The following is a 72,089-nucleotide window of genomic DNA, read 5'->3' as shown; positions in this document are numbered from 1 at the left end:
AAAACGAAGTCAGTCTGTGCGAACACGCTGATTTGACGGGCAACCATGCTACCACACTCTCTAGAAGCGCCGTTTCACAAAAACACTAATATTCCTCCTGAGTATTATTTTTAGGGCTCAAAATAACTGTGCAAGAACAAGCCAGTGCGATTGTGGCACCTTGATGAAAAGTTAAACAGGTCGAACTACTTTCAAAGGAAGGTATATCTCCTGCCGCTAAGAGATCAATGCTTAGTCCATTAAAATACCACGCATTCATTCGTGAGTTAGTACATACGTGAACGGGGTGAACAGCAAGAAAGAAACGACAACAGTGCATTACTTTCAAAATATGTCGTTGCATTATACACAAAATGATCATATCTTGCAATGAATACACTTGAATGGGCAAGGCTGTGCCTGTGACAGTGCTTTTGTTCCATTGCGAATTATTTTTAGCCTAACCTTAATGCCTCTAACCAAATTCATGCTTCATTACGTCGCGTTCTATTTAGAGTTGCCAATTGAAGTCCTGGCCGCAGATTTTTGTGTTCTGCACGCTGTTTAAGCCACTTGCGAAAATAAAATAAAATTTACACACGCAACTATTTTAAACTATATCTTTCAAAAAAGAAACCTTAATTGCCTGGCATGTACCAGCCTTCTATAAGCAACGTTGAGATTGTACACGAACCTATAAGCAGTTACCATGACACCCAAAGTCGCTACAACAAATGCATCTCTGCGCCCTTTTCTGCGGCAACAAAACTCATATTCATTCATATGGAAATCGGCTACGCCATCAGTCCTCTGAAATGGAACAATTAATGTTGTCTTCTACCCAGAGTCTTTGTAAACTTCCGTCAATTTTGAAGCACGTTTACTTTGCATATTCGCATGATTTATTCAAACGTACGCAAGTAGAGAGTAGCTTGTCAGTATTGTTCAGACTTCCCTCTTTCTTTCTGATGACATTCCGAGTGTTTCATCATTACTGTTCGTTCACTGAAATGGAGATATCTTCACAACTATTGACATTGTGAGCACATTTTCAATATTCCCCTCTAGAAAAGCTATGTGCTCGTCGATGACTACAGAAAATACACTATGTACCCATTTGTGGAGCTCAGCGATGCTTCGAAATAACTAAACACATGTGAAGCAATAAGTAGAGGGGTATATCGAAAGCAGCCATTCATTGGCAAATATTTCTGGCATTTTTCTTGTTGTTTTGTAGCAGCAGAAAAGTTTATTTTAATCGGTAATGTAATTGGCATAACGAGTGATCACTAAAAGAACCACCCGCTTGAACGGAGGTGGGAAATCAAATACAAAAACACAGTTCGAATACTATGAATATACTTGCGAGTATTTGGTGGTAGCATCTCATTATGAAACAATTGTGGCGATGTCAGAGCACTCGGCAGTTTCATTACACTATATGTAAGGTTCATATACGTAAGCTGTTTTGGCATATTTTCCGGGTTTATATGTTCCATAGCGGAGTATTCGCAAAGTGTTGGATGGAAAAAGGAGGTGGACGCCAAGCAGTATTTCGCTCAGTTTTTGTTCTTCAAATAGCTCCACAGCTTTTTGAGCGAATACACCAGAACCGGAGCAAACAACATAAGCAGGCAAGGATAGTTTTATGGCATGACAGCTTCTTTTGACCCTTACCTGAACATAATGCACACCCATGAAGGCCCGAAAAGGCGTGTGCTGTAAAATACGGCCTATGTCCACTCTAATCGTGTATAATGTCTAACACCAATGATTGTTTTCTCAATATTTATAGCGTAACTTACCGCTTGTTGAATATCTTCATTTGTATTTGGCCTGTTTCACCTCGTATCCCGAGTCCTGTTGAGGTTATTAGAAGGCAGAGAGCCAGTCGTAAAGCCTTTTTATGCTACTCGGTGAAGCCCTTTTATTGAAAACAGGCGCACTACACAGTCTCCGGTCAACAGTTCTGAAGTACTTCTTATATCCGAGAAGTCATATACAGGGAACTCATACATGCTCTCTCTTATAGCCTACACATGTTATCAATCCACCCGAGAAGCTTGATAAAACTCTTTTGGATAATACGCTAAGGTGTCTCTTATAAAACCTGCAGGGAAAACCTATTGATCCGGGGTAGATGTTCAGAAATTGTATGATCAGAAAACGATTCAACCGGGTTCCTTAAGTACTCGCTTAAGACGACTCGATGTCGAAAGCCATCAAGAATGGCTATATTATCGTCATCAATAACATAATCATCATCATCATCGCCATCGTCGTCATCACAGTTTCATAGGTCACGGGACGAGCTGCAAACTTTGTAGATGTTGTGGCTAATCCTTGGTCAAGATGATTCACTATAGCTAGTGACGCAAATCACATGTTGAGACGCCTGGGGCGATTCGACACTTCTGCAACTAAATATCAAACAACCTAACGCGATTACATTGCTTTTTATTATTGAAATGATGAATAGGAGAGGTGACAATGACATTGGCTACTCGTTATCGCTAACGAGAGAAAGAGGAAAATAAAAATTGACAGACAAAGAGGTCAAGCTTGGACGAACCCAGCACCCTACCTAGCACTGGGGAAGAAGGAGAGGGATGGAAGATTCGGAGAAGAAAAAAAATCACTGTTTCAAACATCGTAAAACTTCCGCTTCAACCATCGTAAAACTTCCACAAAATTTTACAGCCAAACATAATTTCTCGACATTGCAACTGCATATGGCATTTTTCCGAGAAGCTTTTGAACAATATTGTAGTTGCGTCGCAAAATACTCGACCGGCACACAAAATACCTGTGTTTGATTACGGCTCGCTTCCCCACTTTCATTTTACGTTTTTCTGACGTCGTCTGCGTTTCTTGTGCCACACGTCACGTTTATTAAGGCCAGCGTATGATGACGGACATAAGGCTCTCGCTTCATTGTTTAAGAAGCATGTCTTCATTCACGCATTTAAATCTGTTAGAACATCGACAGATGAAAGAGAACAAATGAAAGGAGACTTTAAGGACTTGCTTTTTTTTTGTCAGACACAACATTATTGACAACAAAGGAACCATAACACCAGAGAATGTATACCGGTCCGTATTACTAGTAAATATGAGGTAAATGTAAACAAAGTAAAGTGGATGAAACTATAACTTGACGCCACCAGGAATCAAAGCTGCTACATTGTAATAACACGTCCGATGTTCTGTCAATTGATTCACGGCAGCAGCAATCCTCCGATGGAGGCGGTAATGTTGTAGGCCCGTGTGCTCAGATTTGGGTGCACGTTAAAGAACCCCGGGTGGTCTAAATATCCGGAGCCCTCCACTACGGCGTCTCTCATAATCATATGGTGGTTTTGGGACGTTAAACCCCAGAAATCAATCAATCAGCAGCCATTCTCCACACATAAAACAAATGTGCCATGAGGTGCTGGGCAACATGTTTGTAAATTTTCCGCCTAAATGCAGAAGTCATGTCTTACATGCCATGTAAAAAAGCGAAGCAGAAGGCTTTTAAAATAACCGAATTCACACTGCTCAAACGGCACAAGTGTCATAATTAAATTGAACAAAATACCACATTAAAACATTCTAATTGCCTTCAAGAAAATGTGTGTGTCGCAAAAGTTCTGGTCGTCAAAAATGGCGGGAAAATACTTTTTCATCAAATTTTTACTATATCACACACTGGAAAGGGCGAATTCATAGCACCAGTTGAACACTTCATGTATATTGCCAGTCAGTCGGAGTTGAAGCCAGTGCCTAGAAGAAACTAAAGCGAAAATTCCTTCGCAGCAAGAATCACCGCGAAAAATCCAAACAGAAAGTCAAACTTATTCGGGAGAGCAACATCTTAGCTTGTTCGCGAAAGATTCCAGCGCGTACTGAAACTACGTGCCCCTAATGAAGGCGTTCCGCCTGGCCGCACGGCTTACCCTCGCTGCGTGTGCTAAGACGAAGACAAAAAGAAAGGACGCCAACATTGAGACAAGCATGTCTCGACAATGAAATAACTGCAGGCAGAAGATTCACTGCACTTGTTCGTTTGACAGCGTTAATTAAATGAACAAGGCTGAGAAGGCACATGACTGATTAGATTATTCATGACGTAAACAATATTTCCATTGCTTTCTTCTGTTCGCGCGGACGCTTCAGAGAAGAAAATAAACAAGTTGAGTGTGGGCATGGCAGCGTCCTTTATTTTGCCTATAACTTATTGCCACTATCAGGACGTCTTGAGGGGCTAGTTGGTTCATTCTATTCAGGTAAAAATTGCGCTGAAATAGAAAGGACACCACAAAGAAGGAACACTTAAACAGATCGAGCGCAAACTACCAACTGTTTTTTATTGACTGTAGAACGTCGGTAAAAATAGGGAACCCGTACATAGCTGCGCCGACGCGTCGAGGATCAACACGTGCTACTTAACGCACCTTATCAATCAAAAAGGACACTTCTGCACCGTAGAGCGATACCGAGGCCTCACTTACACAGCTATCACCTTTCATGTTGATGAAGAATGCTTCCAACACCTCACGAGCACACGTATCTCTGCTATGTCCCAGTATCTTAGTCTCCTGAAATAGTGGTTCACATCCACATGCTGCGCAGTGTGCAGGCAAATTTCCCATTTCACTATTTTTGATCGACAGCTGGTGTTCACGTATGCGATCGTTAACGCAGCGGCCTGTTTGGCCCACGTAAGATCTGCCGCAGGAAAACGGAGTCGCATATACCACTCCCACATCGCATTGCACCACCGGGTTGGCATGCTTCTTGTTACACAGGCTAGTGCGCTCATTGCCGCTCGAAATTCGCGCGCACAACCTCGAGAGCTTCTTAGGTGCAGAAAACACCATGTCAACTCCGTGCCGGTTAGCAACCTTCTTCAGGTTGTGCGTCACCCGGTGTAAATAGGGTACCACTAACGGCCTCTCACGCCCACTGGGCGCGTCTATCAGGCACTGCTTCCGTGATCGCCCTTTTAGCTTCTTCAGGAGGGTCTCGGCCACCGCCGCCAGCACAGACTGCGGGAACGCGGCTGCCTTCAGTCGTTCAATCTGAGCACGGAAGCTGGCCTGCCTCTCATGCGAGCACGACCTCACCAGCGCAGACTCCAAACACATTGAAGCGATCGCCCTCTTAACTACCTTAGAATGTGATGATGTATATGGTAAAGGCTTCTTTCTAGCACGCGGACAGTACGCATAACAAGTATGTTGATGCTTGAATATGAGCTTAAGATCTAAAAACTGAAGCGTTCCTTCCTGCGGTAGCTCGTAAGTAAAACATAGACCCCTCCCATACTTGTTAAACTTCTTTACAACGTTGTGCACATTACTGTTAGTACTCGTTTGTTTGTCCAAAACTACCAGGAAATCGTCTACGTACCTAAAAATCTTTAACACTCCGTCACTTCTAAACACCTCAAGCAGATCGCGGTCAATGTAGGCCAGGAAAATGTTACACAAAACAGGGGCAACACAGGAACCAATACAAATGCCTTTTCTTTGGAGGTACAAACCCTTGTCAAAACCTATGAAAGTGTGTTTCAGATAGAATTCCAAAAGCGACATAAAATTATCAACACTCAGACCCGTGGAATTTTGAAAACCAATAGCTGAATTCTCTAAAATGCAATCCATAACACACTCAAAAAGTTCAACATGGGAAACAGAATAAAACAGATCTTGCACATCCACTGAGAAAGTCAGCCCATGTGAAACTTTGCCTTCGAAAAACCGCGCTACTTCCATAGAATTCTTCGTCACGAACGGATCATTCAAACACAACCTGTTCAGGCATTTTTGTAAAAACATGCTAGACTGGTGCTGCCATGAGCCTTTTTCACTCACAATAGTGCGAAAGGGAATTTCCACTTTGTGCGTTTTTGCACTAAAAAACACTTGCAAGGTGCTGGATTTACTTCCTTGAATTGCATTCGCAAGTTTCGTTAGCTTCATGTCCCTACACAATGCCACTGCTTTTGTTTTAACACGTGCCTCACTAGGCTTTACCTTGACAAAGTTCTTTTCGATGGCCTGGCGTGCTTTCTCCTGGTAGATAGCTGACGGCATAATCACGAAGCCACCTTCTTTGTCAGCCGTAGTCAAGCTGAGACCTTTATCTTTGAAGTATCTCACAATATCTCCCAGGTTGTCTCTTGTCGTCCTCTTTGCCGGTCGAATTGTGCTCCTTTGAAGGCTTTCCACCCCCTCCAGCAGGCATCTTTCCTGATTCTCTTGACCTGCTTTTTCCGCCATCCTTCGGTTATAAGCCAAAAGCTCGAAAGCAGGTACCGCAGGCTCGTGGGAGAACTTTGGACCTTTCTGCAAAACCTTTGAAATGTTATCGGGAAGCTGTACATCACCAATGACTATCAAGTCAGAGTCGATCGATTCTTTTTTACTAACACGTGGTCTTAAAGCTGACAGGGCTTGCCTCAAGTAGAAACACCACCACTGCTCTGTGAAAAAGAACTTTGTCAAGGTAAAGCCTAGTGAGGCACGTGTTAAAACAAAAGCAGTGGCATTGTGTAGGGACATGAAGCTAACGAAACTTGCGAATGCAATTCAAGGAAGTAAATCCAGCACCTTGCAAGTGTTTTTTAGTGCAAAAACGCACAAAGTGGAAATTCCCTTTCGCACTATTGTGAGTGAAAAAGGCTCATGGCAGCACCAGTCTAACATGTTTTTACAAAAATGCCTGAACAGGTTGTGTTTGAATGATCCGTTCGTGACGAAGAATTCTATGGAAGTAGCGCGGTTTTTCGAAGGCAAAGTTTCACATGGGCTGACTTTCTCAGTGGATGTGCAAGATCTGTTTTATTCTGTTTCCCATGTTGAACTTTTTGAGTGTGTTATGGATTGCATTTTAGAGAATTCAGCTATTGGTTTTCAAAATTCCACGGGTCTGAGTGTTGATAATTTTATGTCGCTTTTGGAATTCTATCTGAAACACACTTTCATAGGTTTTGACAAGGGTTTGTACCTCCAAAGAAAAGGCATTTGTATTGGTTCCTGTGTTGCCCCTGTTTTGTGTAACATTTTCCTGGCCTACATTGACCGCGATCTGCTTGAGGTGTTTAGAAGTGACGGAGTGTTAAAGATTTTTAGGTACGTAGACGATTTCCTGGTAGTTTTGGACAAACAAACGAGTACTAACAGTAATGTGCACAACGTTGTAAAGAAGTTTAACAAGTATGGGAGGGGTCTATGTTTTACTTACGAGCTACCGCAGGAAGGAACGCTTCAGTTTTTAGATCTTAAGCTCATATTCAAGCATCAACATACTTGTTATGCGTACTGTCCGCGTGCTAGAAAGAAGCCTTTACCATATACATCATCACATTCTAAGGTAGTTAAGAGGGCGATCGCTTCAATGTGTTTGGAGTCTGCGCTGGTGAGGTCGTGCTCGCATGAGAGGCAGGCCAGCTTCCGTGCTCAGATTGAACGACTGAAGGCAGCCGCGTTCCCGCAGTCTGTGCTGGCGGCGGTGGCCGAGACCCTCCTGAAGAAGCTAAAAGGGCGATCACGGAAGCAGTGCCTGATAGACGCGCCCAGTGGGCGTGAGAGGCCGTTAGTGGTACCCTATTTACACCGGGTGACGCACAACCTGAAGAAGGTTGCTAACCGGCACGGAGTTGACATGGTGTTTTCTGCACCTAAGAAGCTCTCGAGGTTGTGCGCGCGAATTTCGAGCGGCAATGAGCGCACTAGCCTGTGTAACAAGAAGCATGCCAACCCGGTGGTGCAATGCGATGTGGGAGTGGTATATGCGACTCCGTTTTCCTGCGGCAGATCTTACGTGGGCCAAACAGGCCGCTGCGTTAACGATCGCATACGTGAACACCAGCTGTCGATCAAAAATAGTGAAATGGGAAATTTGCCTGCACACTGCGCAGCATGTGGATGTGAACCACTATTTCAGGAGACTAAGATACTGGGACATAGCAGAGATACGTGTGCTCGTGAGGTGTTGGAAGCATTCTTCATCAACATGAAAGGTGATAGCTGTGTAAGTGAGGCCTCGGTATCGCTCTACGGTGCAGAAGTGTCCTTTTTGATTGATAAGGTGCGTTAAGTAGCACGTGTTGATCCTCGACGCGTCGGCGCAGCTATGTACGGGTTCCCTATTTTACCGACGTTCTACAGTCAATAAAAAACAGTTGGTAGTTTGCGCTCGATCTGTTTAAGTGTTCCTTCTTTGTGGTGTCCTTTCTATTTCAGCGCAATTTTTACCTGAATTATTGCCACTAGTTTAAAAAAAAAGCAACGAAAGAAGGGCACACAAAGAGAAAGCAAGAAAGGAAGAGGAAAAAAGGAAGAAAGAAGTCGTTCCTATGACTTGACATGCAGACTCCAAGCTTCGCTTGTAGGCCTACCTTCCCAATAGGCCATGTATTCTGAAGAAGTTCTTGTTGCGCAATCTGAATTTTAGTAGGTATGTAAAATAAAGTGTCTATCTCAGCTGCGGCGGCTGCATTTTTAGTGAAGGTGAAAATGTTGTAGGCCACGCTGCTCGAATTTGAGTGCACGTTAAAGAACTTCAGGTGATCAAAATTTTCGGAGCCCTCCTCTACGGCGTCTCCCTTAATCATATGGTGCTTTTTAGACGTTAAACTAGACATATCAAAGTTAGTGCCTTTTTCTTCGTAAAAAACACGCAAGAGTTTTTTTTTTATGCATCTGACTTGAATTCCAGACTTCACCTACATCCCAAGCCAGTTAACCGAACGTGTTCCTAATCGAATTTCTTGCCTTTTGTTTAACTTTTTCTCGCACTATGCCAAGCAAAAGCAGCTTCAGAGGTGACCTTTGTCGCATGAGCAATCCTGCAACGGAGAAGCCACCTTTAGGTCAATTCCGCCACTTTCTTTCTTTTTTTTTAACAAAAAGTGTTTTATGCCAAGGTTCACCATGGCTCCGCTGATGTATTTTCGTTACAGATATAAAATTTCAAAAAGCATACTAACATATTTCCAAAAAGAAACCAAAAAGACGAGCATCTGCTTCGCGGAACAGAACCAGCACCCTCTGAATTCGAAGGGCGTGGTGCTAACCACCGCGCTTCAAAGCGTACGTAGTCAAGAGAGCTAATAGCTAACCATATATATATATATACATCATGCACCGTCTGCCGGTCCTATGAGCTTCGAAGTTTCAGTGGGTTATTGTTATTATTGGCGACACGGCACGACGGGTCTCGTTCAGCGCACTATAAAGGTCGCCGCCTCCACAAAGCACCACCTCCGCGCAGCGTCGTCTCTCCTGCACGTGCTCTTGTCAGACTAGTAATTCGGGAGAGGATGAAGGTCACTTCGCTCACTGCCGCGGCCGCGTTTAGGTACGGAGCGCGCTCCTGACAGACGACGCAGGAAAAATTGTGATAGTTGTTCGTGCTTGTCCTGTGCATGCTTGTACGCTCGTTTTGTGTGCCTTGTCCTTCTGTTTGAACAGCGCGCTTTAAGTGTCGAGCTGTGACAGTTGTTAGAACGCGCTCGTCCTGTGTATGCACATTTCGTGCGTCCATTCTGCTTCAGCTGTGTGCCGCAACTTTCGCGCTGCTTGCCGTTCTCAACGTGACTTTGCAATTTGTTGCTGTTGCTAAAACAATGCACAATAAGCGCTCAACTATCTCTGTTAGAACATGTTGCACTTTCATTTTATGACAGCTTCACACTAGAGGAGCTCCAATATGTGCTGTCTTCAGTAAAACGAACAAGTTCACCAGGAACAGATGGAGTTACATACGCTGTTCTTGCTAATTTGTGCAAAAAAGGAAAATTACACCTGCTGGACATCTATAATAAATGTTGGCAAGAAGAAAAAGTTCCGGAAAGTTGGAAGATATCAAAAGTAGTACCGTTGCTAAAGCCAGGGAAGAGCCCTATGCAGTTGGACTCGTTTACGCTGATTAGTTTGACAAGTTGTTTTTCAAAAGTGATGGAAAAAATAATCAATGAACGAATTTTATGGTGGCAAGACATGAACAAACTACTACCAGAAAGCATAGCCGGCTTCAGAAGAGGTAGATGCACAATGAACTGCATTCTGGATTCGGTCACAGATGTGGAAAATCAACGAACGCAAAGAAATATCACTGTCGCTGTATTCCTTGATGTCCACCGAGCATACGACACAGTGAGTCACGTTCACGTTCTGGATGGCCTGGCGTTACAGAGATTCAAGGGCAAGATACTGCGTTAGATCGCTGACTTCCTGACGCACCGGAAAATTTTTGTAGTTACGCAGGAGGGCCCAACGTCAGAACATGTCGTCAACCAAGGAGTGCCACAGGGCAGCATGCTAAGCCCTACTCTCTTTAATGCAGCCATGGCGCAGCTCCCATATAATCTTCCACCTAACATCAGATGTTCAGTATATGCTGATGATATAAGTATGTGGACGTCTGGCCCATCGTTTTTGGATGTACAACAAACTCTACAAGAAGGATTGGATTATGTAGACCGTTTTCTAAAAAAAAAGAGGTATGGCACTGAGTCTGGCTAAAACAGCCATACTTCCGTTTACATTAAAAAGACCTGGAAATTCCCAGATTATTCTGCAAAATCAGCCTATTCAAATGGTTAAAGCTCATAAATTCTTGGGAGTAATTTTAGACCGGAGACTAACATGGTCGCCTCATGTCCAGTCCCTGGAACAAAAAGTGAATCAGGCCATTCAAATCCTCCGGCATCTCTGCGGGGCCAAATGGGATGGTACTAGAGAGTCGTTATTAGCCCTACATGTTGACTGGATACGCCCCATCGTAACTTACTCACTGCCTCTGCTGCACGGACTCCCAGTTTCCACCGAAAGGAGACTTCACTTGTTATTGGCAAGGAGCTTGAGGGTATGTCTGGGTTTACCACGATCAACTGCCAGTACTTTAGTGTATGCGGAGGCTCGAGAGCCACCTTTGGCAGTACTCCGAACTAAAGAAACATCTCAAAATTTATTTAGAATTTTCACGCAACATGAAAGTCATTTTTTATCTGGTGTAATAACACAAAGGACGGCAACGAGACTACAGGATACTATTTCATCATTTCAAGCAGTAGTACCAGAATTTAAACAATGGTAACCTTCAAAACCATCTTGGACGCTGCCTCTTCTCAACGTTATCCGTGAAACAGACGGCATAGAGAAGAAAGCAGACATGGCACATCTAGTAGCGGCACAGTTGGTACTTCATCAGCTACATGTCATGCATAATGAAAAAACGAAGATATATACAGACGGATCATGCACAGAAAAAGCGTCAGCCTGTGCGGTCTTTATACCCGGAATTCAGAAAAAGAAGATGTACAAATTATCGCACAAACCTTCATCGACGACAGCAGAATTGGTGGCTATCTTTGAAGCAGTTAAGCTTATCTGCGAGAATCCTGAGCCACGAAAATGGGTGATATGCACTGATAGCAAACATGCTCTTCAGCTAATCAGAAATGTGAGATCACCTTACAAAAATGGTCAAATAGCACAATGTATCGCAGAAACTGTGGAATCTGTCTCATCGCAGGGTCACAACATCGTATTCCAATGGATGCTCAGCCACATTGGAATAAAGGGAAATGAAGATGCTGATAGTCTCGCGAAGAAAGCATTGAAGGAAGGACGGGATTGCGCAATCCCTATGTCTGGTGCGGATATTCGACATTTTATATCGCAAGGAGCTAACCAATTGTTCGATGGAGAAGTGGTTTGAGAGCCCTAAAACAAAGGAAAAGGTACTTTATGAAGCTGATCCACACGGAAAATTTTCCATAGCGACAGACCTCCCACGACACCTAGAGACATTGATCCACCGACTTAGATTGGAAGTAGCATACACAAACAGTTTCCTGCACAAGATACATCAATTCAACTCACCGGAATGCCATTGTGGTTATGCAGAAGAAAATGTTCGCCATATTCTTCTGGAGTGCGTTACATACGCGAATGAAAGAGAAAAATTAAAGAACAAATTAGCAAGTTTGGACAGACGGCCCCTCACAAAAAGGAAACTACTTGGACCATGGCCTGAGATGCATCTCCAGAAAAAGGCAATATTCTTCCTCGCAGATTTTTTAGTGAAGACCGGACTGGACAAGCGCCTATGACTGACAGCCAGAGATGGGTATTATGTAAAATGTGGTCATGTATATACAGACATTAGATTAGTAAGGTGTGCGTGTAAGAATTTTATGACTGTGTGAACTGCGTGAAGAAAACTGTGTATTGGCAGGTTATTTGAACTGGTTTCAGTGTGCTAATATGTGTTTTTTTTCTTTTCCATGTTGTTAATTTTTGGGTACCGTTGCGTAATATTATTTTATTTTTCGCTGCAGAACTTTGTGAAATGGAGTAGCTGAGGCAATAGGCACCTCAACCTCTCCACAGCAAAACAGTTAAAACAGAACAGAACAGAACAGAACAGAACAGAACGTTTTATATCAATTTTAATATAGGGGGAACCTACACGTTTTTTTTTTTCAGTTTACAGTGACAGAAGTGCATTGTCTGAAATTATAGCATATTTGTGGGCGTGAACTTCCTCCCTGTTTTCGGTGCTGACCATAAAGTACAGTAAACATTACTAAAGAAGATGATTGTAAGATGATTGACCTTCGCCTTCAATAGCAGACGTAATCGAGACCCGTGCGGTACGCCTTATAAACTTCTAGCCCGTCTTCGGTTATTGGTGTTTGCCTCGACCATGCCGTAAGTTACCCAACAAGTGTGCGCACAATATTGGCCGTTTAAAAATATTCTATAATACTTGCAGGAAATACAACTCTCAAGCGAGGCCTACGCAATAACTGCTCTGTCTGCGAATCAGTGCAGGGCCCTCTATGCGGCCGTAAGGCAAAACGTGAACATATGCTTGAGTGCTTAGTAATGGGTTGGCATGTCGAACTCCCGCTTGTTGTTATACTTACATGTTTTGACGCCTGGCGTGAATCCACGCTTCAGCCATGAAATGGAGGATGTGTTAACGAGCCTCCTTGTGCTACATGGCACTTGTATTGGGTTACAACCACAGCGTCATGTCCACAATCGTGTGATATTTTGACATGGCCTTCATCGATCACGTTCGCCTTTTAAATACGAAGCATTTTTTAGCGAACTTCGGCGACTTTGAGCGTATCTATCTATCTATCTATCTATCTATCTATCTATCTATCTATCTATCTATCTATCTATCTATCTATCTATCCATCTATCTATCTATCTATCTATCTATCTATCTATCTATCTATCTATCTATCTATCTATCTATCTAGCCGCTTACAACTTTTAGTTCCCCGCCGCGGTGGTCTAGTGGCTAAGGTACTCGGCTGCTGAACCGCAGGTCGCGGGTTCAAATCCCGGCTGCGGCGGCTGCATTTCCGATGGAGGCGGAAATGTTGTAGGCCCGTGTGCTCAGATTTGGGTGCACGTTAAAGAACCCCAGGTGGTCGAAATTTACGAAGCCCTCCACTACAGCGTCTCTCATAATCATATGGGGGTTTTGGGGCGTTAAACCCTACATATTAATCATTACAACTTCTAGTTCTCCTGGCCATTTAGTTTATATGGGATCAATACCAAATTTGGTATGGCCTAACATGACAGTATGACGCGCACAATTAATTAGTCAAAACATGACTATCATTAGCCACGAGCGTTCCATTAGCCACGCTAATGGAACGCTAACAGTCGTTTCACTAGCTTCACATATACTAAATCTGGTGTTACGGGACGTGAATGCATGACGAAGGAATGTGACTGGTGCAAGCATGATAATCATGACATGGATGTCATGTCACATGACTACATGCCACACTCCTGATGCGCTACGGCCGTTTCGCTAGCGTCACATATACCAAATTTGGTATTACGGGACGTGAATGGATGACGAAGGTATGTGACTGGTGCAAACATGATCATCGTGCTTCATGTAACGACATCACTACATGCTACGCTCATGATGCGCTCGTGGCCGTTTCGCTAGCTTCATATGTACCAAATTCGGTATTACGTCACACGAACGAATGACATATGTAAATGACAAGTCCCAACATAATAATCATGACATGCGTGTCATGTAACAATATGACTACATGCCACACTCACAGCGCCAATACAACGTTCGTTTTGTCGAGTCACGCCGGAAATGCCACGCCAGGCGCCTATCTGCCTGGCATATGCTCGCAGGCGCGCGCCGCGCTGCGTTGCTTTGACGCATGCGCGTTTGAGCGCGCCCGGCGACCCTCCGTCACGAAGCTAGGTAGACGCGGTCGGTTCTTTATTCGATAGACGTCAGACTCTTCCCAGGCGGCGCTGCGAAAAATGCCGCCACCAGCACCTCCATCGCCACACCGGCCATAATTCCGTAGTGGACAGAGAGCCGTTCGCAAGCGAACGTGCATAGGCTCTCATATTTTCGTAGGTGTTAGCGGGACGGCTCAGTGCTCTCCCATAGCTGAGTACGAAGTACTCGAAATTGTTAAACATTTATTTTTTTCTAACCCTAGGCCCTCCTCTTTCGTAGGTCTCGAGGCACGATTTCCTGAAAATCAAGAACCTGTAAAGCTTCTGCCTTCAATGCAGGCTCGCTTCCTAAAAGAAGGAAGCTAATCAAAACAGAATGCGGGCTGAATGCAAAACATGTTTAAGTTATTTCGGCGCGCTGCACCTGGCATTTCAAGTGCAAGCGAACATTGCATGACATGGAGTTTAAGGCGAGCACAAGACTATGTGCACACACGAACAATCTATGTGATCAGATGTAGGAAGCTCGCTTTATCCGGCACGAATGGCCCTGGTGATTTTCGCTTTGCAGTTGCATTATCCATCGATTTCTTGCTTGCTGTGCATTGAAGCGCTTTATTACGCATGCTCGAATGCTCTGTTGACGGTTGTCTTGCGTGTGTATATACTGCAAATGGGGGTACATGCGTATCCACTTTATCAGTGTACAACGAAAGGCAAAACCAATGCTTCCGAGACAGATGCCTGAGACCAACGGCAAAAAAAAAACTGTTTGTGGTTGCGACCATTTTGCGATTTACCTGTATGACGCACGTGTTCACAATTACTAGTTAAAGCCGGCACTTAGAACCTTAAAAGTCCTAGTGTGCGTACTGCTGTGTTATGGCAAAAACTTCAGATTATCGGTGGTCGCAGCGTGTGCGATGTTTATCGCGGCCGGGCGTCACCTGTCTACTGTTACACGTCGCACACCGTGGTCAGAGGGTCTGTTAAGCTTTATGATCAAAATTACTACGGTTCTCCGTCAAGGCCACTCAAAACAATAACAGTAGACCTACATTATCACACTTACTCAAGCGAACGGCTGTGGAGAACACCAGCATTTGCTTACCCAACACGTTGCAACGGCCCGTATATTTTAGCGCTCTCGCCATTTTGCTTTGCGAAATCTGCGGAAATTGTAGGAAAACTGAAGTCATCCACGTCCGTGTCAATCACTAACGCAACAGTAGCGAAGTCTGGGGTCTGTTTTCGTAGAGCACGGAGCTGTTGTGTCTGCTGTTGTTTTTGCCGTCGTTCAGGCGAGTGAACCAGCAAACATTTCACAGCGGTTCGGTGACGCGTCCGACTAGCGGAATGAAATTCGTAGCTATTTTTCTAAGTGTTCAATGCGCAAATACAACTAATTTTAGCTAGATTGTTGTTTTGTACGCTGCAGTTGAACCTGGTTGCGCAGCAACCTGTGCAAGGGAGTCGGGCTTTGCACTACCCAAAACTGCACGTATGTGCTCAAGGGGTCACCCGCTTAACTTGGCGGGAACCAAATATAGCATGGGAGGGTAAGATGATTTGGCGAACATGACGCGCTAGTTAAGACATGAATTATGTCACAATCCCGTCGCGTACGTCGTCAAACATTTCCCGCACGACAGTGGCACATACCCACGGGCGGGTATGCGCCGCTGCTATGCTGGTATGTGCCACAGGTGACTGACACTTAGTATCTACCCGGGAACGACGAGAACACACATGGGTAATTTTCACGCGCAAGCGTTCAGGAATACTCCGCATCGGTAGCGTCACCCCAACGAATGCAAAGAATAAATCCCAGGGTCTCAGCTAAAATCGAAAACAAGCATTCTGCGTGGCAGTGAAGCATATTACCACAGAGCTACGCCATCTCTCGGAACTTCTTTTCAAGTAGACGCTATTCTTCGTGAAACATCAATAGTGGTTGTAGTGCTGCCTGCCCGATCTTGTAAGCATCGCATATGTACTCTTTTGATACAGCCGTCATGTCGGGTTAACGTCAATTGTGGTTAGTTGCCATGTGCTCAAGTTGATCTATGTAGCAGTTTTTAGGGCCAACAACCTCGCGAGCATCAGCGCTTCGTATCAGCTTCTGGTGTTCCAGTTGGCATCGTTGCGCAAGTGCAAACAACTGACTATATAATTATCTGCAACTCTTCAACACATGGCTGTGCGTGCAAAATTTCTACAAATATTAGTGTCATTTTATGACGATTAACTCAATGAAAAATTGCAACACGGTCACCTTCCCTCCACATGCTTCGCATAACGTCGATTCCCAGGTGCGTGGGATCTGCCAAATATCTTTCTGTGTTTTTGTTTATATTGGTGGTTTCACGCAGTAATATAGTTAATATATGTTTACCTACTGTGAGCATGAGTTTATATAGTATATAGTCAGAAAAAAATTGCCGCATGCGCATGTTTTTTTAGGTTCGACACCCAGCAAACCGAAAAGTTTTATTCAGTTTATTTTATTTACAGATGCTTGGCTTACGTGATAGAGACGCGGACGAGTGGCGTCGAATATTTTCGTTTAGGGGGCATGTAAATGACTACTCATTTATTAAATGTTACATATTAGACAATTCTAACGCTGATTTATTAATGGAACAACGGGCTAACGCGCTCCGCAGCTACTGTTCACCGTTTCACTCACATTTGCTCGAATTGCACTTTTATTGTTAGTTTCTTACCTTTGCTTCTAAAATATTGTTTGAATGTTAACATACCTGCTTAGAAGCAGCCACAATTTTCATTTGCGAGAGAGTTGCCTTGCGATTGCGAAGGGGTGATGCTAAATGCCGTTTTACTACAGCACCGTCTGTTTGTCAATATTGGTGCAATCAGTCATGAACGATTGTATTGTGTAGTTGTTATTGCAGGCAGCAACCAATGTTTGCACCCGCATTTGCCTCCTTGGGCCCGTCCTCGGGTCGGCCTTGTTGTGCAGGGCCTGATGCAAGATTCTCAAGGTTAGTCTTTGATGGTAATAACACATCCATATCACTTTTTATAACTGTAACAAACAATCTGAAACAAAATTATGCAAAAATTCCTTTGGTCTTATTGACCTAAATGTTTAAATTTTTTCGGCGGATCTGCCCCCATATGCAACTGGGTGTGCTAGCACTGCTAGTTTACCGGTTAGTACTCAAAACTTCCATTACTGCACCTATCATAAAATTTATGCTTCTAATAACATTTTCATTAAACAAAGATCCAACCTTAACAAAACGACAAGAATACTAGAATTCCCGGTTTGCCTTTTTTTGGCCAATCATACAGCAACGATTAATTTTACCAACGAAACTTACGTTTGCAGCGACGTCAAAAACACTAAACTAATAACGAACATAACATACAATATTTTGATCAGCAAAAGAACAGTAAAGCCCCGATCCTATAAGTGACAGAGTGCGATGAGTTAGTAAGTACGGATCCAAGAATAAAAAAATAGCGAAATGCTTTCACGCGGGCACCAAAGCTTGCATCATGAATATCAGATACAAAATAGTGCTTCTAGAAGAAAGAAAAAAATGAACATAGTATACCCTTTACCTCAGAGTGCCAAGAAATGATGGAACGTAACTCGCATTAGATTGATTGCGATATTTTGAATTTAAATTGAGCGCATTTGGCTGAACGTGCATAAGAATGATGTACCGATTTGCGGTCAGTGATTACTGTTGTGCACTCTCGTAAGAACGCGCCAACATCCATCTTATTTAGTCTTAACGTGCGAACTGTAGTCTTGTTTAACGCGCACCCAATTTCATTTTGCAGATGTTTTGCCTTAAGGCAAAAGACAAAGAAAAGAAGGAAAAGGGTGACTTCTCTGCCTGCTATACTTCCTTCCACGACGGTTGGTGGGAGAAGGAAAGACAGAACGAAATGTTAGTCGCTATTACTATCGTAGTTGCTCACTGAGACGAGGATCCTGGTTTTTAAATAGAAAAAAATTGGATGATTGATATTTTTTTATATATAGATGGCTTTGACTCTGAAGTCCTAGACTGAGCACGCGTCAGAAGGTTCCCAATAAAATTACGCCAGTAGATCAAATATGGTTTATTGCTTATTAACTGTGCAGCTTTTTTACCGTTTCAGACGACGGTATTGTTTGCAACTTGTTTGTTTGTAACGTTTCTTGTACGCTTGTGCAGGCGAATGCGGCGATCTTGTTCAATATGCACATGCATCAGCACACTTGTACTACATGCCATGCATGCAAAAAAAAAAGACTATGCTGGGTCCGTGATAGCATACCTGAAAAACCACACAAAGCGCCCGAGTTCAATTCTGCCTCAAAACCACAAATAAACGCCTTCGGCCCTAATCGGCATTTCGCGCTTACAGAAGACGTCTATGTTTTCCTCACAATGATCCCCGCTGACGCTGGTACCAAAATTTCTGGCACAGGCTGTTGAATGGTTTTGCGCTAAAAGCGTATGTAACCTGCTTTTATCATGGTCATAGAATGTAAATACTACTGAACTTAGTTGCCGGCGTTGGGTAACTCCGGAGTTATTACGATAAGCATGCCGTAGTGTAGTCTATTTCTCTTCGACATTCTAAGTCGTATGAGTATTCGTTTAGGGACAGATGGTTATACGAAATATTTTGAATCAAGTGTGCATGGAAATCGTGTGTAAACGTAGGTATATAGACCGACAAATTGTCGTAATATGTTCAAGTTGTCATAATACGTTATTGATAATTGCATAGAAAATGTCGTAGGCCCGTGTGCTCTGATTTGGTTGCATGTTAATTGCATGTTAAATTCGGATGACCCCAGGTCATCCGAATTTCTGGAGCCTTCCACTACGGCGTTCCTCATAATCATGTGGTGGTTTTGGGATGTTAAACCCCAGATATCAATCATATTTGCATAGAGGTCGGAAATTTCAACTCGGCGTTGACATGGTTAGGGCGCTTCTATTTCTTTAATGACAGCATGAAAGCAGGAATGCATAATGCATTACTGGCTTACAGTTGCAGTAAAAAACGTGTATTACACTAGATTCAGTGCTTCGACTCCAATTATTTCATTGAACACTATAATGCGGTAAAAAGAAGCCACAATTAAAACAGAAGATGACTTTTATGAATATTATAATTACGAGCATTCAACCTTAAAGCTAAAATAGATTGGCTGTATTGCTTCAGTTTCAAAACTAACATCATCTAATAACTGCCTCGAACAAAAAATTGAAGTTTGTGAATAACGTACGGGAAGTCAAATGGCAGCGAGAACGACGCGAAAGGCACATGCGTAGTATATTGGCATGAATATTTTGTGCTTAGAAAGCGCCTAGCTTGCAACACACAAATGGGTCATGTTTTAACAATGTGTTGCACTCTCTGGGAAGGAACAAAGACCTGCTTCATTTTCGAAGCATTGAGCAACAAAACGTCACCTATGTCAAAGTACTGCCACGTGCGCAAAATAAAGCACTTTACGGTCACACTTTCTTTTTTTTTGTGCTTTTCTCTCATCATTTTTGCTACTTTATTGAAGTCTCGCCATATGAAGCAATGCGAATATAAAGTTTTTGAGGGATATTTGATGCCAGACGTTATTAAATGGCGTTAAGCAACTAAGCACAAGCAAGCGTTAAACTAAAGTGCACTGGTTTTTTCAACACAAATTGCCTCAAAAAGCACACGTGTACGATTATTTCTCAACTCTCAGCTCAAGTTATAAGGCATGAAGTTGAAATACGTTCAGCACAGGCTAGCGCTCTAGCCCACCGGGTTGCTTTTTAATCACCTTGTTTTTTTATGTCAGACGCATAGTTGCTAACGTACTGAACCGTGCCAAAGTATATATGGGATTTTATCAACCTTTGTTTTAGAGCAGGGTGTTGCTTTGTCGTCGAATGTGGCTCACCATAATGGACAACTTTGCAGAAGCCTATGTAATGTCATGTGCAGAAGATCTAGAGATAGTCATTTTTGAACCCAACTCAATAACTGTCGAGCTCATCTTCACATAGCATTGCTTCAATACCACATATGGGAGGGCAGCGTGAGATCTTAATCCGATGTATACCTCCATTAGGGGCAAGAATATAGTTACCGTCACAGTTTCTCCATCGCGTTTGCCCACACGCTGCAAATGGCAATATGCTTATGAGCTTACTTGTGTTGCTCTAATTACCAAGGCGCTTATTCCCTAATCAGAGATCGCAGCGTGATGCTGCCGCTGGCAGCTCGCAGACTTAAATCATGAAAGAGCGTAATTTTTATAGGCTCACAGTCTGAATAGCATAGATCTCCATACAACCAAAGAGAAGCGCGAAAGAAAATGAAAGACCAGTACAATTTGTGCACGCGATATGAACAGCATTACTTGTAGCTTGACAGGCTTAGTAAACGGGGCAGGACAAACAAAGTAGTGCTTATAACATGGCAATACCGTATAGAAGTGACACAGCATTTAATGCGTTAGTTGTCATGAGTGAAAACTCCACAGAAATGAGAAATTAACAGGAATGAAAAGCTGTTCAGAAAGCTATCCGCTTTATTCTTAGAGTCATGCTGTTAAATGCGTGTATTCGTTGCTGTGAAACTGATGAAATGGCCTGAGGTGTTTCACTGTGTAGTTTTGACTAAGAGTGATAGTGTGACCATGTTGCAGCGTTAACGAATCCGCTATGCACGAGTTGTGAGAGAAAGACGCACGACTATATCGTGATTCTGAATCATATCGTGATTTTAGAACGTTAAACCCCACAAATAAATCAATACATTGATTCTCAGCGCAAGAATGTAAGAATGTTCGAGTCAAACCACATACAGTCATTACAGACACCACACGGATGTCCATACTCCACAGACAGAACCTCGCACTGAAACCAAGCGTTCTCACCTCTCATGTATATCTACCGGCGTGTCGTCATTGGGGCAGGCTTCCCATCACTTCGCGGGCTTCTTGCAGCCGTCACTGCCTTTTAGTTTTTCCTAGTATTGTCTTGATGCACGTATTCGGGGTGTTAAGCTCACCGCCATCGCTTCAGAAGCAATCGCTGGGTTAATTGCGCTGGTTATCTGTAACCAGCCCTCCTATCGGTTGGAACTTTTCACGTTTCCGCATAGAAATATCAAATGTGCTCGTCCTAATGCTTTGTGTGAACGATTACACTTGTTGACATCAGGCTCAACAAGCAAGAAGAAGGAAGCAATGCAACACCTCATCTTTGTTTTAGTATTAACAAAAAAGATGAACCCATGGGAAAACAGAAGGCTTTTCTCTCTCACTCGTTCGTCTTATTTAGCGCTGAAATTAACGTGTTGAAATGTGTTCTTCAGCTCGCCTAGTTCTGCTGAAACAAGGCAAAACATGTCTGTCGGCAAAACAAACTGAAGATCAAGTTCACAAAAGTGTATTTACAGCCTGACAAAACTGTTCATCTCCCCCCCCCCCCCCCCCCACACAAAAAAGAAAGTTGAGGGTTTGCCGAGGAGGCACCCACGATATTCCTTTTTTCCTGAGGGGCTAGTTGTTATAACCGGAAGTGCTTGAAATTCCAACAAGTGCATGTGCGTCGATGACACTTCACAAGGTTAATGTTCCTGCAAACTATAGCGTAAGCTCACTTTTATAGTTTGTGTAGAATTTCGTAAACATGTATTTCAACCTAAACCACCACAGCAAACGTTCGAAGCTGGGGTGCAAGTGTGGTCATAAATAAATGCTTGTCCTCCTCCGAAGAGACAATAAATATTCTTCAGGGCATTCCTTTGAACTGCAGTGTGATTAAAAATTAATGATTTACACCTGTGTTATAGTGGTTTTAAGTTTACTTTTTGAGCGAACGTAAACAGAAAAAACGAACGCATTCCTCCTTTCCTGATAACTAAATGTTAGTAAGAATTGAATTGAAAAGAACGAGTGCAGAGTGGGAGGCAACAAAAGACCTGGCTTGCAAAAAGCGCTGCAAGGAAAATAATTGAAGGCACGTGAATGTGAAGTTTCCTAGATCATCAAAACCTTGCCTATCTTTGAGAGTAATCAGCGCTGAAGGAAACAGTTCATGAAATGTTTCTTATTTACTGGCGTGTCCAACATTCAGTTCATGAACGAGCTAGCACTCCTTAATCTTACAAATAAGGCATTCATGGAAGTACGTTCTCGTCTTAACAAGTGAAACATTCAGAAAGTAGCGAAAAATAAAGCTGAACCATCACTAAGTTAGGCACCGCTTAGCCCCAGTAGTTCTGGTGCTGACCCTGCTTCGGTTGAGATTTTACTCTAGCCAAACCAGGGGGAGTGTATGGAAAGTCTTAACGTTACGTCATACAACAAGTTACTCTCTAGACGCCAATGTAGTTGACGTTCATGGCAAGTCTACGATGTACATACAACTACGACACACAAGTCATCGAACCACATTGTAGAAAGCTTGTCTCAAAGTCAAAAATGCGGCACAGATAACTAACTGCTCACCGAATGCTTCGCAAGAATTTAATCACCGCAAGGCGTCGGATCCGCCCATTTTTTTCATCAGTTTCTTATTTAGCTATCTTCAAGATCATCATTAACATGAGGTCGGCAAGGAGAAGTGAAAAAATTGGTAAGTGAACGAAATGTCCAGTGAACTCCAGGAGCGTTTACTGGAACCGTCATGAACCTTCGATCATGCTAACGGTGAGCAGAGTCGCGTCTCTTCCCTTGAGACGCACTCGGTGAAGGACGATCCTTTGGGGCTGTCAGTGGGTGCCCGTTGCTCTCAAAGCGGCTCACTCGTATCCCTCACACTCAATCTCTCCCCACGCTTAGAAACAATATTGTTTTATCTCCATGAAGCGTTCTTTGCCCAGTGATAATAGTCGAGTGCTAGAAGGTTCTCGACACTTTATCTAGACGAAAGTGATGACCATCCTCTTGCAAGTCCTTAGGGACAAGCCACTGCTCCTTCGCCGAAACACGGACGTACGCGTAGCTCTTCCGCCTCTTTATCATTTCTTGGGGGTTAAAAAAGGTGAAAATAAAGCAGAGACAATATAACAACTGCCAAAATTTGACACAAGAAGTTTACGGGTCTTAATTTATGATTGTCTTTCGAATGTAATGTTTTTTTTAGTGCCACGACTAATATTGTCGCAGTAATTCTCCTCGTCTCCGCATTCTATTAATCAGAAAACAGGGTGTACCAGGCTGAATAAATAGGAATATTTGACGGCTATACTGCGAAGATCGTTCAGTGTTGTCCGTGAAAATGAAGCGTTCATTCACTAGCCCATTTCGTGGCTAATGGACATCCTAAATGGAGCGTTAGATAATTCTGCATGGCCAGTGTGCTTCGTTCATAACGTAACGACCGTAAGCAAACGTTTTATAAATAAACAGGTACATACACAAGAAATATATATGTGTGCCTAATTTCTGTAAATGTCAATGAAAAATACGAAACAAACGATAGGTATTGTGCTATCATGAAGCGAAATCATAGCCAGAAGCCAATAAGTCTCGAAACTAAGTATACGATTATTCACATTACAGAGGTTACGCCATTACGCCAAGTTTGTTTCCATCGTGCTTTATCAGCGCTCTTAAAATGTACTTCATCGTATAAAACATCGAATCTATTGAGGAGACTAGCACTTTTACGCTGCACTGATCGTCCTGTACTTACGTGTAGCGTAAGTACAGGATACACACACAAAAACACAAGCACACACACACACGAACACACACACACACACGAACACACACACACACACACACACAAACCACAGTTTCCCACGGTGTCGTGCACTGCTTGCTAATGGCCGTAATTTCAATAGGAGATGACGACGAGGGCTGAAGTAGGACTACTATTCATCTATCATTCACCCTGCAGGAACATTTGAGTGTCTCTTTATGGCTTGTCTTCCCTTCAAAAGATTAATACATGTGCATCATTACGATCTCCGCTATTCAGTGTTCTTTCAGCAAGCTAAGTAACACTAAGGTTTCTGCGAGTGTGAAGCCATGAGAAGAGTAAGAAAGGAAGGAATCATAAGAAAGAAAATTTAAGTAGGATCCAGGTATACGATACATGAAATTTTTAGTCAACGTATAGAGAACGCTGCAACGTTTTTTGAAGTAAACGAAAAAAAAAAGTGTACTAAGAAATATCTTTTTTAAATCTGGGTTTTCTTCAAACTTCAGGTACCGTTTTATAATATAGGTACATCATTATTCTCTTTTTAATTCCCTCTGAAGGTTGAGAGTTTAAAATCTATAGCTAGATTAAAAAAATGGTGTACAGTACATATGGCTGCGATTGCTCGGTTGAGGTTGCGTAGTCCCATCACAATGCATTCATTGTGACGGCACCTCAATATAGTGAAAATTATGCGAAAGAATATGTCTATGATGAAATAGCTAGTACTGAGCGTAGCAACTGAACTGTCAGTGTGGGCCACCGCCGCGACAAAGTCGTTAAGGTGCTCTACTGCTGACCCTAAAGTCGTGTGTTGAATGCCGGCCACCGCAGCTGTATTTCTATGGTGGCAAAAAGGTAGAGGTTGCTGAACTGTGCGATGTCTTTGCACATTTAAGAACACCAACAGCACACATTTTCTGTGTTCTACACCACGTCATGTCTGATCGTTAAATCACAGTTTGGCACGTAAATATTATCTATATGTTGCATAGCGGCGTCAGTCTGACGCCGCTCTGAAAGAACAGAGACGTTGACGATTCCGTGTCAGCCGGGAACAACTCCGAAAGCGTTTATTTCACACATGTATATAAGCAAAAGTGGAAAGGGAGAGGTAAGAACGAATAAACTTTAAAAAAAAGCCTGGCACATGAGCAATGACAGTTCGCGCATGACGCCGTAGTGTGATACCGTATTTACATCACTATATTACTGTAATATGTCATCGTAAGAACGTCGTACTTACCATGTAAATAAAATATTTCTTCGGGCACCTCAAATTTTAATGTGTAACAACAGCAAGTTAATAATAATCATTGAGGTTTACCTCCCAAAACCACCATATCATCATTGTAGATGCCGTAGTGGAGGGCTACGGAAATTTTGAACATCTGAGGTTCTTTAACGTGCATCTAAATTTGAGCACATAGGCCTCGTGCATTTTCACCTGCATTGAAAATGCGGCCGCCGTGGTCGGGATTTGATCCTGCGACCTGCGGGTCAGCAGCCGGCTGCCTTACCTCCTAGAGCACCGTGGCGGGTATAACAGCATTTTCTATGCCATTTGTGGAAATGTGATAATTTCGGGGCGCTTTATTCCGGAACTAGGCCCGGATTCACAAAACTCACTTACGAAAACATTTTTGCGCAAGAGAAATTTTGTTGCGTAAGTCGATTCACGAAACGAAAAAACGTCGTAAGAGGCCATAGTTGTCACATCGGCCACTGCAAATAAAGCGCGCTGTGACTGCCCGGGAACATGTCAGCGATGGTGATGCAGTTGCTATATTTGCTTACGTCACTGAAAAGTGCTCGTAAGTGGATTCACGAAGCGAAATTGTGCGTAAAAACAGCATGGCTGAGAGAAAATCCCAAGAGTGGTCCGGACCACTTTTAGGAACAATGTGGCTACTTAGAACCTGCTGCCGCAGCGGTATACTTTGGTGCCCTGGCTGGTTTTGAGTTAAGTCACGCCCATTAAGGGCTGCTTGATGACTGCTGGTGCGCTTTTATTTCTTTCGGCGCTTTGAGCTTCGCGTGTTGTTTCCCTTGTACGCAGTGGATGGTGTTGACAACCACCACCGTCCAATAAGTTCGAAGTCGCAGTAATTGAAGAATCCTATTGGGCGTCAATGGCATAAAACTACGCATGTAAAGATTTGTGGTTGGATGAAAACCAATGTGATACGTGAATGGTCGGTGCATTCGAACGCGACATGACATAGGATCAACCTTATTTGTTATGTTGTTGTGTTGCGCCCCATCTCATCCAATTGAAAGTGCGACTTGAGATCCTTGCCTCATTGGTGGAAATTACCACCAAAGAGGTTAATGGGAGCACATCCTTTGCACGCTATTGGAAATAAAAATGAGAGGAAGTTTTCAGTGAATGGTTCATAAAGTTTGTGCTCTAGTGTACTTTCATTGGCTCTAACTGTCCAATGGTTGCGATCTGTGAAATACAGCTGTCGATACACTTTGGGACGATCTGGAACAAAGCGTACTTTGTAAACCAAAGCCTATTAGGGGTGCGCGTGATTACGCATGGAACTACAAACAAATCATGCATCTTCACCCTCACTGTTCAGACACCGATATGGACCATGATAATATGGCAAGCAATCGGAATAAAATGACCCTAGTAACTTTGTATGACACCGAAAATATGCAAACCCTCATGATTCTGGAGCAAACCTTGGCTGAATTCATCCCTGCGTCAATTACCAGCCATTTAACTTGGCGCACGAACATCGTTCAAAGGTAGAGCGAGCCACTGACATGTATTTTGTGCGACGCAGCGGCCACTTGACCTGAGAATAATAGCGTTGCGAAGGCGAATCCCCTGTCGCATGCTCTGATCGAAGCAGACGACAAACGCGAGCAGACGACGGCTTGGCCGACAGGCACAGCTTGTGATTGGTTGTGAAGCAATACCCTCTACATCAGCTCACTCCGTGACGTTGCCAAAACACTTCTTTCATCTGGCACGCCTGTCCGGTTCGTCATATTACCCCCCTCGCTCATAAGAGAAATTTTTTTCACGCCGTGAAAATAGTGCAAGTACTTTCTAAGAGCTCTCTTACGTGCGGTGCAGTTGTCGAAAACAACATGGCGTCGTAAACAGCATATCGGTCGGTGCGACTTTCAGCAAATGCTTCTCGCACAAGTTACTTCAGCGTTTGACCGGATGTGTTGTGATTACAGCAGCTCTTTCAGTGCGTGTGAGCAGTGCGGAAAGCTGTGGCAGTGCAATGGTGTACGGTGAAGCGCAGCGAAGCCTGTGCGTCGGTGTGGTTATCAAGCGGGAACGGCGTCGATGTATCGACGGCAACTAGCACTCGAGAAGCCTGCAAAGTGTGTTTGTGTGCCGGTAACAGTTCGTTCGCTTGACTTTCCAGTCTCTCAGTTGGGTGCTGTGCGACATTTCGGATTGACAGCGTTTTGACACGTTACTTGAGTGACCACAAGTACGTACGGAAACGTATGAACTACGCGCTCGGTTCTTGCTTCGCCACTAGTTAGCCCGTACGCTTCTATTTACTTGAGAGCAATGTACTGTTCGGGAGTGAAACGATGTTCGTTGTGAACAGTGGTGCTGTGTTGACGTTCCAAGACTTGTGAACAAGCTGTGCTCGTGTGACCGAAAATTGAAAGACAGCGTTGATAACTGTTTTGCCCGGCGAAGTTATGGTGGGGCCGTTGGCGCTTTTGTTTATTAAGTCGTCACTTCTCCTTTTTGTGATAACCATAGTCCTAGCGCTGTGATGTGATCAACCAAAACTGCGAGATGCTACATTCTGTTGTGGATCGTGTTGCTTTGGAAGCGCGCCTAGACTGTTCTTCGGTAACAACTTGAGAGTTCTATGTGGCAGCGAGAGCCCGTGAACGTCAAGCTTCCCTTCGGCCCCCAGAAAAAGCAAAGATTTCGCCGGTGCCTTGCTTTGGATGAAGTTGTAGGCCAATATCGCCTAACTACACGTTTCCGAGTTCGTCTGGCCATCGTTTTTCACGGCACTAGAGCCTTGACAACAGCCGGTCATGGCCAGTTCTTACACTTTATCAATGGACGTGCACGCCTGGCCAGCCCTTCATTGCTGTCATTGGCAGCTTCCAGTCTGCAGATGCCCTTTGCCTGTTGACTGTACTTGGTTCCTCATGACACCGACGGCTACTAAATGCTGCCATCGGTGAGTTCACCTTGCAGAACTAAATTTCAGCAGTACTATAATTCACGCAGTTCTATAACGTGTGCAAGTTTTTAAGCCCATCAGATGTAATGTTTCTCTATGGTAAGTTGAAGCATGAAAAATAGACTACTACTGTTATATACATACATATATTATGGAGCAAATACATAAAAAGTTTTTTGTGATTTGACACAAGTGAGCTCTTGTTTGATTATGAGGTTGGGCCTGTCGATTGACCACGTTTGATAGTTGGAAAGTTAATGTGAATTTATTCTTCAGAAGCCAGGTTGCGCTTAAAAAATTTATGTTATTTTGGAAAATTAGTTCTATAGACGATTACCACTGTGCTAGTACTATACTTCAGTAGGACATAAATATTGCGGTACGTAAATTTTACATGAGGCTTCAGTTTATTTCAAAGTGATCAGAGCAGATTTAGGTCACTTTAACGAAGTGATAGCTTCCTCAAATAAGTATAAGACGTGAGTGCTTTTAATGATTGTTTTTAAATATCTCGTTTTTGGCTCTTCACAGATCGCAGAGATTGGTCTGTTAAGGTCCTGTGATGCATCGGTTGCATATTCTGGCACATCAATCCTCATCATTACTTGGAGCACCTGTACAAAAATAGGAAGGACGCGTTCTCCCTAACTATGCAAGCCTATGTCACTGCTGGGGCTGTTATCGTTCAGCGGATGGGGCGTGGAAGCATGCATGGCAGCCTCATCTGGAAGGACTGCGATCTGCTTGGGAGCTTCGAGCGCACAAAACTGCCTAACGGCTGGCTGCAAGGTTAGTTTTTCTTTAATACATACGATTACGTGAACACCACTGACAGTGCACAAATTGAAAACCCAAGCATGGTTGCTTTCAGTGGATACCTGTAATATTCTTACACATAATTCTTATTCAACATTTATAGAACTAAATTGCAAGATAATTGAGAATGTTGAAAGCTGAAAGCCTGCCGCCTATGAATGAAACTCCAATAATCTGAGGTTCAAAAGCTTGTGCTTTGAAACGAGCACAAATACTTTGATTCCTTATTGAGCTCTCGAGCTTGTGACTCCCTCTGTGGATCAAGTGCTCTGGATGGAAATAGCAAGTGGGTGAAAATCGCCTGGCTGTTCACAACTTGTAAGGAGAAAGACCTATTGAAGAAGCTTCAGATGACATAGGGCCAGTAACTGCATCTTTTACCTAATGTAGCTTTTTCTCTCTCAGTGCTGTTGCTTATGTTTTAGCCGAACATGTTCACCACGATTGCATAGTGATATATATTTTTCTACAAATTGTACCTGACCTAAGTATGCATTGTTGATCTCTAAAGGTGACGTTCAGTGTGTTTCAAAGCCATGGCTTCTCATTTCTCTGTCTGTGGCTAGCCTATTTCAGCAGCAGAGCGATGCAGCTAGCACACATGCAATCCAAGTCATGGAGCGCTCCTTTGGTGTTCTGTGCAGGACGCAGCATATCCATCCGGCAAGACACTGGTATCAACAATAATGGTGAGTGTTGGTGGCACCTGTAGGAGCCCGTTGTGTTTGTTGCATATGATTATTTCCCCTGATGAAGTGCATTTTTGAAAGGTTTTCTTCATTTAGAATAATAGATGTCAGCAACAAGCACACTCATAATCCACAAGTTCTTTGTGTCTTCTAGACTGCCCATTTGCTCCTATACGCAGTACGGTGAGCTGGCTATGTTAGACAGCCTTAAAGTTAGGAACATTGGCTGTTGCGTTGTAATGCAGTCTAACTTGTATTTCTTAGTGAACTTATTTGTGGTCTGCTTCTCGCACCTAGTGTAAAGTCAAAATAGAAGAAACTTTATTGGCTTTTTATGTCTGGCAGAAGTTTCATGCCTTCATCTATAACATTGTAGTTTTGCTCTTGTATCATATTAAATATATTTTCAGTCTTCACTGTTTGTGTGTGTGTGTGTTGAGGCTTGTCATTGGCTTCTGAAAATACAATATCTGTAAATATGAGCACATAATTGACAACTATACACTCTTGCATGTAGCATGGTTGTAACAATGATCTGTATTTTTCTAAGTTCCAGCAGTAACAAGGGGTTTGGTGCTCCACGGTCATGTACAGTGTATCAAAAACAGAGCACAGAAGACCAAAAAGTATAAAGGGACTGCCAGTGACTGTTCTCCTGCTCAAAGTTTACAACAGCAGAAAGAGCACATTGTGATGTCAGGAGCAGCTGCTGCTTAACTTCTTAGCAGTGCATTATTCAGCAGTTCATTTGCTTGCATTCAAAATTATTTAAATTTTGCATGGAAGATACCAAACTATGACACTAATTTAAAGGCTGCTGTAGTGTTAGTGGGCAAATATTTTTGAGCTGAAGTTTTTAACATGTGTGTTAAGTGCCTGCGTGCCTCTACATTTACATGCCAGAAATCACAGCATCCATGGTCGCCAATAGTAACTGTGTCTGCATTCTTTGTAGTACAAGAAGTAAAGCCATGGATGCAGTAATCATGTACTTAGTCGATGTAATCCTTCAGTGTACACTCATTTGTATAGCACCAATGATGCCATGAGTGTATAAGCTCTGGGAAGTGAATCTATGTGGATTATTTTATTTGGAAGGAAGTAGATCATCACCACTCCTAGTATATCTTAACATAAGATTTTAGTGCTTGGGTATCATCCCACTGCCTGTCCGTCCTTCAACAGTCTACTTATCTACTGTGTAAGTGTAACTTTTTAAATGTATACTTTGCTCGGATAGGTTTGTTCATAATGTAATGCAAGTGACTTATCATCTATGCAGCTCTACTCAGACTAAAAATAAAAGTACTTATTTTTATATGTAGCTATACCATGCATTCACTTGTGTTTTTCTAGGTGCCTGTACAATTTTTTAGCCCTACAAAAGTGCTGGTATACTCTAATATTGAATCTGGCATCTTAAAACAGTTTGTTAGTGGAAGTAAGAATGTGTTTACAATCAATATTACTATCCTCAGATGAACTGTGAAAACTCTGTGGAAATTTATTTACATTTTTTGAACTTTGTGAAGGCAAATGTTGTTATGTTCTTTTATTGTGGTCCCTGTTTCATGCAAATGACACATAATTACTTTGCAGTGGCATAGTATTACAGGACAGGACAAACAACTTTATTTGGTCCTGAGAGGCAAGGCAGCGGGCCAACTATGTAGGTCCCCACCCAGCCGTTGGCTAGTCCCATGTCGGAACAGAGAGGACATGCCTCTCCGCTCGTTCACGGGCCCTCTGGACAGCCTGAAGCTGGACGTCTTGTCTGGGGTCTGTGATTGCCGTCGTCCAGTCTTCTTCTGTTTTAAAATCCTAAAACGCAGGGCACTGCCAGAGCATGTGACTCAAAGAGCAAAATTCACCACAATCTGGGCAAAGTGGATCAATATCCGGATGAAGCATGCTCAGAAAGCCCCTAGAGGGGTAAGACCCCGTCTGGAGCATGCGGAGCGTGCTTGCTTGTGATCTGTGGAGCTTATGATGGGGAAAGGGAAAAGTCTGTCGCTCTCCTCTGTAATGAGATGTTATCTCGTGAAAAGTAACGAGAGGATCACTGTGGACGAGCTCTCCCGAACCAACCCGAGAGACCACCCCGTCGCGGCTTGTGAAACCTCGCGCACAGTCGTGGGCTATCTCGTTTGGGTTCAGGTGACCCGGCAGTACGTCTGGTCCCATGTGAGCGGGAAACCAGACTATGTGATGAATAACGTCTGAGGGGGGTTTGCTGTGGAGAATTCTGGCTGCCTCTGTGGCTATCAATCCCGATGCGAACGCCCTAACGGCCGCTCGGGAATCGGTGTACACCGTGGTGCGTTTCGTGTCCAGTAATGCCAGCGCTACAGCAGCCTGTTCTGCTACATCGACCAAGGAGGTCTTCACTGAAGCTGCCGAGACAAGTTCTCCCCTGTCATTGACTACTGCCACGGAAAACCCGCTGCCGCCAGCGTGGCTCGCCGCGTCCACAAATGTCTCTGTTCCGGAGAGGTTCTTTATGAAAGCCCTAGCCCTCGCCAACCTACGACCTTTATTGTGTTGGGGATGGATGTTTCGTAGAAGAGGGTCAACAATAAAGGAATTCCTTGTTTGATAATCAAGCTGCGTAGTTTCTCCCTGATTGAAGATAGGACGGAGGCCTGCCGCATCGATCAGTTTTCTTCCTGTTTTGAAACTCGATAACCGAATTATTTGTGCTGACCTTTGCGCTTCAATTAATTCCGAAGTGGTGTTGTGCACTCCCAACTTCATGAGTTTTTCTGTGCTAGTCGTGATTGGGACGCCGAGCACCTTTTTGACACTTTTGCGCATGAGCGTGTCCTATTTGTCCCTTTCCGTTTTGGTCCAATTGAGAGCCGCCACTATGTATATGATATGGCTCATGAGGAAAGCGTGGTGGGCCCTAAGGAGGATATCCTCGCCTATGCCGCCCTTCTTGTTGGACACCCGCATAATTAATCTCAGAATGTTCTCTGTTTTTGTGGTGAGATGGGCTATAGTCTTTGCGTTGCATCCCTTAGAGTCTAATAAAAGCCCCAGAATTTTCATAGAATTGACTCTAGGAATTGTGCGACCATCCTTGGTGCAAACGCTAATGGGCACCTGATCGAGAGGGGTGAGTCCCCTAACACCACGTCTAGCCTGTCTGTACAGCAGGAGTTCCGACTTTTCCGGCGAAAGCGCCGGTCCCGTACCTTCCAGGAAAGACTCTGTAACGTCCAGAGCCTCCTGTAGAGCTTGTTCAACCGCCGCCTCCGATCCTCCGGGACACCAGATTGTAATGTCGTCAGCATATAAAGCGTGTCCGACATTAGGAACTTCAGAAAGGCTTGCCGACAGCTTGCGCATGGCTATGTTGAATAGAAGGGGGGAGATAACTGCCCCTTGGGGATTACCCCTTCGTCCGAATTTGAAAGGCTCCGAGACTGATTGTCCCAGTTTTATTGCCGCCGTCCGACTCTCGAGGGAAGATTCAACGAAGGAGAAGAATTTAACTCCCAGGTTCAAAGCCAATATCTCCTTAAGAATATAGTCGTGTTTGACAGTATCGAATGCTTTAGTGAGGTCCAGTGCGAGGACCCCTTTTACATCTTTGCTTGGAAAGTCAATTATTTGTGTTTTGAGGAGGAGCATGACATCTTGCGTGGAAAGTGAGGGCCTGAAACCTACCATATTATATGGAAATAGGTCATTCATCTCGATGTAGCGCGATATCCTGTTGTGTACTGCATGTTCTGCTACTTTGCTAAGGCAAGAAGTAAGGGAGATCGGGCGGAGGTGATCTAAGCTGGGTGATTTACCTGGCTTGGGGATTAAGACCACTGTGGCCCTCTTCCAAGTTTCTGGTACGACGCCCTCCTCCCATACCCTGTTTATCTCCTTCACTAAGGCCTGAATAGCTTTATCATCCAAATTTCTTAAGAGCCGATTCGTAACTTCATCGGGACCTGGGGCAGACCTTCCGTTTAGGCTATGGAGCACTTCCCTGATCTCAGCTTCCGAGAAGGGAGCGTCCAACTCTGGGGAAGGCACACCCTCATACCGGTGGGGGACAGAAGTTGAGCTCTGGCTAAGTGGGAGGTACTTGTTGGCAAGTATCTGAAACTGGGGAGCTTCTGAGATGCCTGCCATTTTCTCCTTACGGTATTAATAAGTCGGTCTATGGCTAGTTTCTGATTGCCTTTGGATTGTCCATCATCTAGGAGGTGTTTGAAGAGGGTCCATTTGCCTCCTTTGCGCATTTTCCCGTCTGTAGCCGAGCAGGCGTCCCTCCATTGTTGTTTATGGAGTTCGTAGCAGCGCTCCTCAATATGCCGATTGAGCTCCGCAATCTTTTTCCGTAGCCTGCGATTTAGCCTTTGTTTTTTCCATCTCGCGATGAGAGAGCGTTTGGCGTCCAGGAGGTGCGCTAACCTTGCATCCATTCCCGGAGCATCAAATTCTGTTACTATTTCTTTGGTGGCCTTCTCGACATCCTTCTGGATTTGTACAAGAAGTTCACTGAAGGTGTCATGTACTGACTCATCTTCACCTCTGATTTGCCTAAAAAGGTCCCAGTCTGTATATTTATAGGTTCTTGGGGGTGGTGCTCTTATTTCCATCCGGAGTTCTATGATGCTGTGGTCGCTTCCCAAGTTCTCCTGTAAGTTGGACCACTCGACCACCGCATTTCTAGTGAAGCTGAGATCAGGCATCGTGTCTCTGGCGACCGAGTTTCCCAGCCTCGTGGGAAAACGCGGGTCGGAGATAAGCGTTAGGTTTAAGTCTATACTGGCTGCAACTAGATTGGCCCCTTTCTTTGTCCTCGTAACATAGCCCCAAGACGGATGGGGAGCGTTGAAATCCCCAGCTACTATTAAAGGATGCGATCTGGCGGCAGTTGCGACCCTATGAAGAAGTGAGCGGATATTATGTTTATAAGCCGAAGGAGGGCTATACAGGTTAAAAACGAATATGTTGCTTCAGATTTTGCCGTTGGGGATGATTTCAATTAATTGTGCCTCGAGACCGGATCTCTTATCCGAGTCGCAAATTTTGACTTCGTGCTGCTCAAAGGAGGTATCTTTCCTGACCAACGTGGCGATACCTCTGCCATTTGCGCCTTTTTGGCTAATCGAACGGTAGCCCGAGAGGACTACCTTCTCGCTAAGTGTTTCCTGCAAGAGCAGGACGTGCGGCATTGACGCCTGTGCTTTGATGAGCTGCAGTAGAGCAGCTTTACGCCTTAAGAAACTTGCGCAATTTCACTGCCAGATAGTTATGTTTCCGGTTTGGCCCGCCATTTTGAACATTATTGAAGGAACATAGCCTGCGGCGAACTCGTAGCGTCCGAATCCTGCTTCACTATCTTGGCTTTTGCAATCGTACCAGTGTTGGTCGTCTTGAGTTTGCTAGAGTCAATCATTTTCATTTTAGATTCGAGGATTCCTACTCGACGTGTCAGGTGGGAGACGCTCCCGTCCATACGTTCGATTGTGCTAGATTGAATGGCTAAGGCCTCTCTCACCTGCTTGAGCGATTCCTCAATCGCCGTTAAAGACGCGAGTACATTTTTCTCAGGGAACTGAGCGGGGGACTCGTCACTTTGCATTGCCACGCTTTCCGCGATCGCGGAAGGCGAAACGGCCTTGCGCTTATTCGACCCTCCTGCTTGAACCGGTATGGGTGTGGCTACTTCACGGGGTTCACGCGAGTTGCGGAAGAGCTCGAACTCGGCCCTCAGCGTTCGTAGTGCTTCTTTAAGTTCTGCATTTTCTTTTTTAAGCATTAAAATCTCTGATTGTTCTCTTTTTTGCTCTGGTAAAATGCCCTGCGTTACCTTTTGGCCGCTTGGGATGTTCATCCTGGCCTTGTCCGCCCAAGACATTTGCTTCTGAACGCGGCCCTTGGAACCCGATCGTCCTCTCGAACGAAAGCGACTGCTGCCCTTGTCACGCCCTCTGGAGCGAGAGCACGATTTGCTGCCGGAGCGTCCTCTGGAGTGGGAGCGTCCTCTAGATGCCGATCTGCTGCGATGAGCGCTGGAGAATGATTCTTCTTCCGCCAGTCCTTCTTCGCCTCCAGCTGTGTCGGAGCCACGCCGCGCGCGCCTACGGCGGCACCGCCGTCTTTGGCGCACGATGTAGGGCACCTGGAAGCGCTTTCTGCACTTGCGGTCCGCCGTTGGGTGCGCTCCGCCACAGATGGCACACGTGGGATCACACTGATGATCCGGTGATGGTGACTGCATGCCGCATTCGCGGCATTTCTTCTGTTCATCGCCCTTGGGGCAAACATCGGACCTGTGGCCCAAATCACCACATGCATAGCATACGTCCACTTGCCTGCGATACAAGGAACAAGGGTATCGAACACCATCACACACGACGTGCTGGGGGACCTTTTGTCCGTCAAACAACACGATCACTGTTGGTGTCTTCTTGATTCTTCGAACCCCCAGAGCGTCAGGGTTCCTCCGGTTGACGATCATCTCTGTCAGTTCTGCGTCACTGAGATCCACATTGATTCCACGGATCACTCCTTTACATGTGTTGTCAGACGCAGCCACGTAAGCCGCCAAGCCTATGACAGTCGAGCCCATACTTATTTCTTGGACCCTGGCGTAGGCGCGTGCATTCGCCTCGAACGGCGTGGCAACGACGAAAATGTTCTGGAAGGGGTTCGTGCACAGCGTGTCGTCGAACACCTGCTCTGCTGTTAGGGAAGCCGCCTTTGCGAGCGAGCGCTTGAAGATAAGAAGGTCTGTCTTCTTGACATCCATCCCTCCACGTGGCCGTATAATGAAATGGTCTTAAAGTGATCCCTGGGAAGGTTTGGGATCCTGGAAGCTTTCACAACACGCCTCAACACGTTCTGTGAGGCGGCAGTGCGGGAGCCGCCTTCACCGCTTCCTGTCGCTGACGTGGGCGCATTACCAGCGTTACAATCCGCCCGCTCGGCAAGTTTCTTCTTCTTGCTGGCTACTTCAATCCATCCCGCGAACTCCGCTTCTTCCGGATTGATGTCCATGCCTTCTACAACCGACACATTGGGGTTGGAGGCCATTCTTCAGCTCGACGACGCGTTAGGCGTCGTCGCGACGCTGTCGCAGCGCCCGAGAAACGCGTCGACGCGCGAGGCGTCTGCGTGGCGTGGGTAAAAGTCCTGGGGATGTCCAAAAATTTCACCCACCGGTAAGATGTTGGTATCTGCTGGTTCACTACAACAAACGGCGTCGAATGATGCACAGTTCTTGCTAGTTGAGGCAAAAAATTCGTGCCAGAACACTTGAACAATCGGGAGCCGACGTGTTCCCACATCCGCACTGGACGAGCGCCCCCTCGCGGACCCTCGGCATAGTATTAGTTGTTATTTTACACATATGTGCTGAGCAACATCGCAGTTGAGGCCAGCAGCAAGACATACATGCAGTGCACTGGAGCATCACCTCACATAGTGTACAGTCTTTGCCCACCAGTAAACTCAATATTTTTCAAGCAGACTAATAGACAGCTGTATGGGAACTGTGTTGATGTGCAAACTTTGAAGTCTTCTTGAGGAGTGTTTTTCATCATTTTTGTCCAAGTGAAGTAGCTACCCAAGGCCACAACTGGTGGGAATGTGGTGGTTTTCTCTCTCCAAAAGCACTCTTACTAGCTGCCTCAATGTTAGCATGGGGTGAATTTACGAACTGGAAAAATAATTGGTCTTTGTTTTCTTGGCCGAAAGAGTCGCTTCCACCGTTGAGCCACCACGACGCGCCAGAATAGAAACTTTTAGCTAAATAAAGTTGATTCTACTTTTGAGAAGTGTTTTGGGGAAACGAAATGGCACCTATAGCTGTCAATATAAACACTGTTTGCACCAAAGCGCTTAGTAGCTTATAATTGTATTATTCATGTTTTGTCTAGAATTTACTCGTGCTGTGCCAACTTTCAGCCCAAGTGTCCTAACATGCTTTGTTAGTAGGTTGTGAATGAGCCAAGCTATGTAAATAAACAGAGTGATATTGCAGACATGTACAAAATATTGATGCACAGCCCTTTTCTTTAGCATGACATTGTCAAGGGCTTTATTCTTGTGTTTTTTATAAAAACTGCTTGTCACTGGGCAACAGCAGAAAACTATGCATCAAGCTTTTGCGAGATGATTCGAGAAACACCGTGTTCAGACATAACAGTGCCGGTGGATATCTCTCGTAAGTTACTTTCTGTAGTATATTAAAAATGAGTGTATTAGAATTGTTGTTTTATAGCCATTCATTTTAATATTTACACCTGAGTGTATGTATGTATGTATGTATGTATGTATGTATGTATGTATGTATGTATGTATGTATGTATGTATGTATGTATGTATGTATGTATGTATGTATGTATGTATGTATGTATGTATGTATGTATGTATCTTTTAAATGAGAATCTGTTTATCATTGGTGAGTAAGTTTGGTAATGATTTGGCTGAATTTGTTTCTAGTTATTTCTCTTTTGAGCCATTATACATTTCAATTTGTTTTGTACTGCATAAAAATAAATGTAACCTTACACAGAATATGTGTGTTCGAAGAAGTTTCATTTACCAACCTACAGTCATGGGCAAGAAATTGGGTAAAATGGAACGAACCTGCGAAGATTAGTTTCGAGCGTAGCTACTCCACATGGCATATCTCGTACACATTGCGTTGGTTGAATATGTCGATTTCAACCTTTCAATTTTAATCAGAATAAGCAAGCTATCACCCGTGGTTGTATATGTGTGTGATATTTATGCATACTGTGATACCGGTTCGCAATTACAATTAAGGTCACAAACCTAGTCAAGCTGAATACACGATTTTTGTCCATGCACCTTTCATCTGCACTGGAACTGTTGTTAATAAAAAATAAACTTCAGTTTAGAAATTTATTCTAGTAGCCAAAAGCAGGGTATCTCTTTATCACACAAATCAAATTGCCATTGTTCTGTTCCATTCTGGACAATACGGGACCGTCTCAGCAGAACTCGATTAACTGCTATAGTTCATTTTAACCATTGACAGCGACATTACACTGAAGCGTGCAGCATGACAAATAGCGGGAGAGAAGACACAAACTAATCACTCTGTTTGCATCAGCTCTAACTGTCCGTGCTCTATGGTCTTGCTGCATGTGATGATGCCCACCAAATTAGCATGAAAGCGTGTCCCTACAAAGGCAGTCAACTTGGCTGCAAGCAGTTAGCTCACTGCATGTGTAGATTTTCTTCAAAACACCGTGAAGACTGATTGCTGATCGAATATCCAAACACGTGAAAAGTAATATACCAGGTATGATATTGGTATTTCAGCACTGGACACTTTTGCGATAAGAGAGGATGGAGGAGAAAATTATGAACTCTGAATTGTTTAATTTTTGAAGGAGCACAGTACAGCGCTTTTGGGTCAAAAGGGGAGTGAAAGAAGCAAGTGCGAAAGCCTACTTCTCAAAAACTTAGTACCCGCCACCACGCATAATGTCAGGCCGGGCAACCTCTTGAAAAAAAAAAGTGCTCAGTGATTCTGCGAATCGAACCAAGTACCTCCTAGATTGTAGTTGAGCGCTGTAACCGCTCGTCCACTGCAGCAATGCTTGTGTTCGCCTTATTGCTGATATATCGTCATTCCTTCGAGTGAAGCCAAATGCAAAAACGTCCCGTGAAACTTTGTCAAGAATAGAAAAAATAGTTAGAATGCGTTTTCCCAAGGTTACTAGAAGATAGAAACCGCCACGTGTGATTGTATAACTGTGCGCTATTTATTCTTGTACATTACTGTCATGACGTTGGGATAGCCGGCTCTAACGTACGCTACCTTCTCATAGTTTTCCAAATATAGATAAGAAAATAAAAATATATATCGGCCTGTGACAACGCTAATCAACTATTATGAGTTCACTGTCACTAGTGTCACTTTCACTAGATGAATGCTCAGTTTGCTTTCATTATCGTTATTTAGGAAAGTTTTGGCTCATTAACTCAACTCTCTTAATTAGCATAGATTCTCACACCTAAGGACAGTCACACTTCATCTCGCTTTCTGAGTGGCTGTCACTCTCATATAATGCGTACTCCATTTTTTTATGCTCTCCGAGCATCTGACCCTGTTTTGCGGAGACTTTCTCTGACATCTGCTGGGCCAGAAAATTGTCTTTATTATCTATCAATTTCAAGCTTTCGCGAAGCCGAAACGAGAGTCTCTCTCTCTTTTCATCCTTTTCGCACGTGTGATAACGTCTCTCGACCTCAAGACTCGTATACACGTCCCTTGCTTTGCGCACTCAAACAACGCTGGGCGAAATATTTGCACCGTGTTTTGTGAAAAGCATTAGCACTGAGACACCTCCCGACGAGTCTCCCTCATTTTACGTAGACATATACCTAAGCGTAAGCGTATGCACGTTCTCGCATTCCGGCTTTATAAAAATGCTGCGGTGCATGGAACCAGCGAAATTGCGCTCACAATTTCATTTGATTACTGCTGTTATCTATTTCCGCACAATTCGTCTGCAGGCACCAAAGTCGCTCATGTGTCTTGTAATAAGAATATTATAACAAAGGCTACCTTTGACTATAGGTACAAAACACCCTTACGTTCACCACTATACCGTGGTAGGTTGCATCAAATTAGTTAAGTAGCAGCGCAGCTTCAATGAAATGTAAGGTAACTGGTCGCGTTAAATAGGGGAAGACATTCGAGGCACATTTTCAAACATTGCATGCATCGATTTATGTGTCGTTTCATTTATATGGTACACCTGGAGTGTTGTTTACTTGTACTTGGCGAGATAGTGCATGGATTGCTCGATGACTTAAGGCTATCGAGCAATTTCGTTTTTAGCTACAGTCGTTGATGAAAGGCGAGTGCTTGTCTTTGCACAGCCCGCCAAAACGCCTATTACAACGTACGCGGCATCCCGTAAGCGCTGTAGCAGACGCTCGCGGAACTGAAACTTAGATGCAGCAAATCATTGACTGTCATCGTATACTCTCGATGCTAGACGCTTTGCGTGCTACCTTGATATTATCGGCACACACTTCTTTCTTTTCTTATCGTTTCATCAGCTATCGTGTGTCCTCCTTGCCCTCTTAAGTGGCGAATAAGTTAAATTCATACCCGCGCTATAGTAATCCCTCCAGATAAGAGAACTTTTGGCTAAGAAAATGCGTAGCCAAAGAGAAAGCTTTGTGAATTTGGCCCCAGATGCGTAGCTGCTGAGATTGCAATGGTGACACCAGCAGTTTATTACTTGAAGGGGGGGGGGGGGGGGTCACGACAAGTGAGTTTTTTTAGGGGGCAAGGAGGCTGGGAACATAACATAAAACATATTCGTAGTGTTTTGACTATGCTTGTTCTTGGGTGGACAAAGGGAGAAGGGCAGCGCAAATTTTACAGATGTTATAGCACCCCCATGCCCTCCGCTGGTGCCATCCCTGTGAGATCGCATAGTGACCTGCATGTTCGAAACTCCCAATAGAGTATCATGAAAGCACAACTTTGTATTGTATCAAAAGATCGTGTTTTGGGGTGGGAAACGTTGTGCATTCAATCGGACAAGCACAGGAGGGAACCACTGTGTAAACGAAAAGAGCGTTAGAGGTGGCACTGTCATGCACTTTCTTATATACTTTCATGTTTCTGGTAAAGTCCTGAAAAGTGTTTCAGAATGTTGGTTTAACATACCCCTACGTGGCCAAAAGTTGTCCTCGTTGACTTGCAACAGCAGTAACGCTTTGGGAACGTGAGTGCTATTGGAGGACATAACTTTTCACTTTCAACATACAACACGTCAGCGTTTAAATTCACTTGGCGAAGTTTACCGCGAAGTACGAAAAATACACACCCTTCACTTCTTGCCTGTTAGCTCTTTCAACTTTTTTTATTCCTTGCGTTTTTCTCTATCATCATTTCCGTCTCTTTGAATGTTTCCTTTTTATCTGAGTTGCCTTTTTTTTATTTCTGCGCTCAACTTATTCCCCCTTCTTTCGAACCCAGCTTTCAAACACTCCGTCTTTGCACCATCTCTGTTTTTGTTTATGACTACTTCTTCCGCTACCTGAGCGCAAGTCTGCCAAAAAATACACAGCCTTAATGGTGTTCGTTTAGCTTGCCACGCAAAGAAGGTAAAGTTGAAAGAGCAACAAGTGCAGAAATAATAAAATTACAAACACACGAAGAACACATCGCTGCCTCACCGCAGTTCAGGCGCCCACATCAAGCTTTAATTTGTTCTTGTTCCAGACCAACATACTCTATACGAGGGACATCAGTAAGCACTTCACGGAGCAGCCCGCCGGAAGAGCCAGCGTCGGCAGCAGAGGTCGGCAAAACTGGTTAAACTGCCTCAGACTCGCTTATTAAAGATATTTTGCACTTTAGACTTACTCGGACTGACACTCACAATACATTTTCCTGAGACGAACTTCTTCGCATTCACCCTTCCGAAAATTTTCTTCAACCGAACCCACTCCGATCAAGCTCATAAAAACGTTACTCACCCAAACTCACGCAGACTCAAGCTCATAAAAACATTACTCACCCGAACTCACTAAAACACAAGCTCACAAAAATATTACTCACCCGAACTCACTCAGACTCAGACTCACACTCAGTCTGAGTGAGAATGAGTGGGGGTGAGTCGACTCGTGAGTCTATTAGTCTTTGCCAAGACACTGCTAAGGTTTTTGAGAAAGATTGACCTGGTCAAGCGGCTGTGAGAGTAATGTCGCGTTCCAGGCTAGATTATTGGACTCGTATTGACTAGGTGCTTGTGCGCGTGCTGTTTGATGTGCTACCTTTCTGTCCTTTCCCTTTCTTCTCCTTTTTTCAATCTCACCTATCCCTTTCCCACGTGTAGGGTAGCAAACTGATTATCCTGGACTGGTTTACCTCCCTACCTTTTCTTTTCTACGATTCTCTCTCTTTCAAACCTGGTGTACATGCTCTTTAACACCAATATCTCACGTAATCAGTGCTCTTCTTGGCGCCGATTGATATAGCTCATTTGAGTAGGAGGGAGCTGTGAGTAAGGTCTTTTTTTTTTTTTGAAAGAGATGAAAACCTAAGATATATTTATCAGGAACTTCCCAGCAATAATACGCGAGGGGCATATCAAGACACCCCTCTACTTATTTCACCCCTCTGATCAACAAATATTGAAATGATGCATGAAGGACACTGGTTTCGAATATGTGGTAGTAGTCGTGAGTTCAGGTAAGGCTGATAGTAATGCTGAAGAGTGCATAGATAGGACTTTAGGTCAGCAAAAAAAATGTAACTGACTCAGGCTCACTCAAGAAATATATCTTGCGCATTTGACTCACTCGGACTCACAATCACAAAACTTTCTTCTGCTGGACTCACTCGGACTTAAATTCACGGATCGATCTGAGTCTGAGTAAGTTCTTATGAGACTACCTATGATTGGCAGCAATGACGATGAAGATACGAAAGGTAGCGGGCAAGGCACCAGCAAGGACTCGCAGAGAAAAATGCCCCAGATGTTGGATCAAAGTGTGTTGTTAGGGTGGTGGGCACATGGCCGTTAATTAAGGTCTCACCACCAGAAGTGACGTAGGTTGGTCTGTTTCATTGTATTTTTCTTCAATGGCAATGACCTGCCTTGTCTTCCTCCAAATGGTAAACAAAAATAATTTTCGAGTACTAGCGTGCATAGGTTGCTCACTCAGGCGTATCTTGACAATTTACACAAACACAAAACCTCCCATAAGAGAGATAGTCGAAGCCTTAGCTGTGTGCAAACATGGTCAAGTGTGTGTTAGCACACCGCCGATGGCAGTAGTAGCCGCAGTACCTGATTGCAAGCTGACGTATTTCAAGAAAACCTAATAATACTGCATGTTTAGTCTTCTGCCACGTGCATGGGTTGCGCGCACATGTTTCGTTCTTCTTTGTTCCCACTGCTTCTTGTTTTCGCTTCAATATAGCAGCCAGTTGTCAGCCAGCCCTCGTGCTGTTTAATCTTTATTCGTGACTCGTCTCCAAGCTGTTCCATTATGAATGTTAAATGTGTTCTCGGCCTTTAACAGTGCTGGTATCCTTTACGCAACACTCTTTATCTGCTGTCAGGAATAATTTAACGTGCAGCAAGCTTCATTTACTAATCCTTGTTAGTAATCAATATGGTCCATGCATAACCTATGAATCCGCTATAGGATACATTAGAAATCTGCTGTAGGACTTGATATACATGCTCCAGTAGTCCATCTGTGCCATGCTACGTTTCCTCAAAGCCAGCGTCAGCCAAAACAAGACTGCAAAGTTTGACCACAAAATTGCACTGAAACTAATTGTCGTATAGGTGGCGCAGCTGGATCATGAATTACATATCTCTGTCCCTAAAACAATTTCGCCTCCTGCTTGACGTAAATACAAGAAGCCTCTTTCGCTTCATAGAAAAATCGCACTCTCAACGCAAGCGCTGACCTGGTTCACGTTACTTAGCTGTTCACCGAGCGCATAAAATCGTATTTGGCGAAATATGAAAATTGCCTACAGCGCACATAGAACGTGCTGTTGAATGCGGCAACCGAACGTAGCATCGCAATCAGTAGCCAAATAAAACGCACATTAAAAGTTTTTTACACACCGCGTGGTACCCCAGCTTAAGAGGCATTGACTACTGATGCTCGCAATTCCTAATTAATTCATAGGTTACTGCCATTGCAAACCTACAGTTCTGTCATTCATATATTTCAGCATTAGCTCTTGGGGACTGAAACTGATTGAAGGTTTTTCAATAGACTGTAATTTAACTGTTAACGCGCGCTGTAGCGGAGCACCTAGTTTGTGAATAAGGAGGTGCTGATCATTATTAGGCGAACGTTACAGGAATTTAGGTGACAATAAATCTGGCGAAATTGCATCCGGACCGAAAATGGGCGCTATTTATAAGAGTTATGTAGTACTGTGGCAGAGCCTTGGTATATAAATCATTTTGTGGATGAGTCTATAAATAGGGCCATTGCCTCTTTGCGTCGAGATAAAAACATTGTGCGCGCATTCAATGTGTTTTCGTGGGCTCATATTAAAGTTCTCTTGACACAATGTAATTGTTCAGCTTTTCCTAGACATTTTAGATGTACCATACATAAAGGCGCCTGTGACATTGGGCCTGTATTTATATATAATGGCGTTTTATAGATTGTTTTCATACCTCTGCAATGTTTCTAATAATAATAAATGTTGGAGTCATGTAAAACAAAACTCCTTAATTTATATTGCAGCAGCTTCATTACATTGGCATTCATCTGTTCGCGTGCACTCGTGCCAATGAATCAAGTGAGACTACGAATGGCATAGTTTTCCAGCGTCGAAAACAAAACAACCTCTCGACTTTATTGCATAACTCATTGCATAGGCCTGTACTCCGTCATATGTTAGAACTTAATCACCACATTTCAGGTGGCAAGAACCAAGCTTTCCACAACAGTTATCTCACTATTCGTGAGTGGAGTTCCCAGTGAGTAACTCGGGTAACTCGGCCGCACGTAATGCCTCAAGAGCAAAGTCGTGTATTCCCAAAGTGAGCAACTGCACTGTTATGCTGCGCAAAGGTACCGCAGCTAACTGCCCTCGATACTGGGTCGTGTTTCCATGACTCAATGATACGTGATGCCTACCACTGAACAAGTTTCATCTATTGATTCAAAGTGGATATAATGAAAGTACGCTAGCCCCCTCCGTGTTCGACAGCAACTGTGGCAAATGGCTGCGCTTCGCTTTGGAAAATATTGCATGGTGTAGCCCAGAATATGAGATGAATTTCTACATTGCATATCGCCAAATGAGCCAAGCCTAAAAAACCATGACACGGTCATATCAAGAGACAAGAGCGAAATAATGACAAATAGATTCTACACCTACCCCCGTTCCCAAAAGTGATGCATTCGGATGGGGGTGAAAAAGAAAGGAGAAGCGGTTTAACTACGGTTGAATATATCTGGAGTCCTCCAAAAAAAATAATTAAAATTGTGAAGCTTGCACTGCACCCTGCGATGCTTAAAACAGTGATTTTGGATGACTTTGAAGTATAATATGATTGCTCCGAGGTTGTTGCTAGCTATTGATGCTATGAGGTTGTTTTTAGGTTGGCTCTACAGGCTGTTACTTAGTTTTTAGCTAGGTGGTGCTAGGTTTTTCTTATGTTGAATCTCAAGGCAAAGACGTTAAATTCAAACCGCAGACAGCCACAGACTTAACACGGACGTCTAAACTTCGGAGACGGGAACTGGTGCTGAAATCGGGCGTTTGCATCTCCCTTATATCTACGGACACGTCATCGTTCACGTAGTGCTTTCATCACGCCGTGGTCTTCTCACAGCAGCCGCTGCCTTTCCCGCTGCCTAGCATTCTTTCGCTATTCCTAACGCTCAAGTACATGTGCTTCAGCGAAGCTGACACGTGCTGCCACGGTGTTTAACACCGGGCTAATCGCGATGAGTTATTACATCTTATCTCAAATACCAAAAACATGTGTCTAGAATTCCACAAGATTCTTGATTGGTGTTTGTCACCTGTCTGTTACCTTTTTCATTTTTAGTGAACTAGCTGTGAGTAGAGGAATTCGCCCGAATTTCGTAGCCCATACCCAGTCAGGCTAATGACGATGATATTTTTGGTAGCTACACATGCACACAAAAGTTCCTACGGCAGGCCTAAACACCTTCATCGTTAAACATAGTCAGAAACAGTATCCCTTTGTAGAAGCATGTATATCGCTTAGCCATGCACCAGGTACATCTGCAGTGTATATGCCAAATCACCAGGCTTTCTTTTTTTTTTCTATAAAGACATCTTCTTGCAACGTACCTGTTCAATTTAATGTAGATGAACGGTTTCGCCGAGCAGCTTGTTATGTCGACCACGTGTACATTGACGACAATTATCAAAATTAACGTGGTGTGTCTCATTATTCAGCAAATTTAAAAAAAAAACAAGCATATGGGGCTACGACGCTTGGGGTGGATGAAACGCGCAGACTCAATAAATCTGCAGTCAGCACGTCTTTTTTTGCCGCTGTGCCCGCACGCTTCATCTCCAGACACGCCGTGTGCATGAGATGCTATACCGCTGCATCTCTTTTTTCACACGGGTGATGTTCACAAAGTATTCATCCGTGTTACGGGAATTCATTCGAGTAGCAAGCAGGAGACGAATGCAGAGAGAGACCACTTGTGGTCGCTTCACGATTTAAATTGGTTTGTAGACGTTTCCATAATTAACGTGGAAGTGCGCAGTTCAACTTGAAACCCGCATAATCAATGAAGGTGCTTCGCCTACTGGACCACGGCACTTGAGTTTCATCTCCGTCATCTCTCCTCCAAGAATAAAAACAAAACGCACTTGTGAGCTGGAAAATGTGCAGTGGGTACGACGAAAAGAAAAGTGGTTAGGTGGAAGAAGTGCTTTAAAAAAAGAGGAGGAAAGCATTGTGCTTAGAGGTCTTTTTTGCAAAACAAGCAAGTTTCTTAAATGTGAACTTTCTTACCAGAAATTGAGACAAAGCAGAAGGCAAGGAAGTTAACCAGGAGACCATCTGGCTAACTGTTCTTCGTTAGCGGTACAGGCGAAAGGAATAGAAATATAAAATGGGCAGACGGAAAGAATTATGCAGCCAACAATCAACTGCTGAGAGTTACATCTTGCTAAACTGTCTTTATATCACATGGTCAACGATATACAATATAAAAACACACACTTCGGGGGCGACTATTTCAATTTATTTTCTGTGTTGGTTCCATTAAATCAAGCCATAAAGAATATAGAGTGACTGTACTCCACCTAATAGACCGTGCTTTTGTTTTCTCTAAAGTCTGCTATCACAATACCCTACCAGGCTAGGGAATTCGAGGATGGGGACATTCCCAGCCAAGAGTATATTTGGGGGTTATACTTTTTTCTACAACTCCTTGGACACAGAGTGCAAGCACAAAGCTGTACCATTTTAGTTTAGAGCAGAAAAGAGTATCGAAATTAATACCTTAAAGGTGCTCTGTTCCCAGAACCTTCATGGTGTTTTAAAGTGGAGTCCTAACTGTACATAACTAAAGATGTGAAGACTCGAGTTCGGAGCTTCCTTCTCTATAGGTTCGTGTCTCATTCGACGATTTCTTTCGGTCGCAGGCCACAAAAAAAGGTGAAGGCAGATTTTTTTTTTAACCCGCAAACACCATTAACGTTAACTTATATGCATGCACTCACGAAACTGGTGTTACGCCTTCAGCGAACAAGAAATATATCTGCAAAAAAAGTAAGCTATGTACAATGTCTGCCGTACCTCGAAAAATTTATCTGAGAGACAAATCGCCAGGAATATACAATATTTCATAGTTATAGTAATACGATACCGAAAGCCGTGAGCGAAAGTAGGGTGGATTTCTTCAGAATGTATGAAAGATCTGTCAGGTTAAGATGTGCTATAGGTAGATCCCAATACACGATAGTTTTAAGCTAAAAAGTCAAGCATGTGGCGCTGCAGTGAAGCGCTCGTTGGAGCTCTGGATGCAATTATTTATAATAACGATAAAAAATTCATAGGTTCTACCACCTAGTTTGTGTTATTGCAGTTTGTTTAAAAAAACATGTGCTTGTGAAACTTGGTTGCTTGCGTTTCACTATGCTGCTTGCAAGAAAATTATTACCAATTTATATATTGTGCCGAAGCAGGAATAAACATGGCGGGGTTTCCTAAACCGCAGTTGTTTCCATTGTGCACATGAATTTAACATTCTCGATCACGCGCAGGAACTATATTTTGTTAAAAACGTATCAGCTTTTTATAGTGAGTATTAGCAAAAAAGATCTATGAGAATCTATTGATGTATACTACTGTAGCACACAAGCTTTACACGAAAAAGCTGTGAAAAGAAGGATTTAACAACCGAGCGAAATGTGCGGTATCGGTTCAATTCAGGAAATACGGCTACGGAAAAAAGACGTAATTACCGAAAGTAAACAGAGCAATTTCGAAGCAGTTCTGGTAAAATGTGCTTAGGAAGCGGATCATGCTTAATAATTAATGGTACACTGCAAAAGTGGGGAAAAAAGAGAAACTGACAACACGAGCACAACTGATATTTTATTGCTATATACCCGCGATATACTCTAAAAAAAGAAATATAAAAGTATTGCACACATACACACATACACACAATGAAATATAGCGTGCAGCAAAAAGACATCACACGTAGGACTACGTAAATCAGTACTTATCAGTAGCGAAGCATGAGAGCTCACCGTAGCAGGATTTGCTAACACCGACGTGAAATGCACACCTTGAAAAGACCTCACGTGTCATTCATGAGGGTCGCTGAAACGAATGACTCTTTTCGCCTAAATAGCAATCAGTCGACCCTCCAGGTCTGGTTCACGCAAATAGTTTCATTATTGGCATTTGATTTGATTTTCTTTCCGCGCCGAAAAGAGAAAACCCAATAACACCTCATCGGTGCACTTCTTTTCGCCTTTGCTGTTTCATTAATAATGTTCCGATCACAGCCAATCGCACACTGGCTGTCACGCCTGCCATCCTTTACATAGTACTCTATACATCATGACGTTAACTTCACTTTATGTGGAAGTACTTTAACATCATTCGAAATGTACAGTGACACAGGAACAATAGACAGGTGTCCCATTTGTGCTTGGTGCTTTAGTGTTCACGAACCGTATCGCCACTCTATCTTGCACTACACAAGGGGACACTCTGAACAGCGCGTGTTTGCCCTCGTAGAAAGTAATAAAGGGCAATGGAACTGAACTATCCAAGCGTGACTTGAATCCACCTCGGTCTCGGCATCTCCGATCATGGAGTGCAAGGTATAAGAATACAACACTATCATGAAGCCTTTCCTGGGGTACTCTCGCCTCTTCGCTTGAGTTGTTCCGTGCTAGAGTTGTTTTCCCCAGGATGCATCGTGGCTGAATTTACGAGGCTCGGCGGTTTTACCCCCACGCATGCACGGTGTTTATAATCCTGCATTTCTTTACCTGGATGCACGCGCAATTCGGCCGTTTAGTTTTGTTTGGGACATAGAAAGGCCTCTAAACACACCTACTTGTTTCTTTGAAAGATGCGCCTAGAATTTATTCAGTGATATGAGGGATAGGCACGCCTGAAATTCTTGATGAATATTGAGAAGCGTGCTCGCAAAGTGGATTACATTGTCCGCCTAGGTGAGCCCACTTAAGACGGCTTCATAGAGAATAATGCCTACGCATGGACCGTCGTTTAAGTGTTCTCGGCGGAATCTTTTCTTGCAAAGCTATTTCAGCACGGCCCTCTCTTGGGTAGTCGATGCTGGAAAAACATAAAATTATAATGGATAAGGATTGAATCTTTAAGAGCACAGCTCTTGAAGCTTTTACCGGCACCTTGCAGTGCGAACTGGAATCAACCTCATCATGAACTAATGCACGCTCACTTTGTCATATTCAACGTTTTGACTTTCACAACGCGTGCACCGATTTGTGTGCGCATCATAATGAAATTATGAGTGGTTACGTCATGCCATATAACCTTTTGTCTGCCTCGTACCCACTTGCCTACTCTAGGAATCCAAATAGTTACCCTAAATGACCAGCGGTTATCCTGTCTACGTGCTACATGCCCGTCCCATGTCCATTTCCTCTTCTTGATTTCAGGTATGATATCCTTAACCCCGGTTTGTTCCCTAATCCATTCTGCTTTTTTCTTGTCTCTTAAGGTTACACCTACCATTTTCCTTCCCAGAAGGTTAGGTGGGCAGTTGAGATTAAGTTTGCGAGTATAAATTGGCAGCAGCAAGCACAGGAACAAGTTGACTGGCAGAACATGAGAGAGACCTTTGTCATGCAGTTGACGTAGTCAGGCTGATGATGATAATAATGATGATGATGACGTCATGCCATGTGGCATGACGTAACCACTGGCGTGAGTAAAAGTCCCGTAGCATTTTGGACCATCTAGTAACGCCTCGGGAACAGCCGCTGCGTAAAGATAGTCTTTAAAGGCGACTCAATCCCTACACAGATGAAGGTGGGACATTTCCAGCATGTGGTACGGCATTTTGTCCCAAAGCCGCTTCAGTGCCACAAGTGTTTCAAGATCGGCCATGTCAAGGGAGTCTGCGCGAACTCTACCGTATGCCCCCCTTGTGTGGAGGCACACACGGTAGACACCTGTTGTGCAACAACTCATAGGTGTGGCAATTGTCGAGGTACGCATGAAGCCACGTCTAAAGAATGCCCAAGACTTAAGAAAGAAATGGGTATCCTGAAAGAAATGGTCAGGGATAACTCCACCCATAGAGAAGCTTCACATAAAATCCGGCGTCGACGTCGCCACCGACGGAAGCGCTCCAGTCAAGGTGATATTCATGCACCACTTAGGTCTACACCACCATCAACATCCAGTAGAAAGCCAGAGAGTACAAGAATACCTCCACCGGCGAAGCCTCTCTCCCCTGAAGACTGGCCGCGCTTGCGAACGCACGGCCTTCCGAGCAGCCTTCCCGCTCTCTGCTCCCAGTGAAAGCCAATGCTGCTGATGACGAGGCTCCAGCAGCAGATCGTCAAATTATTCCTATGCTGCGATCCATTGTGAGTGTCATCAGAAGTCTTCTGACAAGCATCGATACGCCATCTTCTATAGGAGTGGCCTACCGGTGCTGGACGCGTTGAGCCCTGTCCTTGCAAGCCTCCAGTAAAGCCATGACCGACAATCACAAGTCGTTCCGACAGGAGGTCAGAGAAGCGTCGATTTTTCAGTGTAACGCAAGAGGTCTGAGATCTCGCATATCTGATTTTCGCCAGTTCGTTCATCTGTACCGATTTCTTATCATGATTATATGTGAACCTAAATTATCGCACCCAATCAGACTAGCCAGCTACGAGTCATTTTTCTCCTCAAGTGACATCGAAAATAGCAAGGTTGTTGTATTTATTTGCCGGGAGCTTGCTTACTTCGTCCAGCCAGTGCAACATCATGACGGCAATCATTATGTATGCTTGTCTGTTAAAAAAGGAAATGTGACATTCGCACTTCTAGGTGTGTATATATCCCCATCAAGTCCATTCAACGCCAACAAACTAGACGGCATATTAAGGGCACATTCGGGTCCATGAGTTATAACCGGGGATTTCAATGCTCATCATCCCATCAGGAGAAGCTCAAGGCTTAATTCAGCGTGACGACGTCTAGCATCATTGGTTTCCAGCCATGGTCTCGTTCTTCTGAATGACGCTAGTCCTACGTTTTTGCGAGGCACTACATATAGCAGCTGCCTTGATTTGTCCTTTGTTTCACGCCGATTCGCTACACGAGAAAAGTGGTTTTTGGACATTGAAACACGCGGAAGCGACCACATCCCCACTTAACTGAAGATTAAAGGTATTTTGAACGCATACTCCTCTACCACAACACAAAGAATAGATTGGACTGTGTTCAAAACTCAACTTGAGGATGCTTGTGAAGAAGGCCTGTCCAATGGTCTTCAGCAAGCTATTAAGGACACTGCACATGCGGCTATGCGCACAATAATATGCTCTTAGAAGTACTCTGAATTTGACCTCGAGCTGGAGTGACTTCGTGCGATCCGCCGTCGTGCCGAAAGACGATACCGACGCAACCAATTCCACAGACAATCTACGAACAGCCCGACGCATTCAAAACAAGATACAACGGCGCCTTGACAAATTTGACACCCAACGATGGAGGAAATTTTGTGCGTTGATAGATCCTCATAAACCACTGTCTCAGATAAGAAGAATTGTGCGAGGCCTACGTTCTGTTCCAAAGCAGCGCTTTCCCTTCAAAGCCCTTGCACTTTTTCATTGCCGGCACGAAATTTAGGTAGCAGAAGATTTCTGCGCTATGACCGTGGGCCAGACAACGTACACAAGCCTACATACAGGGAATCATATCCCTCCCTCACAGAACCGGCGCATGGATCTACCGTTTACATCGCAGGAGCTCGATGCGGCGCTCGTCTCATATAATAAGTCGTCGTCGACTGGCCCGTATGACATTTCATTCAGGATGCTGTGCAACCTTGGTAAACGGGCATGAGAAGCACTCCTTAACATCTTCAACGATTCCTGGCAAGCTGGTGTCGTTCCGCAAGATTGGAAAATTAGCCGCTTGGTACCGATTCCTAAGCCTGGCAAATCTCCCCTGGACATTGCCTCTTACAGACCGATCGCACTTTCAAGTTGCGTAGGAAAGGTAATGGAGAGAATGATCTTGGCCAGGCTTGAATAGTACCTGGAATACTATGAGATATATGTGAACGCCATAGCTAGTTTTCGCCGTCACCGATGTTTCGATCGACAATGTTATAGACCTCGTCACATATGTCCAGCAACAAAAGGCATGTAAACGACTATCTGTTGCCATGTTTCTTGACGTAAAAGGAGCATACGACAACGTTCTACATGACGCCATCCTCGAAGCCATTGAGTCAGTGGGCCTAGTTGGACAACTGTATTGTTGGACACGCAGTTATTTACACGGGCGGACCTTATTTGTGAACACTGCAGATGGTCCAACCTCCCAACACCCAACGCATCGTGGAGTTCCGCAAGGTGGCGTCTTGAGTCCAACCCTCTTCAACCTCGTTCTCATTGGTCTTGTAGAACGACTACCAAGTGTGGTCAAGTTATCCATGTACGCTGACGACATCTGCGTCTGGGCATCTAACGTGACAAGACCTCAGGTATGCGCAAGACTTCAGAAAGCTGTGACGTTCGTATCAGTGTCCCTCAAAGACCAGGGTCTGAAAATCTCGCCAGCGAAATTCGCATTGATTGCTTTTAGTCGAAAGCCAATGAGACCATACGCTACATCTATCGACGGCCAAGTCATACCATATGTCAGGATGCACAGATTTCTAGGCGTATTCATTGATAGAGACATCTGCTGGGGCCCACATGTGGCTCACTTGAAGAAGAGGTTGACAGAAATTGCTAAGTTATTTAAGTATCTTGGAGGAAAAACCTGTGGGTACTTCAGTACATGCTATGATGCAATTATACAAGATGCTTTTTCTTGACTATTGGCGCTACAGTTTGCCTGTGTTGACCAATACCAGTAGAACAAGCATTCGGACTCTCGAAAGCATCCAGGCTATGGCTCTGCAAGTTTGTCAGGGACTACCGCGATGTTCATCAACAGCTGAGACAATCGAGATAGCTAATGACTACCCGCTCAAGACACATATCATGATGGAAGTGCTCAGAGCACGCGTGATGCATCTTACTCGTACCCTTTCCCATAATCTAGCTTCACTGCCAGAAGACCGACCTCGTGCGTCATTTTGCCAGACAGTCTTGTCATATCGCACACGCATTCCTACGGGATATACAACTCCATCCAGACCTATGCACATGTTGAACCCACGGTTCCAGGCATAGAGTCAAAAGCCCGGCTCTCGACTCCAGCGCTAAAGCAGCTTTCTCTTCTCTTGTTATATGAGAAGTACAGTGAGCATACTCATCTATATACTGACGCTTCAATAAAGTGGATGGGTCTGCAGGGTTGGTGATCTTTCCTGCAACAGCGACAGCGGTGAAGTTTCGGTTATCCCCCCAGACATCATCGACAGCTGCGGAACTTGCTGCTCAACGCAACGCAATTAAAGTCGTTAAACACCAAGCAGCCAAGAAACGGAGCGTGTTCACGGACTCTAAGACAGCAGTACAGTGTTTGATATTCGCCTTACGCCGAGGACTTCATGAACAACTAGTGCTGGAAATTAGAGAGCTGCTTCACCACCTCTTCGAGAAGGACACAGAATCACGTTTCAGTAACTTCCAAGTCACTGTGGCATATTGGGCAACGAACATGCCGATGCAACTGCTCGATCAGCACACGAAGATGGTGAAGAAGAATTTATACCATTTTCAATTACTGATGCTGCAATGACAATCCGAAAAATCGCCAATGCAGAATTAAAATCTCTGTGGAACGCCGAGTGCTTACGGCACACGCGACTGCATAGACTGGACACGTCTCGTCGACTGCTGCCTCAGTCTGGACTCTCTCGACTCGAGACGACGGTGCTTTGCCGACTACGGCTTGGTGTCGCCTTCACCAAAGCTTTCGCCTTCCGAATCGGCATGGAAGACAGTGCTTCTTGTTGTCATTGCGGCAGCGATGAAAGTATAGAGCAAGTTCTCTGTCACCGCCCTCGTTACAGCGTGCAAAGACGGCAATTAGCTGCTGCGTTAGCTTGCCTTGACTGCGTTAGCTTGCCTTGACGACATACCTTTGTCTGAACAATCACTGCTGGAAAGGTGACATGATTTGTGTGCTCACAGAAAATCAGTGAAGGCCTTACTGAATTTTTTGCTTGGCAGTGGCCTATTGAATAGACTGTAGCACCTAGCCCCCCTCCCTTTTTTTTTTGCGCGCGTCTATTCCCCTATTCGCTTTTCCCCATCTTTCTTCCCCATTCCCCTAGTGCAGGGTAGCAAACCGGATGCTCCATTTTATGGTTAACCTCCCCACCTTTCCCTAATTTTATTCTCTCTCTAGTGATGTGAAAAAAATTAAACACTTAGTCACACCACTGAAATCATGCAGCAATGCGTATATAGCAAGTAATGGGACATGTTTCCAAAAAACAAGCAACAACTAGTCACGTGACCATAATGCCAACACACGTACGAGGTGGTCACATGACATGGGTAACCAAGTTTACCAATACTTAGTACTACTTGCTGAAATTTATCGTGTCTAGCAAAATCTTTGCATTACTACGAAAACTTATCTAGATCAAACACCGCTCAGCTGATGGTTCCAGACTATAGCGCTGACAGCGCACTTTTTCAAGTGCAGCTTGAGAGCATTACAGAAGCTATCTTGCTACCCAGGCACGCCATTTTGCCAAGGCATGCGTGACGTCACAAGCCGTAAGGAGCAGTGCCGTCGTCTGCTACCAAACACCACCTTCCGCACGTGGTCAGTGCGTAGCGAGTGTTGCTTGCCGCGTGGTCCGCACGCGTTGCAAGTGTGGCTGCGTCTTACCAGTATCATCCCCGTGTCGTCGGCCTCACCATGCATCACCATACTACTCAGGCATCGAGTGGCAGAAGCGGCGACGACGTCGTGCATGCGGCGCATCTTGTCTTCGACCCCATTGCCACCAGTTCAAGAGGCGAAGAAAACATCGAAGATAGGGCGAACCCAAATTCTAACGACCTCGTCACAGTGACAGACGTTGCGGACAGCATTCCACAATGTTAAGTATATGGCTTTATTTCAATTTATTCCAACTATGCCAATTGAACAAGCGAGCTTAAAATACGGGGTTTGTCGGCGGTGTATTTCTGAGCAGGTGTTACTTTGCGCAATGGAATTGGTAAAGCGTGCTGCAGATTTTCATTTGCTATAGCATTCGTGCTGCATGAAGTTCGGTGCTGAAAATAATGAACAGTGGTCATAACAATGCTGCATGTTGGGATTCTTTTTTCTCCATCTGTTCTTGCGTGCCACATACGTAAACACTATAGCCGCAGTGAACGGCATATCAATTGATTTATACGTGGGGTTTAACGTCCCAGAACCACGATATGATTATGAGACACACCGTAGTGGAGGACACCAGAAATTTCGACCACCTGAGGTTCTTTAACGTGCACCTAAATTGAAGCACACGGGCCTACAGACTTTTCACCTCCATCAAAAATGGAGCCACCGCTGCCGCCAGGATTCAATACCTTGATCTTCGTGTGAGCAGTCGAGTACTATTTCCACTAGACCACCACGGCGGGGCTGCGAACGGTATGTCACTGCGGCACTAGGACTATTCAAGATATACACCCGCCCATTTTTTTTAAAGACAATTGTCTTTCTGGGGACCTTCGACGAAAACATTTTGGTCTGTCTGCCTGTACAGTTGTCTGTTTATCCGCCCTTACCGATACTTCAACCGGCACCAAACGGCCAACCCCATCCGCAGCGCCCACCAATATTCCTCAACACTGAGCGTTCATACTTCTGCGATTGTCAAATAAAAAGCAATCATTGCGCATATCTGAGGCACCAAAACAACACGTCGATGTTTTGTATGTGTGACTTTATACTAGAGAAGGCACACACAAGTAATTCTAAGGACCTTAGTGTTTATCACGCTGCGCTGACAGTGCAACGCGATGCTGAAAAAGGTAAGTGCTTCCAACGCTTTGCTAAGACGACACGGGGGTGGCACCTGCCCGTCGCTTTGCGTTCTACACCTTATCACCTCAGAGACAAGCGCGCATCTTTCTCCACAGGCGCGCACGCCTTCCTTCGTTTTCGAACTGCCAGATAGCGCTCGTGTCTAACATGCCTCGATGCGCTCGTTGGCTTCCGCTACACGCTCGAGGCACTAACGCAGCGTCTCCAAAATACCATTCACCAATTTTCTTGCGCAGAACATCAAATAAACGTTTTGTTCACTTTTTCATACGCAAGACTATCGTCTTTCGACGACATATGCAGTGTAACATGCATATGCGGGGTCAATTTTTTTAAGGCGGTTGTCTTTCTCGGAGACTTTCGACGCAAAAGTTTTGGTCTGTTTGTGTGTATTTAGGAAAAAAAAGCAGTTAACGGTTTAGAGCACTAGGTGCTCTACTACGGAAGAGCTGTGTGCCGTCCCTGCTAAAACATCTGTTTGTGTGTTTAGAAAAAGGGGTTCACGATTAAGAGTACATGGTACTGTACTACGGGAGAGCAAAAAGGCGTCCCGTTACACTGATACAGCAATGTGAGCTGTAGCACTAATACAGCAATGTGAGCTTTACATTGGACTCCACTCTTAACAGTACCCTTAAAGGCACTAAAGTTGCCAAACGATACTCTAAATGGCCGACACCATCCACCGCGCCCACCAATGTTGCTCAAGATTCAGCGTTCACACTGGAGCAATTGTCGATTAAAGCGATTATTGCGCAGATTAACGTGCAGATACGGGGCCAATTTTTAAACACGATAGTCTTTCTTGGGGACCTTCGACGGCAAAATTTTGGTATGTCTCTCTGTCTGTCTGTCTGTCTGTCTGTCTGTCTGTCTGTCTGTCTGTCTGTCTGTCTGTCTGTCTGTCTGTACATTTGTCGGTTTGCCCACTCTTAACAGCATCGGGTATTTGTAATGGCCCACGCCATCCACAGCGCTCCCTAATTCAGCGTTCCTACTTGTGCGATTGTCGATTAAAAAGTGATTATTGTGCATGTCTGGGGCAACACAACAACACGTATATATTCTGCATGTGCGTCTTTTACTAGGAAAGGCATACATTGGTAATTTTAAGGACCGTAGTGCTTATCACGCTGCGCTGACCATGAAACACCTGCACGAACAGGCGCGTGTTTCCAACGCTTTGTTAAAACGAGATGGTGGTGGCACGTACCCGTCGCCTTGCGTTCTACACCTTATCACCTCTGAGTCACGCACACCTTACCACCTCTGGGCGCGCAAGCCTGTCTCAGAGCCGCGCGTTTTGTTTTCGAAGAAAACTTCCAGATCGCGCTCATGTCTCACGTGTGACGTGACTTGATGCGCTCGTTCGCCTCCGCTGCACGCTCGAGGCACTCTAACGCAGCCCCTCCAGAAAACCATTCACCTATTTTCTTGCGCAGAGCATCAAATAAATGTTTTGTTCACTCCCTCCACACACAAGACTATCGTCTTTCGACGACATTTGCAGATTACATACAGATACGAGATTACATGCATTTCCGGATTACATGCAGTTCTTGAAAGCTAATTTAAGTTCCCGCTGTATCCTAGATTTGCATAGACAATTAAACTCAGGTTTGAAAATTCGTGTCAATACCACTTTAACCTTTAGATTTGACGCCATGGAGAATCTTTCAAGATAATAACTAAAAAAACTAACTTGCCGCGCCCACTGAGCAGACATTTCAGAGGAAGTTCATTAGTTTACCGAGTCACACGCTCAAATATTTGCTTTCACAGGAGCAGTCAGCTTTGTGCATGCAGACTTAATGAAGGATGCACGAAAACTTTTCAAACTTTTTTATTCCGAGGATTAGAAGTTCAGCGGGATTGCTCATTTAGACTCAGCACTAGTTGAAGCAGGTGGACAACGGAGTTTATATCCGCTTGCATGTCAGTGGATGCATTGAAGAAGATAATGCACAGGACCGGAAACACGCTCAAACTCTAAGACGGCGTTCTGTCCTTCATCGAAAAACACGTGTGCTCTCACACTTCGAGGGCGTTCCTTTGTTGAACGCTAGTGAATTACGATCGAGAAAATAAACGTTCGTGAGAGCTGCGCAGACTTCGATGCCCAATAGCCACTCTTTTAACTCGCTTCACGACGCAGAAAAAATTTTACATTGAGCACAATTTAAGAAAAGAATATACGAGTCATGCCCGTGCTGCCACCGTGTCTCAAAGGATTCTGGCCGATGTCTAGGGTTGACCGGGGAAGCAGAATCTGTAATGACATACGTGACTTCTGTTCTTATAAAGCTTTATATATATATACATATATATATATATATATATATATATATATATATATATATATATATATATATATATATATATATATATATATATATATATATATATATATATATATATAACGCTAGACATCGGCCAGAATCCTTTGAGACACGGTGGCAGCACGGGCATGACTCATGTCGTGCTGAACGTTGGTGTCTGGGCTGCCAAGCGCAGCCTGTCAGCATCCTAAAGTGCATGAGCTATAATACTGAAGTACACATATCTGCACCATGTGAGTCAAGTTTGCTGGTTTCTTACAATAATTACACTGTGACCTCTTCATTTATGTGTCGCACTTACTGTAGACTACAGGGTTCGGAAAAAAAACCACCATCTGTATTTTAGCTGCATAACCCCCTTTCTCTTAGTGAGAATTTTGTCCAATACTAAGTATATTACAATATTTAGTCGGGGGGTGACGTCCTGTGTCTTAGTTCGCGAGACAAAGGATGACTGTCATGTTGCGTGAAAATTCTAAACAAGTTTGTAGAAGTTTCTTTTGCTCGGAGTACTGACAAAAATGATTGTCGAGCCTATGCATACACCTGATCCCTGGAAGTCCACTGTGGCAACCCGAGGCATACCCGCAAGCTTCTTCTCTCGGGAATGTGAACTGCTACAAATGAAGTCTTTCGGTGAACTTCTACAAGCAAACTGTACATCGCCATGTTATTTCAACTTGTTTCAGTGTAAAACAGTGCTTTTCTTTTTTTTTTCTTTTTTTGCTGATTCTTCATTTAGGCTACCATTCACTAATTTTTTTTTGCTGCAGAACCTATGGATATGGATAAGTCGAAGTAATATAGACCTCAATTTCTTCAGAGCAAAACAGTTAACAGAAGTTATATGCTGATCATTTCAAACGGGCAGCGAAAGCCTGGATTGCATCATCACGGATATTATTCGTATTATAAGGCAAATGTCATTCCCACGTGTTGTTGACGAAGCGTGCAGTCACTCTATTAACATGTACAGATGACGTGTCATGTATCCGCTCTTCCGCGTAGAGCTTGGTGAGCCCGTCGGGTTTCATTGATTCTGTCCAATGCAGACGTACGGATTCGCTGCATGCAGGAAACAGGTTTCGGCAAACTGACTTTGGCTTGAAGCCGTACGTCGTGTAATGGTACCGGCGGACAATCACTATATATGAAATCGAAAAGAAACAGCACAATAAACTTTATCCCTAGCGGCAAACTCTTAAACTTTATTCGAGCGTGCATACTTCACTCGTAGCTTCCGCAGTAATATGCATGTAGAAAATTTAGGCCAATGCATATGTGGAATCGCATTTTAGATAAAGGCTAGTATTGACTACTTTTTTCTATTTGAATTTCTCTTAAGTGAATGAACAAATTAATGAATAAACGAATGAATGAATTGATCACTCACTCACCAAATCAATCAATCAATGAATCAATAGAAAATGTTAATAGCTGTATGTATGCCTTCTGAACCTTTTTAAACAGGCGTGCTAGAAATTATTAATTAACGAACAAACAAAATACCTAAATAAATAGATATTACTCCACTACTGTGGTCTACTGGCTAAGCTACTGGGGCTGCCCTACCGCAGGTCACGGGATCAAATTCTGGCTGTAGCGGCTCCATTTTCAATTAAGGCGAAAATGCTGTAAGCTCGTGTACATAGATTTCGGTGCACGTTGAAGAACCCCAGGAAGTCAAAATTTCCGGAGTCCTCCACTACAGCGTCTCATATGGTGGTTTTGGCACATTAAACTTCACATATCAATCAATCAAATTAATAAATAATAAATATATGACGCACAAGCCAAAGAAAGCAACTGGGCAAAAACTTGTTTGTTTATGGGGTTGCATTATTACTGATTGAATACTTTCGCGAACGTGTTACTGCCATTACATTGTTTGGCCTCGAAAGCAAAGAAATATTTCCATAATGAATCGCTATTTATGGCGTACATAATTTTTCTCGATTCTTACAAATGACTGAGTCAAGCATTTCGAGCACTTTGCTGTTTCTAATTTCAACATGGCCTTGTACTCTTCATTGAGCGCTTGGTATTTTCGAGCTGCCGAGTTTTTCAAGAAAGCATTACAATGTTTCGAAGCATTTCGAAACAAGAATTGCCTCACATCCTTTGTTACAAGCGTGCGGACCCTTGCGCTCATGACCCACCACGCACTTTTGTAACATTCTTTTTCGAAAATGCGTTTGGAGAACAACAAAAAACTTCATTGAAGGTCCAGAAATTAATCATTAGCAGCACCCACATTCTGTGATCATCACTTATAGTACAACCTGATGAGAGCGTTGTTAAAGTCGGAAGATTTTACATTTTACTTGGCTATAAAGAATGCAGCGAGTCCCTCACAACAAGTGAAAGAATCAAACTTGGTTTATTCAGCCGTCACGATGTTACGCACACGTGAAAGCTTTCTTCCTCGGAGTGCTTTCATTCTTCGATAGCGACTTCGACAAGGATGCATTCTCTCTAAGAAAAAAAAAGATTAATTGTTTATCTTTTTCGTGACTCCCTATGTGATGCATATTTAAGTTTCTTTACGCATATACGCGTTCACTATTCTGGGTATTCTTAAACTTCATCCACAGGGTCACATAAGGTGCGACTCTCGAAGAAAGTTGACGCGTATTTTAAGGAGAGTTATACACGGGACAAATGAGCAATCATGAAAAAAAACGTTTCATTTCTTCATCGTATACCTTCTCACAGGAAATGTTTGGTCGCTTTGTTTTACTTTTTCGTTAATGGAGCTGTGCAATAAGGCACATAGTTCAAAACATTGTTTCAGAAACGTTTTGCATTAGAGGTGCTACGAGCTTCTGATACGTGATGTTATCGTACGTGTCAAAAAGATTTCACCAACAGCATCAAATTAACATTCATTTCACAAATTATTCATTCCTTTGCTACTCTTTCGCTCACCGTATTTACACCTCTATGCCCAATATATATATATATATATATATATATATATATATATATATATATATATATATATATATATATCCAATGACGATGAAGAATAATTTGCACTGTGTGACTCTTAGTTGTTCCTTTGCTAATCTAAAACACATTATTACGCACGCCAACGAGATTCCTTTCCCGACATAAAGCCTGCCTAGGGTCAGTTTACAACGAAGCATGGCTCGGGTGTAGAGTACCGGCCTTTCACGCAGAAGACTCGGGTTCGAATGTAATTATGTCATTGGTGTGCTTATTTGCTTGTTTTTTTTTTATTTCGAGTGATAGTGGTTACTGACACTGGTGGCGACAGCAGCGGACAACTTTGGCACCGAAACCTACCCTTGTTGTGATCTCAGAACTGCTTTCAGGGTTAAAAAAAAAACTGGAATTGTGCATTTGGCACTTTCCATGATTTGGGCAAGTATTCGGTTTTCAAACACAATTTAGTGCAGATTTTTTTGTGTACTGCGGTGAAGAGGCTTAGGCCACGTGTATCTCTCCCTACACTAGCAGAGAGGCTAACCCTTTTCCAGCAACAATCTTGAATCGCACAGCTCACCAGTTCGTGGTCATTGCGTATAAATCCGAGGACCTTTTTCATAGGCCACAACTGCTCGTACGAACAAATTTCAGAAAATAGTGGCGTCGGGAATATGGCTCACAGAGACGGCGGTGGTAAGGAGTTCAATGTCAAGTCAGCCTTCCAAAGAATAACTTTGAGAATTACGTCACATGCCTTTCGGATATTGTACACTGCGTATATGTTAACACAACAAGCACCTAATAGGAACTAAAACCTACAATTGATCAAATGCAGCACTGCACGATAAAATAAGCGCTGGCGGGATGCATTCGAGTGCTCGTTCATAATGGCGCAAGTAACATACTACAACTTACGAAGCTCAACGTTAAGAAACAAGACCATTATCTTGAACCATTGTGATGAATTCCGCATCTGTTTCATTTCTCTATGAGAAGGTTTAGTAACGGTGTGATACGCGGACCTTCTCAGCGAGCTATCAGTGCTGCAGCAGCGCTAGACGTCTTAGTATTACGAATGAATAAACGCCAACCTGGCTTCGAGGGACTTATCAATTACTTACGACATCCTGCGCTAATCTGGTGCACGGCTTATTTGCGAGCTACCGTGTGCGAGTATTTGCAAGTATAGTTCAGGGGCTTGGCTGCGATAAAGGGCTAATAATGATGTCATTTTCTTCCTTAAAAACTAGCCTTGCCATAGTAGCTGATAATTGAGAAGGAATGTGTGTGTGTGTTTTGTCATTTAGGCAGCTATATCGAAAGCTGTAGTCAACCCCAATGTTCTAACGCAACGCTACAACTTACTACTTTTTGCAACCTTGGATTAATGTACTGACACTTTCTCGTCTTTGCTGCACTGCTAGTGTTGATGGCAGCTGTATATATATATATATATATGTGTGTGTGTGTGTGTGTGTGTGTGTGTGTGTGTGTGTGTGTGTGTGTGTGTGTGTGTGTGTGTGTGTGTGTGTGTGTGTGTGTGTGTGTGTGTGTGTTTAACGTCCCAAAAGCACCATACAATTATGAGAGACGCATCGTGACTTACATGATTTCCACATTAGGATCTGTAACTTTCGTTTGCCATGCAGTCATGTCATACCATGCCAATTTTGCAACATGTTATGTGAACGAAACCACCGCAAGAGCAGCAAGACCATGAAATGTAAGTCATGACATTTATGACAGACATGTGATGATAGTCATGTTTTGACTAATCGATTGTGTGCGTCATACAGTCATGTTATGCCATACCAAATTTGGTATTAATACCATTAACTAAACGGCCAGGAGAACTAAAAGTTGTAATGATTAATATGTGGGGTTGAACGTCCCAAAACCACCATATTAATATGAGAGACGCCGTAGTGGAGGGCTCCGGAAATTTCGACCACCTGGGGTTCTTCAACGTGCACTCAAATCTGAGCACACGGGCCTACAACATTTTCGTCTCCATCGGAAACGCAGCCGCCGCAGCCGGAATTCGTACCCGCGACCTGCGGGTCAGCAGCCGAGTACCTTAGCCACTACACCACCGCGGCGAGGAACTAAAAGTTGTAAGCGGCTAGGTAGGTAGGTAGGTAGGTAGGTAGGTAGGTAGGTAGGTAGGTAGGTAGGTAGGTAGGTAGGTAGGTAGGTAGGTGGGTGGGTGGGTGGGTGGGTGGGTGGGTGGGTGGGTGGGTGGGTGGGTGGGTGGGTAGATAGATAGATAGATAGATAGATAGATAGATAGATAGACAGACAGACAGACAGACAGACAGACAGACAGACAGACAGACAGACAGACAGACAGATAGACAGATAGATAGACAGATAGATAGATAGATAGATAGATAGATAGATAGATAGATAGATAGATAGATAGATAGATAGATAGATAGATAGATAGATAGATAGATAGATAGATAGATAGATGATAGATAGATAGATAGATAGATAGATAGATAGATAGATAGATAGATAGATAGATAGATAGATAGATAGATAGATAGATAGATAGATAGATAGATAGATAGATAGATAGATAGATAGATAGATAGATAGATAGATAGATAGATAGATAGATAGATAGATAGATAGATAGATAGATAGATAGATACGCTCAATGTCGCCGAAGTTCGCTAGAAATGCTTCGCATTTTAGCTTCGCCATCAATATTTGCCTTCACTATAGGGCCTTCTCCAGTGACAGCGTGATTAAGTTCGCCATGTACGCTTCAAGCGTACTGTAAAACAACAAATGACTAGCGAGTAAAATCAACCGTGTCAAACTATCCTAGAATGCGTGTGCAATTGTATTTGTGCGTTTAGTGCACACAACGCCATGTTTCTTCGTTGTGCGAATCAGTGAAGGGCCCACTATGCACGACTGTAAGGCAACACACGGACCTTCGTAGCCTTCCCGTTTTTGTTCATTGCAGTTGATGAATAAATGATGATATTGCATTTGATGGTGATCGAAGTGTATGATCGCTTTGTAAAGGGTGAGCCTTCCAAAACTCACTCTTAGAGCAATATACATGTTTATGCGTATGGCGCGATTTAATAGTATACAATTCAGCCACGCAATACTGCAGGCGTTCTATCGACTCCTTCCTTCATATGACATTCATGGGAGGTTCTTATTTGTTTAGTTATTTATAATTTTTGTATTTATTGATTGATTCATAAATTTACAATGGGGTTAAAGCCATAGTACGCCTCTGCAGTAAAACAGCTGCTTGCCACGCAGACGCCTTGGGTTCAATTCTTAACCGAAGCAAAAACATGTGTTCTTTAGTTCATTGCGTCTTTCTCGATTTTTCATTCACGAACAAGACAATTCTTCACTCCCTACCAACAGCACTGACGCCTGAACCGGATTTTCTGCGGAACAAGTTCTCTAACGTTGTCGCGTTAAATATAAAACACTTTAGGGAGCCAATATTTGTTGGTACATGGCTGTTAGTACTTACACGACCGCTGCTGAATTTTTCTAACACGCTACAACTGAAAAATAAAAGTAACGTATAAACATAGCTCTTCGAATGCAGTTTAGAAAAACTCCTTGAAAAAGATAACCAGGCCATGAACTTCCGTAAAGCTGAGGAAAATGCAACGTGTCAGATACGCGTCCTCACGCCATTAATCTCCGAATTAATTTCCTGTTCAGTGCGTAGAGCGCGAAGAACACATCACTTGCTGGCCTTGTACGCGGCAGTGCCGGTTTTAATATATGGTCCACACTTTTTTTCGTAAGGTACTGGCACCCGCCCTACAGATGAAGCATTCATGCAGAAACGTTTATGTTTGTGCGTTGACTGTTTATACTACATCTGAGTCACACAGCGCCATATTTTGCTGCGTCTTGAATGCATGGGTATTCGTACGCTGTATGTGTATTATTTTTTAAAGAGGAGGGTTTTCGTTCAATCATATGCTCATGCGTGCGTTTTTATGCGTCTGTGTATTTTGCGCAAGTAAAATTGAAAAAAAAAACTCGTGAGTGTGTGTGGGAGGGGAGGGGGTTGAAACCCTCTTGTCTACGGCCCTGCCTGCGAGCCTCCGTCGTCACGTGTCTGAGTGCTTGCACAGACTCTTTCACCGAGAGAAAGGAGTCACCCAAAGACTGATGACGGCAACGTTTGTCTGGCCATACATTAACGGGGACGTCCGACGCTGCGTGCATGAAAAAGTGGCTTGCCTGCGCTCCAAGATACAACGCAACATCTCCATAGCCCTGGCAAAGCTCCTAACGCCGTATTTTCACTTTGATAATGCCCACGTGGACATCGACGGCCCACTGCCACCTTACCACGGACAGACTTTCGTGGTATGTCTATCCATAGTGAGCCCCACGAACTGACCACGCTCGAGCCCCACTTCACCCACTGGGTGAAGGCCAGGGCCAGCCATCAATATCGCGGACGTCGCCGCCGAGACGGTTGCAAGTGCTTTTCTGTACGATACAAGAGCACGCACTGAAAGGCCTTTCACGTAAGGTTGCCAGGTTTGGCTACTTTTTATAGGCTGGTTGCGACAGAAAACACGTCTTCTTGGCTCCTTTTTGGTTACTTTCTTGTCCCCTCCATTTGAGCAAAGTGATCGATATCTGGTGACATAGCAGCCACTACTGTACGAGCATATAACTTCAAAACATGGCAGTCAAAGCGTCTTTCCTGCTCCGAAAATTCAATTTCGCATTTTCATTGGGCAGCTAATGAACTTTAGTTACAAGTATAGCACAGTTGTTCAATGGCTGATCATGACATAAATATAAAAGGACTACATTGTTTATAACAACTGGCCAATCAAGTAGGCCTCGCGAGCATACAAAAAAAAAACGCTTGTAGATGTTTTTTTCGGCTCTCACCAAGTACATTTACAGCTGAGCACAACAAATTTACTGTCTTCATCTTTTCCTTCGTGATTGTTCCGGCGCTGATCACTTTTAGTTTATTATGAACTTTCTTTTGCAGATCACCCATTCCTGAACCAGTTTTTAAAGGAGCACTTACACAAGAAATTGCACCTTGATTTCTTTATTTATTTACTAGCTTATGTTTTGTGGCGATATATAGCTTACAACCCACCTATCCCTGCTGTAAACGTGGTTTGGGTGAGTGCGCATGTTTTATTCATTCGGAGACATTTTTACAGCGCCCAGTGACAGTTTCGGTTACGCAAAAGGCCGACCTTTTGCTTAATTGCATTGCAGGGGTAGGGCGTGGTAATCTTGCCGCCAGGTTTCGTATCGCCAGTGACTGGTTGTTTTGCTCACCACGAGATGATTCGAAAAGGGGCTGTGGAAATGCAGCGGTCGGGGCATGCAGGAGACACGATCGCGTGTCCCCTTTCATAAAAATCAACAGTGTAGGGGGGACGGAGCACGTGAGCTGTGAACAAGCTACGCGAAAGTGAATGCCGGCGCGCTCCATCGGACAACCCCATCCGCAGCGCCCACCAATATTGCTCAAGGTTTAGCGTTCATAGTTTTGCGATTGTCAATTAAAAAAGCAAATATTGCGCATATATGAGGTGCCATAACAACATGTCTATGTTTTGTATGTCTGCCTTTATACTAGAAGAGGACACACACAAAAGATTCCAAGGAGCGTCTAACGCGCTGCGCTGACAGTGCAACGCGACGCTCAAGAAGGTGTTTCCAACGCTTTGCTACGACGACACGGTGGTGGCACCTGCCCGTCGTTTTCCATTCTACACCTTATCACTTCCGTGGCTGGCGCGCATCTTTCTACGCGGTCGCACATGCCTTCGTTTTCGAAGATAACTGCCAGATGGCGCTAGTGTTTAACGTGCCTAGATACGCTAGTTCGCCTCCGTTACACGCTCGAGGCACTCTAACTCGGTGCCTTCAGAATACCATTCACCGATTTTTCTGCGCACAACATCAACCAAACGTTTTGTTCACTCTCTCCAGACGCAAGACTATCGTCTTTCGACGACATTTACAGTTTAACATGTAGATTCGGGCCAATTTTTTTTCTTGGGCTTTTTTCATTCTACATTGCTCGTCACGCTTAACGCTGTGATAACAGAGGAGTGATGCGACATGCGACAATGATGTATACAGACAAGTTTGACCAATGCGCGAATCAAGAAATTTCCAAGGCATATCGACGCATGCACTAAGCATCATGGGATTGTGATCCTTGTGACCTGGAAGCGTATTTTCTGCTCTAGGGCCGCCATTTTGCTTTGTTTTTGCTACGTTGGTGGTTTCTGTGGCTGTCTGCTGAGTTCAGCGTCGCATTGCTGCCGTGTTCACGCACTGACAGTGGCTGTACTTGATGAAGTTGTCCCCGTGTTACCTTGAGTCTTCTATATGGACTCTAGAACTGCTTTCACCCTCCGGTCATTGAAAATGTGAGGAACGCTTCGAAAAAATCGTGCCTGGCGAGCCTTCAGACAATGGCGCTGAGAATGTGTTCCGGTTGCCAGCAAAGACTGCTCCCTGCTAGACATATGCTAGAGTGGATGAGAACTTCCCACGGACATTCCTTTCAACCGTGATATTGCTCAAGCATCACCATTCTTACCCTCGTCCACGCAAGCTTTTGAAATACATGCGATGCTCGAGGAATAATCCGAACCTGGGCTCGTTCACAAAATTAACATAGGCCTAACGCTAATGTCATTCCGTTGAAGCGAACTTACAAGACGCAAGTCAAGCTTGCTGTCGACTCAATTTTGGTTGTGCGCGTTTACCAACAGTCAGCGTTACCTGAACGAAGAGCTTTGATTCATGGTAGACATGTCTGCGAGGATCTGTGCGGTCGCCTTCCGCGGAGTGCTTCGTCATCGGTCAGCAAGTAAGATAGGGAGTTCCCCAGCTCGCGAGGGTAGTACGCAGCTTATCGAAAGTCCGTCAGTTGAGTATCCCAAATTGATACGCACCAGGCGTTTTGGTTGCAGGGCACCAAAACGTTATGTGAGGTTATAGCTACATTGTAAAACTAGGCCCGAATCTTTTCTGGGCGGGCTACGGCCACGTATTCGGTGTTCGCTGAGACGGAATTCGAGAGGACCGGCCGCGTCGCTGGTGTAGCGACGCATAAATATAGCTTCAGGTACAGCTCACAATTAGGCAGGTAGCTTACACTAGGCAGGGTAGCTCGATAGCCTTTCTCTTTCAGTTTTGTCAGGGGCGTTTGCTCGTGCCGAGTTACGTTGCGAGATCGACCGCAATTATGTATTTTAGTAGTAAGCGCGTGGTACGAGCGATAGTGACTTAAGTCGACTTTTGGGAACACGGTGTGCGTAGTGTGCGAGTCTCGTCAAGGTGATTACACCAGCTGCTCATATATTCACATTTCTAAAGTGTGCACCAGGAACGTTCTAGATGCCTTGTCGCTGCGGGCTGCCATACATCGACGAGAAACTATACGGCAATCATCCGAGCGCCATCACTTGCATCCGTCGTTGTAACATTACAAGTGGGATGACAGCGATATTCCCGGCTGGCGAAGTTGCAATTTGGGTTTCTAATCAGAGCCGCCAGTTTTGGTGGATGGTTTTAGGAGCCATACCGCGTCTTGTCTGTTAGAGAATCGAAGGGGACGGGGTACGGATGAAAGGCGCGCCGCATACAGCTTCAGCCTTAGCTGGCGCGATGGGCCTTACAAACTCGGTCAGGTGGCGCTGCGCCGCGTGCGCTTCGCCGCCGTTTACAAGTTTACGTGCGCGCAATGGGAAAACCAAGCAAGTTCAGCCCGTCCGAGCGATCGGGGCTTTGCCCTCTCGCATCTAGGGCGGCGAACGGCACTGCGCAAGCTTGAGCCTCTCTTTTCTATAGGCAGGGGTCCGCTCGCGATTTCGTCACAGATATGGAACCCGTTCCGAATGACTTTGTGAAGCGACCACTAGTTCGCGTCGAGTATCCCGCGTGCGATAGTGCGCTCAGGCGAAATGTGGCTCCGCGGAAACTGAACGGCATTCGGAATTACCTCGCCAGTGTTTGAAGGACCAGTGCTGGAAAACTTGATTTACTTTCTACAGAACAGTTTCATTGCTGTCATTGCGGCATTTCTTGGTTGCTGTGTTCCTCTTGATACCGTTTATTCATGATGCTATGCTTACTCCGTTTTTTTAGGTTTATTTCTATGCATTGTTCAAGTACCACCGACCGTCCGAGTGTCCATGTATCGAAGTACATTACTGTGGATAAAAAGAGCTGCTGAGTTTTTCTTTCCATTTTCATTGCTGAACAAGCGGCTTTTGCATCCATTCAGGTGCACCAAGGCTTGCAGATGTCCCTTTGCCGAACGAGCTATGCATCGAAGACTGTCCGCATTCAGATCACAAAAAAGTTGCGTCGGGCACTACTACGCATTGCCGTGTCGGCAGTGTTACTACATTCAATTACTGATGATCCTGTCTTTGGGGAGACTTCAGTTAGCTGCATGCCCTAATCTTGTACAGTGGTGGGGTTTACATGTGCTTAACAATTCCGCCGTTTGTCTTGGTACCTTTACTGCTTCTGGCTTTCATCGCTAGCAGCGTGACAAGGACAAAGCTGACTTCTGCAGACTGCTTCTAAAGCCAGCTGTTCCTGAGATGACGTGGGGCATCAATCGTCATATGGCCGAACATTTCGGCACCTTCGCAATGCCTCGATGATAACGTGATCTTGGTAGATGGCACACTGCTGCTACGCGTCAAATTCTGTTGGTAAGTGTCACAGTCCTACGCCTATTACTGCCACTGTGTTCGCATGTGCCTAATATTTCCGCCACAGGACGTTTCAGCTTCATTTTGTCGTTCTTTAATTGCCACTCACCACAAAGACATATAAAGATGGCCCTTGCAGACTGCTTCAAAAGCTATCCGTTCCTGAGATGACGTGGGGCATAAGTCGTCGTATCGCCACACCTTTCGGCACCTTCACACTGCCTCGCTGATGGCGTGATCTTGGTAGATGGACCACTGCTGCTAGCCTTCAAAATCTGTTGGCAAGTGTCGCATTCCTACGCCTATTACTGCCACTGTGTTCACATGTGCCTAATATTTCCGCCACATGACGTTTCAGCTTCATTTTGTCGGTCTTTAATTGCCACTCACCACAAAGACATATAAAAATGGCCCTTGCAGACTGCTTCAAAAGCTATCCGTTCCTGAGATGACGTGGGGCATAAGTCGTCGTATCGCCACACCTTTCGGCACCTTCACACTGCCTCGCTGATGGCGTGATCCTGGTAGATGGACCACTGCTGCTACCCTTCAAAATCTGTTGGCAAGTGTCGCATTCCTACACCTATTACTGCCACTGTGTTCACATGTGCCTAATATTTCCGCCACATGACGTTTCAGCTTCATTTTGTCGGTCTTTAATTGCCACTCACCGCAAAGACATATAAAGATGGCCCTTGCAGACTGCTTCAAAAGCTGTCCGTTCCTGAGATGACGTGGGGCATAAATCGTCGTATCGCCACACCTTTCGGCGCCTTCACACTGCCTCGCTGATCGTGTGATCCTGGTAGATGGACCACTGCTGCTACCCTTCAAAATCTGTTGGCAAGTGTAGCATTCCTACGCCTATTACTGCCACTGTGTTCACATGTGCCTAATATTTCCGCCACATGATGTTTCAGCTTCATTTTGTCGGTCTTTAATTGCCACTCACCACAAAGACATATAAAGATGGCCCTTGCAAACTGCTTCAAAAGCTATCCGTTCCTGAGATGACGTGGGGCATAAGTCGTCGTATCGCCACACCTTTCGGCACCTTCACACTGCCTCGCTGATGGCGTGATCCTGGTAGATGGACCACTGCTGCTACCCTTCAAATCTGTTGGCAAGTGTCGTATTCCTACGCCTATTACTGCCACTCTGTTCACATGTGCCTAATATTTCCGCCACATGACTTTCAGCTTCATTTTGTTGGTCTTTAATTGCCACTCACCACAAAGACATATAAAGATGGCCCTTGCAGACTGCTTCAAAAGCTATCCGTTCCTGAGATGACATGACGTG

Source organism: Rhipicephalus microplus, chromosome 1, assembly GCF_043290135.1.
Source record: "Rhipicephalus microplus isolate Deutch F79 chromosome 1, USDA_Rmic, whole genome shotgun sequence".
Lineage (NCBI taxonomy): Eukaryota > Metazoa > Arthropoda > Arachnida > Ixodida > Ixodidae > Rhipicephalus > Rhipicephalus microplus.
The sequence above is the reverse complement of the archived record's forward strand: the minus strand, read 5'-3'. Positions refer to the sequence as shown.